Genomic DNA, 65815 nt, shown 5'->3' with positions numbered 1-65815 from the left:
GGGTAATGGAAAAGTTAACCTGATCTGCATAAATAAGAAACCAAAGTGGACTGAATTAATTCAGTACCCACCCCCTTTTGCTGCTTACTTGCTGGTTCTTCATATTAATAAAACAGATGAAATCACTTTGCTATGTTACTGGCTCCACTTACTCACTAGATCCAAGAGAATGATCACTATCAAAACAAGTTTAATCTTCCAGAGGTCTTGACCCAGAGTTGGGAGGCCAAATCACCAGGGAGAAAAACTGTAACTTCTTTCCATTGTTTTTATCTTGTGGCTCCAACTAATTGTAATCCGCCCTCATTTTGCAAGAGAATACAAAGGAAACCAGGAGAGGGAGGCCAGGCAGCTTGGGAAGAAAGATGTCCTGCGGATTTTTACTTGCTTAGAGTAAATAAAATTAACCTTTCTCAAACAAACAAAATATACCCAGTTCTAAGTTTAAAAAACAATACTGATGACTTTTAAAGAAGCAATTTGGTATACTCATCAGGAGGAAGGGGTGGGGACTTAAAAAAAAGGCTTTAGGGCCTGTGCATATTTTCCTTTGAACTTTGTCTTAATGTATCCCAACTGGGCAGAGGACTGTACTGTAAACCATTACTTCTCAGCCTGCATTGGGTATCTGGATCCACAGATGTGCTTGTTAAAAATGCAGATTCTGGGGCCTTCCTGGTGGCACAAGGGGTTAAGCACCAGCACTATGAAGCTATCTGCAGCCACTGATGCATGAGTTCAATCCCTGCCAGGAAGGCGACCCACATGGCGCAGCAAATCTCTCCTGTCTTGCCTGCTGCTCCCCTCAGCAGTGTATTTCAGTCAATACGCCTGTTCTGCTCCCTTCTCTGTCTGTGGTGAATTCTTTCACCCCCACCCCCACACCTCTGGCCTACACCCCAGCTCTTGTATGCATAAATAAATAAACCTTTAAAATTTTTTTTTTAAAACGCAGATTCTGAGTCAGTAGGAATGAGGGCAGCTGAGAACCTATTTCTCACAAGCTCGCAGCTCCTCCAACCGCACTGAAAGCAGGGTGATGTTCAGATGTAACTGAACTGCAACTGAAAATAACAGCTGCAGGCAGAGTAGCATTTGAGGAAGGTAGCTTATCCTACATTTTCTTACCATAGAAGATCTAAATATCCTAGGCCATGAATTCTCGGCAACATTGATTCCAAGGGAGAGGCAGTTATTTTGTTGGGGGTATAAAAAAAAAGGCTTATGCAGATTGTGCATCAGTGGTATTTAAGTATCATGGGAGCCATTAGGAAAATGTTTTATAATGCTAGTTGGGGAAGGTAAATGAAATAAAGCTTGAGGACCACTGCTTTGAACTATTATAAAATCTTGTAAAACTGGGGCAAGTTAAAATTAGTTAGTCAACCGGTTTATAAATTAAAAAATTAGTTATCAGGGCCTCCCTGGTGGTGCAGGGGTTAAGTTTGAGCGCGATCAAGCTATGGCCAGCTGCTGCGACATGAGTTTGATCCCTGCCAGGGAGCTGACCCACATGGTGCAGCAGACCTCTCCTGTCTGGCCTGCTGCTCTGCTCAGCAGTGTATTTCAGTAGATCTGCATGTTCTGCTCCCCACTCTCTCTGGTGAATCCTCTTAAGCCCCGCACCTCTGGCTTATACCCCAGGTCTTGTATGCATAAATAAATAAATCTTAAAAAAAAAAAGAACAAGTTAATTACAGTTACTCCAGTAAGCTTTTGTTTTCGTAGTGACAATTATTTGATGGGTTCATAAAATTATTCATTTTCAGGGGAGACATTTCAGGACAATTGTGAAACATTCTCAAATCTCTCACATGGAGGAATTCTGCAGGCTGAGAAGTTGTCACTTGCATTTGCAGGCATGGCAGAAATTTTAAAAATGGTCATGTAACCATTTGTTTGCATGAATGCCAAGGTCTCCTTCCCAAGGTCACATGCAGTGTTCCGCTGCCAACAGTTATCAAAATACTCCTCCAGTTGTCACAGGGGAAGTGCTCAGGGAGTTACTATTTCTTGTCTCCCTATTTCATTGCTTCTGCAATTTCTTCTTGGAGATTTATTTTGAATAATTTGAATCTGGGTCTATGGCCAACCACCCTGAATACTTCTGATCTGGTCTGAATAACCCGAATCTGGAACATTTGGGGATTAAATGTTGTCTGTGTAATGTAAAGTGACAAAAATATAATCCCAGCAAAGAAAAGGAGTCTAGAGAAAAACAGTAAGAAGTCTGATTAGATCCACTCATTCTAATTGAAGATCTACAGTTGTGTGCTACACACCTTTATAACCAACGTTAGCACCAATGTCCAGCCCTCTGAACAAAAGATTGATTAGAAGTTGAAATTATTGGGCCTCCCTGGTGGCACAAGGGGTTAAGCACAGCACTGTGCATCTATCTGAAGCAATTGCAGCACATATTCGATCCCCTGCCAGGAAGTTACTCCCATGGCCCAGCAGACCTTTCCCATCTCACCTGCTCCTCCCCTAAGAGTGCTCCCCACTCTGTCTCTAGTGAATCCTCTCACCCCTCACCTCTTGTATGCATAAATAAATTTTTTAAAAAGTTGAAATTATTGGCTCTGAGCTGCCATTTTCTGCAATGTCTCCAACAGGCAAATGCCAGATCAGGTTGAAAACATTCTTGAATTTGAAATAGGGACTGTGTTTCTTGGAAAGAAAGATGAAAGGTGGAAAATTAGAGGTTGCAATCTTGGCTCTCAGTCACAAATTTAAAGATACATGAAAGCATAGCCTGTTACCTCTACATGAATCTGTGCAACTATGGTCTGGAGCAGACCCTGGTTATGCTCTGCTTTGGTGTACATGCTTGTGACTTAGATGCCCATTTTGGGGTCATTATCAATATTTCTAAGGTATGTAATCTTGACCAAGCAATCCTACTATCAGGAAACTCTTCTAGAGAAATATTTATGCCAGATACCAGTGCACAGTTTTAGATAGATGTTCTCTGCTGCAAAATATTTCAAGGATCCTGTGTTGTGTCCTCAAGGAGAGCATATTGAGTCAATTATGGTTCCACATGGTCAACATCCTAGAGTTAAGAAGCAAAGAGTTGGAATCTAATCTAGACTTCCCTCCCTCATTATACTGAATTTCATTAGTCAGTGGGTGTAGGTGGTTTTGGGTGATCAGTACTGAACTTGGGATTCTCTCCCCAGCGTAGGCTAAACTGGACATTGGGGAGAGTACAGAGGATAGGCATGTGTCATACACAGGAACTGATAAGGGAGGTCAGGAGTTTAAAACAATAATAAAAACTGGGGTAAAAGTTGTGCATAATGCGGCCTCCCTGATGGTGCAGCGGGTTGAGTGTGGTGCTGCAAAGCTGTCCGCAGACTCTGTAGCAAGGGTTTGATTCCTGGCTGGCCAGGAATTGGGTTGGCTGGCCAACCCACATGGTGCAGCAGACCTCTCCTGTCTCACCTGCTGCTCCCCTCAGCAGTGTATTTCAGTCAGGCTGCCTATTATGTCCCCCGCTCTGTCTCTGGTGAATCCTCTCACCCTCCCTCTCATCTGGCCTGTACCCCGGGGTCTTGTATAAATAAATTTAAAAAGTCGTGCATAATGAAGGGAGGGGGATTCTGGAGGGAAGTATTTTGTTTTGTGAGCACAGGGTTAATAGGAGTTATGCAAGTTTCCCCACTGGCCCCAGTCATAAGTCATAGGTCACCTGTGCACTCACTTCTTGCCTAGAAATAAAACCTGGATGAGATAAGAATCATGTATATGATATACTTTGATGTTTTCCCAAAGGTATGCTTTTTGCAGACATCCCTGCTCCAGATGGTGAAGTAAGATCCAGAAGAATCCAGCACTGGGAACAAAGACATTCCTGAATCTCTCTTCCCACCCTCAACAATGTTCCATAACTTGATCTCACCCTCCCCTCTGCAAACCAGTCCCTTTGCACACACGAGTTTCCCGGTCTCCTTCTCTTGTCACAAGGAAATGAATACTTGTCCTTTGCACACCCCATTTTGTCAGTGTCTTCCATTCTGCCCAGACACCCAACAAGACACCAGCTCCATTGAGTTGTTACGGTTTCACTCCAATAGCATCACTTTATTTATTTATTTATTTTAACAGCATCACTTTAGTTCTCACCCCATCACCCAGGAACCATGAACTTCCACCTTAAGAAACTCAAAGTGAGCTTGTGGGGAGTCTGGTAGGTTCTGTTGCTCTGAAATAGAATGGGGTTGTGGAGGACTGCTTGTGGAGAATTAAGCAGCGGGTGAAACAGGAGAGGTCTGCTGCACCATGTGGGCTGCTCCCTGGCCAGGCAGGAATCAAATCCGTGCTACAGAGGCTGCGGACAGCTTTGCAGCACCACACTCAACCCACTGCACCACCAGGGAGGCCCCATTATGCACAACTTTTACCCCAATTTTTATTATTGTTTTAAACTCCTGACCTCCCTTATCAATTCCTGTGTATGACACATGCCTATCCTCTGTACTCTCCTCAATGTCCAATTTAGCCTACGCTGGGGAGAGAACCCCAAGCTCAGTACCAATCACCCAAAAACCACCTACACCCACTGACTAATGAAATTCAGTATAATGAGGGAGGGAAGTCTAGATTAGATTCCAACTCTTTGCTGCTTAACTCACAAGAGGACTGCTTGTGGAGAATCTCTCTGTCCCTTTTCATGGACAACAATCTAGATTATCATGTGCTGAAGGAATTAGTGCATCTTTGATCCTAAACAAACGGGAGGCGAATTCTTGAGGTTTTCGCCACACTGTGCAATGAGGGATTTGGCCTGGTGGCTGCAGGGTGGAGCAACTCTGAGTGTTTTAGCAGTGTTTTAAGGAGCGCGTGCCAGTTTCAGGAGTCTTGACATTTTTCCCATGTGCTGGTGTTTCCAGTGATCCCAGATGCTACACTCACATTTGTATGGCCTTGAGCCAAATACTAGCCTTTCTGTAACTCATCTTCTCTCTCTAGTAAAATGAGGGGTAGGGGTTTCAGATTAAAGGATTCTCACTTTCCCTTCAATCTGTGATTAAGCTTACAACTTTAAATACTTAGTAACTTTAATGACTTAGTAAGTCATTAGTATTTTATTTTATTTTAAAGATTTATTTTTATTTATGCATACAAGAACTGGGATGTAGGCCAGAGGTGCAGGGGGTGAGAAGACTCACCAGAGACAGAGCAGGGAACAGAACTGGCAGATCTACTGAAATACACTGCTGAGGGGAGCAGAGGGCGAACAGGGGAGGTCTGCTGTGCCATGTGGGTTAGCGCCCTGGTCGGAGATCAAACTCAGGCCACAGTGGCTGGCAATAGCTTCATAGTGCTGAGACTTAACCCCTTGTGCCACCAGGGAGGCCCTGACTCACTACTATTTCATGTTTATTTATTTATTTATTTATTTTTTAAAGATTTATTTATTTATTTATACAAGCACTGGGTACAGTCAGAAGTGCAGGAGGGTGAGAGAATTCACCAGAGCCAGAGCGGAGAGCAGAACAGGCAGACGAACGAGATACACTGCTGAGGGGAGCAGCGGGAGCTGCAGGAGAGGTCTGCGCGCCATGTGGGACCCTCCTCTGGTGGCCGGGGAGCAGCCGGGGATCAAACCGGCGCTGTAGAGGCTACGGGCAGCTTCGCAACCCAGCGCTCAACCGCTGCACCACCGGAGGAGCCCCAGTCACTACTATTTTAAATAAACATTATTTGGTACTTATCAATGAGGGTTAGAAAAAAACATTCGCTTTCTTAACATAATTTACACACACGCTTTTTTTTTTGTAAAATGAAATAAAAAAACACTACCTACAAGAATATGTATCTTGGGAATCTGTATCCTTGGTTCTGTTTACTGTTGGGAAAGAACTGTTTAGCTTTTCTGTGGTATGAAATACAACTCTGCTATAAAAATATGTATTAATATAATATGCGTGTGTGTGTGTGTGTAAACTAATTTAAAATAATTTACAGAATTATTTCACCTAACCTAAATTTGTCTCATGTAAGCCCACTTCAAGCTGGACCTATGTTCTTTTAACATTTCTCTCTATTTTTGAGTCTTTCCTTGCTCTCTGGCACAAAAAGATGTCTCATGCCTAACTTAAATATTTACTGCTGCAGATCTGATTCCTATTATTTGGGAAAGAGATAGAAATGAGTAAGATTAAATTCGGGGGAAGGCTAGTAAAGAAGGAGGTCAGAAAGGAAATTTAGAATGATGAAATATTTTGGGGGGATGATTCTTAGACAAAATTGTGGGGTAGGTCTCTCAAGCTCTCCAAACCTGATTTTCCTCTCCAGGAAAATGAAAATAAGTATGCTTATTCATCAAGCAGGTTAGAATTAATGAACCCAGACCAACAATTGGCATCTAGTCAGTATTAGCTGGTCATTATCATCAGTAACATTCCCTCCAACCAAGTTAATTTCTGAGAAACTTGTGACTTGCAATTCCTGCTCCCAAGGCAATCTATGATTTAAATTTTCCTAATTATGGTCAGAGTTTGTTTAAATGTTGCTCTAATATGTTCTGATGACAGCTAGATAGGATGAAAAGGGACAGACACTAAAATACTGGTGAAACAAGTTTTCAAGGGAATAAGCATATGCATATTTAGGGAGGAAGCAAAGCAGAAACACACACCACACACACCCCTCCCCCCCACCAACACCACACACCACACACCTGTTTTGAATTAAGATCTTAAAGGAGAGGTGGTCTAGCAAAATGTAGACTGGACTTAAATCCAAGCTCAACCACCTACTTGCATTTCTTATTTTAAAAGTGAAGAAAGGGGTTTTCCAGCGCAGATGTGAATGTGAAATTTGGGTCTTGACAGCAGAGGAGCCATCGAGGACGTAGGGTTTGTTCCTTAGCGGGTACTTCCACCTGGTGGTGCTGTATTTCCATTGCAAGCCAAAGAGCAGAGGCGGAAAAGGCAATGTGGGCTCTACCTGTACATTTAGCCTCCTTAAATAAAGCATTAACCAATTTTGAATAAAAGCACTTCCAGACTTCACCTATGGATGCTTACAACAGCAATAATATCCTGCTATGAAAAAGGAATTAGATACTGCGCAGAGGTCTTTTGCAAGGCATTCGTTCATTCATTCATTCTTTGAACACATATCTATGAGCGAGCACCGACCCTGTGAACCCATTGCACTGGGCGCTTGGGCTCTCAAGGGGACGAACAGAAGCCTTCTAATTTGCACTTTCTTTCTCTAGACCCTCTAGGTAATTTGTAAAGCTCTACAGATTACAAAATCCCTCCAACGTTAACAGGACACACTTGGAGGTGCACAATAAGATGGACAATTTAATGAGCAACTCGGTTGCAAGCCCACCTCAAAGACCACCCTTACAAAACTGAGATAAGCCACCACCTAGAAAAGATCATCGGCGTGGCCAGCTGGGAAAAACAAGGATAAACAGAAACCTTCCCCACTCCACCCCATTTTCCCCTTTCTATAGTTATTCTTTACTGGATGCCCCGGCAGCGCCCGGGCGGCGGGGCTCGAACCCTTGGAGAGGGGAGGTTGCTGGCGCACGTGAGCCTCACCTCCAGCAAGGTGCCTCGGCGCCCCCTAGTGGCGGCCCGCAGGCGGCGTGCCGGGGCTGGAACGGAACTAATAGTGCACCGGAACCGGGGATGCACGCTCGGAGTTTCCGGGGAGGAGGAAGAGACGGACCTGCGCGCCGCGGTTCCTATGGCCGCCAAGGGGGCGCGGGCCATGGGGGCACGGGCGCTGCGGCTCTGGCGGGCCGCCCCCGCCGGCCGGGCGGGCTGGAGTGAGTGGCAGCGGCCGTGGGGACGGGGAGCCAGATGCTCAGATGGGTCCCAAGAAGGGTCCCGGGGAGCCTCGCGGGGCTGGCGGCGGAGGCCAGGCTTTCAGTCCCTGCTGCGGCCCCTTCTCGACCTGGGGGTGCCGATCTGGGGGCGCTGGGGGGTGGGGAGACCCAGGGCGGGGCTGCAGGGAGAGCTCGGGGCACCTGGGGTAAGGAATCCACGGCCCTGTGCAAACGTGGTTTTTTTTTTTTTTTTTTTTTTTCCCCCCTTGAGGGATAGTCGAACTTGTTCTGCCAAATCTCCTGGTTTGGCGTTTGGAAAATATGCCCAACATTTCTCGCCCTGGATATTGTTCAGAGTTTGGGCGCGGGACCTCCAGTGTCTCGGAGCTTTCTTGTCCTCTCCAAGGCGTTTTGCAAAGAGACAGCTTTGCTCACCTTCCCTGTCACTGGTTTACTTTTTTTTTTTTTTTTTAAGATTTATTTTATTTTTATGCATACAAGAGCTGGGGTGCAGGCCAGAGGGGCGGGAGAGGGGAGATCTGTGTGTGTGTGTGTGTGTGTGTGTGTGTGTGTGTGTGTGTGAGAGAGAGAGAGAGAGAGAGAGAGAGAGGATTCACCAGAGACAGAGTGGGGAACACAACAGGCAGATTAACCAAAGTACACTGCTGAAGGGAGCAGCTGGCAGTCAGGAGAGGTCTGCCAGGCCATGTGGGTAGCTCCATGTGGGTAGCTCCATGGCCAGGGATCAAACTTGTGCTGCAGTGCCTGCTGATAGCTTCATAGGTTGCATCTTAACCCCTTGCTGCACCAGGGAGGCCACTTCCTGGTGACTCTTGGTCCCTTATTGTAAAGCACGCATTGGAATATGAGCGGAAATTGGTGGGAAATGGAGATCTGATGGTGGAAGAGCAAAGTTGAAATAAGAGCGCAGATCTGGGCTAGCTGCGTTTTCGTCCTTTGGCATTTTGATTAAAATTAGAAAGCGTTAGTTTGACTCCTGAGAGCATTATCACCCTCCTCCCCTGTTCTTATATGTGGATGGTGGTGTTTGGGGATTGGGACAGGGTGGGGTATTGGCTGTATGTTAGCGGTATTTTTCAATCTTCATATTTATTGTAATTTCCACACAGGACTTATAGCCACATCTCCAGCTTCTCGGCTGTCGCTGTCACCGACTGAAGTGATAGAATTGCAGAATGAGCTCTATAATAAGGAGAAAAGCAGGCAATTATCATTAACCCCCCGAACTGAGAAGATTGAAGTTAAACTTGCTGGGAAAACGGACCCTGGCACCATCTTTGTGATGAATAAAAACATTTCAACTCCTTATAGTTGTGCGATGCGTAAGTAACAAGTCACAACACAGTTTTGACACTTAAGTAAATCATGCTGAAGACTGGTGCAGTAGGGATAAGCTGCTGTAATTACTCCCTGAAGTTTCCAGAAGTCCTTTATCCAGCATCTTATAGTCTGTTCACCTTGGCTTTCGCTCTTTTTTTTTTTTTTAAAGATTGATTTATTTATGCATTCAAGAACTGGGGTACAGGGCAGAGATGTGGGGGGTGAGAGGATTCACCAGAGACAGAGTGGGGAACAGAACAGGCAGATCTACTGAAATACACTGCTGAGGGGGGCAGCTGGGAGACAGGAGAGGTCTGCTGTGCCATGTGGGCTGCTCCCTGGAACTCTTGGTGCAGTGGCTACGGTAGCTTCACAGGTTGCCTCTTAACCCCTTGCGCCACCAGGGAGGCCCGGCTTTAGCTCTTAAGTGTACTTGTGGCCTTGCAAGGTTGGCACTGGAATACCAGGTTGTCCTGGGGCTTAACTGGATTGTGGCTACAGTTGACACTGCAATTGTTTCTGGCAGATACAGGCGGAACTCAAAGTATTGTTACTAGTTAGAGTACTTGCCTTTGTGGGCAGTACTCCCGTGTAACCGGAGGTCTCCTGGAAGGATTTTTGGCTAAGGGGCTGCCCTGGCCTCTGATGACCAGCTTCTTTGGCCACCGTTTCCTTTCTTACTCTTTGCAACCTAACTTAAATTATATATCTGTTTACCACTTACTTCGTGTGTGGTTTTTTTGTTTACATCCACATGTAAACGTGGTAAATGTGTGATTGGAAATGTGCAGTGAGGTGAATGTGATTGGGGTGAAATATTTGTTTTGTTCATGTCTTAACAGAGATACCTGTGCCCCATGTATGATTTGTTGTGGAAATGCAGGGAACGGGGGCTTTATATTTTATTTGTGATCAGTGCTTTTATAGTAGTTTTGATGGAACTAATAATATTTAAATTTAGAAAGCCCAATGTATGGATATAGACAGCACAGTCACATATTTATATGACTAGCTCCATTGCTCAGACTTTTGGAAACTCAGAAAAGATTCCATTTACATAATTAACAAATTTAATTAGCAGGTTACATGGGCCTATAGAATATATACTCTCAATGTTTTATCACTTGAATCAGTACTTACAGTAATTGTTTGGCTAGTAATTATTAATCCTCTGCTATATGGTAGATGTAGGATTACAGGAGATAAGACAAAACTCAGGCCTTTCAGAGACATGTAGAGGTGACACTTCTGGACTACTCACAACATGACTCTGGCCCTGACACTTGCTCGTTATTCATTAAAGTTTATAGAGGTCCTACTATATTTAGGTCTGTTGTAAGGCCTTGGATATACCGATGAATGAAATAGACTTGATCCCTGCCTCATGGAAATGATGTAGTGCTAATAATTTAGGTGCTGTAGTTTAACCATTTTTGTGAATAGCTGTGCATTCAAAAAACCTTCTAAGCAGGTATGGAGTTATAGCCCAGGGTCATAGAACAAACCAGAGCTGATTGGCTTATATGTGAATTAACACTAATAATTACAAACTGGTAACAGTAGAATTTAACTTGAAGAGTCCACAGCAGGGAAAGTAAGATGGTTTGAGAATGTAACCCCAAGCCCATGTAGAACAGACTTAATGTGGATGAGTATTTGTATGTTTGTCATTTTTTCTGAATTGTGTATGCATACATCTAAATATATTGGTGATGCTGCTCTCTGAATATTAAAGTGTAGCCCTTAGATAATTGTTTTGTTATTTGACAATTGGCAAATTAATTTGCAGCTGTACAGCCTTAATGATTTTTGTAAATGGTTAATAATAAACAATTCATTGGATGTTTTGGGGATTTTTTTAATTGGTGACAGATATACTATGTAATATTTCCTTCTCCCCAGACAGGCAGCTTGCAGAATGTTGCCTTTTTATTGTTTTATTTATTTTTTTCTTTTAAAGATTTATTTATTTATTTATACAAGCAGTGGGTACAGTCAGAAGCGCAGGAGGGTGAGAGAATTCACCAGAGCCAGAGCGGAGAGCAGAACAGGCAGACCGATGAAGTACACTGCTGAGGGGAGCAGCGGGCGGCAGAAGAGGTCTGCGCACCATGTGGGACCCTCCTCTGGGGGCCGGGGAGCAGCCGGGAATCGAACCGGCGCTGCAGAGGCTGCGGGCAGCTTCGCAGCCCAGCACTCAACCGCTGCGCCACCGGGGAGGCCCCTTTATTGTTTTATTTCTAACTGTAGTACTTACACATGTAACTTTTCACTGTGGGTTTGGTTAAATTTTGACCAGCAATCTATTGTAAATTCCTAGATTTAAGTGAGTGGTACTGTAAGAAGTCCATGCTGGCCCTGGTGGACGGGCAGCCCTGGGACATGTACAAGCCTCTGACCGAGTCCTGTGAAATTCAGTTTCTTACTTTCAAAGATCGTGACCCAGGAGAAGTAAATAAGGTATTTCAATCTCTACATTCATCTTTTTCTTCTTTTTGTTAAGTCTGTTTTTGAGGGTATATGAAATGCACAAATATGGCCATGGCCAGGGGTTGTGGTGTGCTAGTCCACGTTTTGCTTGTTGGATTAGGCATCTTCAGAGTTTAGTAAATACCAGTGGCTTCTGTTTCTCTGTGTTTTGGTTTGAGACGACATGACTTTCATATTCATAGCTTTGTTCAACTTGCATTTACTGATCACTTTACACTGCAGTTAATTTCATTCCCGCTGCTGCTTGAAGCCAGCCTTTGATCATCTTCTCTGGATTATTTCAATAACTTAATTAGCTCTGCCCTCCCCACCCCCTTTTATAAAGTTGTCCAGAATAGTCATATAAGAGTTGTGACATGACCCATATCCCTAAAGGACTCGCCTGCCTGTAACTTCTCGGGCCCTGCATTACCTGACCTGCGAGGTCTTTCGGATTTTGCTTCCTGCCAGCACTTGCTCTTTGCTCTTTGCCCGCAGGGGTGTGTGCTGTTACTTTCCTGGCTTTTGTTGACTACCTTTTCCTTCAACTATCAGCATTTTCTTTCCCATCCCAATTAAAATTCTTTGTTATAGTTGAATTAAAATGTTCTCTGCTCTTTAGAACTTTCTTCCTGTCAGAATTAATTCCTCTTTTCTGTAGGCCCTCACAGAATGTGGCAGTGTCTCTAGATACAATCTTCTCATTTTGCTTTGTAATTGTTGAATGTTTCGATTCTTGAATCTGTAAAGACAGAGGCCATGTTCCTTATTGAACTTAGTCCTTGATTAACATATTGTAGGTGGTTAATAAATATTTGCAGAATTGAAATACTTGGAAAAATGATAGACTTGCTAATAGTAATATCTAACATTGTATATTATGTATTAAGTACTGCCTTAGGTAATTTACAGGTATTAAGCCATTTAATCCTCATAATAACATACCAAGTGGTTGCTATTATCCCCATTTTCCAGATAAATAAATTGAGGCAAGAAGAGGTTCAGCATCTTGACCAAGTGGTTTGGGAAGTGGTGGAGCCTGGATTTGCTCTTAGGCATCCTGACTCTTGACTTCAGTAGACATTGACTGCATTTAACTAGGATAGGTGGAGAAGTGCATTTTTCTGTTTGCCTTCAAGACCTGGGTTTGTGCTGACTTTTAGTGTATGTTGTGTAGTTGTGTAGAATACATTCTGCCACATACACCCAAAGGAGCGCGCCCTTGCCATCCTCAGATGTGGAGAGGAACTTGTAACAGTCAGTGTCCATTGCAGTGCCAGTCAGGGGCATGAGATGGGCCATAGGATCTTTATGAGTCTGATAAGGTCATTGTGTGGGTTCCCATATCAGGCTCATCCATGAATCTAAAAGTGCTGGTAAAAGCAAAGCCAGGTTAATAGTGAGGTGCTATGAATTATTAGAAATAACTTTTTGCTATGAGTAACCTGAGTGATAAGTTATGTAATGTTCAGTACGCCATAGGAATCATAGGAATATTAGAACTAATTCTTAAAGGTTGACCTTTCCTTCCAAATTTATGTAAACATATATACCATATTAACATAGTATTAACATACATATTTTGTTATGTAATACATTGATATGCATATTAGCATATTGTTAACATAGATTATGTTATAAAATGTATGCGTGTACACAGTATATTAACATTATTTTAGTACAAGTTTGTGGACAATTAACTTTATCTTAGGTTCAAAATAAAATTATTACCAGATAGTAAAACTGTCTATTGTTTGATAAACATTACGGTATCTGATAGCTTTAACAGAAGCTGCTGGCAACAGGAAGCTGGTGTTACATTCCTCTGTGGTTTTATTTGGTGACAGTAGGTCATGGCCTGATGGGTACCATGCTGAGGATGGACAGAGACTGAGAAATAGGTCCTAAGTCAGAAGTCAACCTAAGTATTAATACCGAGTGGGTATTATATAGTGCTAGCGTGTATTATGTTTTCGTGTCTCTCATTTCTCCAGGCTTATTGGCGCTCTTGTGCCATGATAATGGGCTGTGTCGTGGAGCGGGCCTTCAAGGATGACTATGTGGTCAGTTTGGTCAGAGCTCCAGAAGTCCCTGGTAACGTACACACGTAAATACAGACATACGTGGCGACCGCTGAATATTTGGATACCTATTTGATGTTGTATAGAGTTTTTACTTTTATGGAATAAAAATTACCATCATACATGCATTCCATTTATTATGGGTACTAAAATCTATTCTGCTTATTATTGGCGGGCAATATTTAACTGAATTAGAGGAGAATTTTCTCTTGGATGTGAATTTCATGAAATTATGCTATCTCTCTGTTTATTTCTTACCACTTTAAGCATTACGTCCAAATTGAGTGGTGGATGCGGGAATGAGATTATAAATGCACTTTTGAGAAAGCTGTGCCCATGTGGTGCTTTTCACCATAAATGACTGTGACTCTGGAGGGGGACACCACTTGGGGAGATGGAAAAGTTCATACTCATTGTAATTTCTTAAAACTAGGATTTTTGCAAGAGTACATTTGTATTTTCGTGAAAGGTAGAAGTATATACACCAATAATTGAAAAAAAAATGCAATGATTCTAAGAATAGAACAAAAATGAGGACATGTATAAGCTATTTTAAAGTAATTTAAAAGCTATTTTAAAGTAATTTCAGCATTACATGTTCATTTATCACTCACCAACTTATGAAATACCTTGTTGTTTTGGAATTTTTGTAGCTAGTATTATATGGAATTTTTAATGATTAAAGGTTTTGGGTGAGGGGAGAGATTTAGTGGTGCTACGGCAAGCAGCTGGGACAATGGTGGCAATTTTATAATTTGTAGAGTGGGGAGGGATTGCTGACCCTTTGTCTCCTGGTCTACATATTCAGTTGTTGCAAATCAGTCCCTTTTCTCCCTAGCCGATTCAACTTAGCTTTTTATTTTGGTTGAATTTACAGTGATTGCCGGAGCCTTCTGCTATGACGTAGTTTTGGATAAGAAACTTGATGAGTGGATGCCAACCAAAGTAAGTGTACTCTTTGGAAAATTAATTTTAGAATGTGTGCTTTTCTTTGTTTGAATGATTCCTCGGGTAGTATTGTTGAGTGATGCTGCATGTTGAGGGTATTTAAAAAGAATTTATCTTTGTTGTTGCTTTTCCAGTATATTTTAAGACAGAGGCATATGAATGAGAGTATTCACAACAGCATGGGCAGTTGTATGGAAGCTTTATGTTCTTGACCTTTTCTTGAAGGGCTTCTCCCTTGTACAGATCTTTCTGTTTCTTAGGATAGTGGTTTTCAAGATGTCCAGAAAAGAGGAGGCAGATAGTGTGCCAATGTGTCAATTTATTATCGCTGGAAACAAATGTGTCTTACAGTAGAGGGCATTTTATGATTATACTTGATAGTAGTTTTTCCTTAGTGTTGCATCTTAAAGCAGGAATTTTGAAGTCAGAACAGATTGAGGTTTAAATTCTGGATTTGGAAGTTCTTATATATCCTACCCATATAAATATCCAGAGAGGAAAGAGCAAAGTAGGAAGGGTAGAAAGAGAGAAAGGGAAAGAAGGAAGAGCGGTAGAGAGAAAGATCGGGAGGAGGCCGGCGACGATACTGGAACTGTTTCCGCAGCATCTCTGGGCTTGTGTCAATATCACTTCTTCCTTTTCATGTATGTCCCCAAATTTAAGAAGAGATTCTTACTTTAATGGAGAAGTTAAGTAACAACTAATGAGATCAAGATTCAACTTTGATTATCTATGAAACTTGTCTTCTTTTTCTTTCTTTTTAAATTTTGTTTATGCACACAAGAACTGGGGTGCAGGCCAGAGGTGTGGGGTGTGAGAGGATTCACCAGAGACAGTGTGGGGAGCAAAACAGGCGAATTTACTGAAATACACTGCTGAGGGGAGCAGCGGGTGAGACAGGAGAGGTCTGCTGCCCCATGTGGGTCAGTTTCCTGGCCAGGGATCAAACTCAGGCCTCCCTGGTGGCCTAAGGGTTAAGTCTCAATACTATCACCACGATGGCCTAAGTTCTATCCCTGGTCAAGGAGCTAACCCACATGGCACAGCAGACCTCTCCTGTCTCTCCCACTGTTTTCCTCAAAAGTGTATTTCAGTAGATCTATCTGTTCTACTCCCTACTCTATCTCTGGTGAATCCTCTTACCCCCCTGCACCTCTGGCTTATACCAGAGTTCTATCGGAAAATAAAATTAAAAAAAGAGACTATTTGATCTTAAGTAGTATAAGTCCTTTCTGTTTCTAAGTAGTTAAGTACTTCCCAGAAGTAGTGACTTAAAATAGGAAAACTCAATTTTTTATAAAATTTTTAAATAAATTTTTGTTAAAATTTTAAAATTTATTTTCATTAAATAATTTTGTTAGTGTATATTAAAACCTTTAAATTAAAATTTATTGAGATAATTTTTATTACTTTTTTATTAAAAATGTTTAATAAATAATTTTACTTAAAATCTCAAAAGCACTTTAATAATTTTTACTTAAAATCTCAAAAGGATTTGTTAGTGTATGTTATTAATTAATCATTATAATTATGTAAAATTGACATTTTCATTAAACAGAAATTTTCAGTGTTAGATTGATGTTATATTTTGAACAGGGCCAATATCCTCGTCCAACTTTCTGAATCATGTAAACAATAATTTATTTCTCAATGCTTTTACAAATTTAGTTTTACTTAGTGTAAAAATTTTTTTTGTATTTTATTATTTATTAGCATTTCTTAATTGTTGCATCGTAGTTTTGAAAACATTTACAAGTTCTATAATTTGAATGTAATGTTTATTGAAACTTCTTGTAAGATTGTCTTTAATTATTATTAATACAGGCTGATATCTTAATAGGTAGTCAATTGTTGTGAATTAATAACTTTTTCTCCTAACAAACTTGACTTTGCTTTTTATTTATTTATTTTTTTAATGAATTTTTTTTTTTTTTAATATAGAGGCATGTTTTATTTATTTATTTGTTTGTTTGTTTTGTCTATACATGCACTGGGTACAGTCAGAAGCGCGGGAGGGTGAGAGAATCCACCAGAGTCAGAGCGGGGAGCAGAGCAGGCAGAAGGACCGAAGTACACTGCTGAGGGGAGCAGCGGGCGGCAGGAGAGGTCTGCGCGCCATGTGGGACCCTCCTCTGGTGGCCGGGGAGCAGCCGGGGATTGAACCGGCGCTGCAGAGGCTGCGGGCAGCCTCGCAACCCAGCGCTCAACCGCTGCGCCACCGGGGAGGCCCCATGCTTTTTATTTTAGTTGGATTTATAATGTTAGGCATACAGTTTTATCTTATCTGGCTTATGGAAAAATGCTTTTAAATAAATTGTTCTAACAGGTTATTATTTTCATTTTTAGGAGAACCTACGTTCCTTCACAAAAGATGCTCATGCTTTCATTTATAAAGATCTTCCATTTGAAACTCTGGATGTTGATGCAAAAGTGGCATTAGATATATTTCAACATAACAAGTAAGAGTTGACTTCCTTTTATTTATTTATTTATTAAGATTTATTTTTATTTATTTATACAAGCACTGGGTACATTCAGAAGTGCGGGAGGGTGAGAGAATTCACCAGAGCCAGAGGGGGGAGCAGAGCAGGCAGAAGGACCAAAGTACACTGCTGAGGGGAGCAGCGGGCGGCAGAAGAGGTCTGCGCACCATGTGGGACCCTCCTCCAGTGGCCGGGCAGCAGCCGGGGATCGAACTGGTGCTGCAGAGGCTGCGGGCAGCTTCATAACCCAGCGCTCAACCGCTGCGCCACCGGGGAGGCCCAAGAGTTGACTTCCTTTAAAGCAGGATTTTTTTTTTTTTTTTTTACGATTTATTTATTTGTTTGTTTGTTTATTATACAAGCACTGGGTACAGTCAGAAGCGTGGGAGGGTGAGAGAATTCACCAGAGCCAGAGCAGGGAGCAGAGCAGGCAGAAGGACCGAAGTACACTGCTGAGGGGAGCGGCGGGCAGCAGGAGAGGTCTGCGCGTCATGTGGGACCCGCCTCCAGTGGCTGGGGAGCAGCTGGGGATTGAACTGGCGCTGCAGAGACTTCGCAACCCAGCGGTCAACCGCTGCACCACCGGGGAGGCCCAACCTTTAAAGCAGGATTTAACCTTACAAAGTTACATGTATTGAAGAAAATTCAGCTTTTAAGAATGTTTATAGGGGCCTCCCCGGTGGCGCAGCGGGTTGTGTGCAGCACTGTGAGGCTGTCCGCAGCCTCTGCAGTGCTGGTTTGATTCTGGGCCGGCCAGGGAGATACCCACATGGCGCTGTAGACCTCTCCTGTCCCACCCACTTGCTGCTCCCCTCTGCAGTGTCCTCTGTCTGTCTGGCTCTTCTCCTCCTTGCTCTGGCTCTGGTGAATTCTCTCACCCTCCCGCACTTCTGACTGTGCCCAGTGCTTGTATAAATAAATAAATAAATCTTTTTAAAAAAATTTTTTTTTCTGAAAAAAAAAAATCAAATTAAAAAAAAGAATATTTATATTTGCTATATATTACACCATTTTATTTTCAGCTCCAACATTTCTTTTTCTGAATCAGCACACTCTGTTCATCTCATTATTTCACCGAGTAAAAGCCCCACTCACTCCTCATTAGTAAATGATAATTTTCTTACTTTGTTTTACTTCTCTGTTTCTTCTGCCAGTTCTCTTCATATCAACAGAGTGGTTTCCCTTTTTTCCTCCATTGTGAAGTGATAACATCAGTCAATAAATTGTATTATTTTGTATATTTGGCATCTTTCTTCTCCTATCCTTCTAGTATTTAATGGAAAGATTGGAGGGACTTAACACAGGCAGGCCTTGATCTTACCTGTGGGGATTCTCCATTGTAGGCCTTATTTCCACTTCTCACTCCTCCCCTCACCGTTGCATTCTTTATTGCTTGTTATTTCAGCTTTCTGGAGGCTCTTCTCTTTCTGTGCCCTGTCTTAGACCCTCCTTTTACCTAAGCAAGGCGCGCCTGAAATGTGTTCACTAGTTGGGCATCAAAGAGTCACATTTGCCATTGGCAAGGACAGTCTGGTGGAGTTGGGAGGCTCTGGCCCAGTGAAGGAGGTGAAGGAGACGCCTCCAAGGGCAAGCTACATTTTTAAAAAACTGTTGTTGGGCCTCCCCGGTGGCACAGCGGTTGAGCGCTGGGTTGCGAAGCTGCCCGCGGCCTCTGCGCGCCGGTTCGATCCCCGGCTGCTCCCCGGACACCGGAGGAGGGTCCCACATGGCGCGCAAACCTCTCCTGCCGCCCGCTGCTCCCCTCAGCAGTGTACTTTGGTCCTTCTGCCTGCTCTGCTCCCCGCTCTGGCTCTGGTGAATTCTCTCACTCTCCCCTGCATCTGACTGTACCCAGTGCATGTATAAACAAAAACAAACAAATAAATAAATAAAAAAAAACATGCCTCTATTAAAAAAAAAAAAAAAAAACTGTTGTTAAGTGAGAGGGAGACGTCCTTAAACCCTTCTTTTTGTTATATTTAAGCATTGATTTTTCTGTTTTGTTTTTTAGATACAAAATAGATTTCATAGAAGAGAAGGCCTCTCAGAACCCTAAGAGAATAGTCAAATTACACAGGTAAATAAGAATAAAATTGTCTGCTCTGCTAAGTTATAGTAGCCATACATTTATGGCTACCTGAATGTAGTGTAGAACTGAACAAGATGTATTTGTACTTAATTTTGTTATTCTTATTACTTTGTTTTCTATTGCTTTCTTTATTTTTCTGATGTGGTGGTAATTGGAAGCTTTAAATTATCTTCAGGAGTGGTTATGGCTTCTGTTCCTCATTGTTATTTAATTGTTCTATTGTTTATTTTTATTTCTGCATTTTAAGAGTGGAAAAGCACTGTTCAAAAATATGCTTTCTGAGAGTTGATTTTGAAATTGGCCAAAATATTCATCATCATGAATTTCACATGGTATTTCACATGTACACAGAATCTGAATCTCAACCCATTAGTTTTACCATGTGACATATAAGTAAGTTAAATCAGAGTGTACTGTCTAATGCAGGAGTGAGAGGTCAGAATGTATTGAGCAAAAAACACATGGGTGTTTAGTGGAACCTCTCATGGGCAGCATTTACAGCATGTGTATGTGAAACCATCATGCTGTGTGCCTTAAACATACACACTAATGTATGTCAATTATTTCTCAATAAATCAGGGTGGGATGGTAAGAATTAGCTTGGTAATTAGATGTAACAAAAGAAGATTTCATGACCTATATCTGTTTTCCCAACCTCATGTTTTTTTGACTCAGATTTAATGTTTTTCATCTAGGAATCTGCCCTGTGTTTCGTCATACAGTCTGTCCTGTATGCTGAATTCCAACCTCTGTTGTAATGAATTGTTGAAAGGTTGTGGGTCCACTTAATAGCATCTTAAAAACCTGTAGTTATATTAATGTTAATTAAGAACACGGTTCCCCTGACTGATTTTCAGAGTTTTAGCCTTTTTACTATGTCATCATGTCGGGGGCATTAGGGACTAGAGCTTGGTTAGGGATGTAGCGGCAAAGAGAATGAGATCATTTTCACCAACTACTGTAAGTGGTTTGAATTTGAGGTTTTATTTCTTTATTTTTAAAAATCCAATCAGATTTGGTGACTTCATTGATGTGAGTGAAGGCCCTCTTATTCCAAGAACAAGTGTTTGTTACCAGTATGAAGTATCAGCAGTTCACAATCTTCAAACCGCCCAGCCAAGTCTTGTACGAAGATTCCAGGGTCTCTCCTTGCCTGTTCACTTAAAAGTAAGTAAACCTTAAAGTTGCAGCTCATACAGTTTGGGTGTGGGTGATTCTAATTTTGCTTTTACACCAATTTGAAGGACATATGTTTTAATTTTCTAATACTTCATAATCTTGGGTTTAAGATTAAACACTATTTTGCTAGGTTGTAAACAGATAATTCACAAAAGAAACATTAATAAATCAAGTTGAGATACTATTTTTAATTGTTCAAATTACTACATTGAGAAGTTTTAGAATGTGTATTAGTAAAACCTTCTAGAATGCCATTTGGGCTTACACTTTTTTTTTTTTTAGGTATACTTTTTTTTGTTATTTTGTTTTAAAGATTTTATTTATTTGTACAAGAACTGGGGTACAGGGTCAGAGGCACGGGAGGGTGAGAGATTTCACCAGAGACAGAGCGGGGAGCAGAACAGGCAGATGGACTGAAGACACTGCTGAGGGGAGCAGCGGGCAAGGCCGGAGAGGTCTGCCATGTCATGTGGGTTTCTCCCTGGCCGGCAGGGAATCAGGAATCGAACCTGCACTGCAGATGCTGTGGACAGCTTCATAGTGTGGTGCTCAACTTCGCTGTGCTACCAGGGAGGCCCTGGGCTTACTTTTTTTTTTTTTTTTTAAAGATTTTTCTTTTTTAAAAAAGATTTATTTATTTATTTATACAAGCACTGGGTACAGGCAGAAGCGCGGGAGGGTGAGAGAATCCACCAGAGCCAGAGTGGGGAGCAGAGCAGGCAGAAGGACACTGCTGAGGGGAGCAGCGGGTGGCAGGAGAGGTCTGCGCACCATGTGGGACCCTCCTCTGGTGTCCGGGGAGCAGCCGGGGATTGAACCGGCGCCGCGGGCAGCTTCGCAACCCAGCGCTCAACCGCTGCGCCATCGGGGAGGCCTGGGCTTACATTTGACCTACACTTCTCCCTAAGTTTAATGATCTGTTCATGACCCACAGCCTCCCTCATTTTGGTAATTTTTTTTTCCAATTAAATTTTTGATTTTGAGATGATTATAGATTCATGTGCAGTTTTGAAAAATAAGAGATCCTGCCCTAAATACCTTTATCCAGTTTCCCTACTGTAACATTTTGTAAAACTGTGGTGCAATATCACAGCGGGAGTATGGACAAGACAGTGAAATACCAAATAATTACTTTACAAGGAGGTTTTATGCTTTGTTACATTGTCACATACACTCACACCCACTCCCTGCACCCTGTGCCCTCTCCTTACCCCTGGCAACTGCTAATCTTTTGGGATTGGGCTTTTTTTCACGCAGCATAATTCTGTGGAGCTCTGTCTAACTTGTTGCATATATCAATAGCTTGTACCTTTTTATTGCTCAGTAGTATTCTTTGTTCCTTGATGTGGATGGTCTACCACTTGTTTAACCACTCACATGTTAATGGATATTTGGGTTGTGCCTACTTTTTGGCTATTGTGGATACTGTACTGCTTTGAACATTTGTGTACAGATTTTTATAAATATATGTTTTCATTTCTCTATGATACATGTCCAGGTACATGTTTACATTTTTAAGAAACTATCAAATTAATTGTACTAATTTACATTCCCACCAGCAATGTGTGATAGTTTTTTCAAATCCTAAGCATCGATGTCACTATTTTGTATTTTAGCCATTCTGATAGGTTTGTAATGATTTCTCGTAGTTTTAATTTACATTTTCCTGTTGGTTGTTTATGTTGGACATCATTTTATGTGCTTATTTGTCATTGTATATCTTTTTTTTTTTTTTTAAGAAATATCTGTTCATGTCCTTTTGCCAATATTCCAATTGTATTGTTTGCTTTTTACTGCTGAGTAAAATGCTTTATTAGATATGTAGTTTGCAAATACTTTCTGTAGTCTGTCTTTTTGTCTTTTAATGTCAGGCTTTTTCACATCAGCGGTTTTTAATATTGATGAAGTTCAGGTTATCATTTTTTCCTTTTATGGATTATGCCTACCTCTCTTTCTTCACTGCATATCACCTTCCATCACACACTGTATTCCAGTAACACCTTAAGATTTCAGCACCAGTAGTTCATTCAGCCCAAGTCAAGCATGGTTTTCCTTTAAACGTATTATGTATTCTTTCTCCAGAAGGGTTTGCAAGTGATCTTGCAAGGAGTACTTTTACCAACTTAGTCAATATCGATTTATCCCTCAGGATCATCTTCACCTGACAATAAAATTTATGTCTCAATATATATTTTGCACAGCTTTTCCTTTTGCTTTCTGATAATCCTCTGCTACATAAAAGTGCTATGGATTAAGGAAATGCTTATTTAATTTTACTGTTGTCTTCATTTGTTTTTCCTTGGTCTTTAGCGTTATTTGCTAAATCTTCTAGGCCTGCCATTTCAGTGTGAAGCTGTGACAGTTCTTCATGAACCTCTCTGTGGTTGCTTATGATTTGAAGAACGACCTCAGGCATGTCGAAATTGAATGTTGAAAGAAAGACTCATGCTGCGGGAAAGCGGGCAGAGTGTTACTTCCATTAGAGTGAATGCTTTCTCTGCTGTCGATGGCTTAGGTGGACGAAAGAGCAATAATGGCTTATTCAGGACTTAGGTTGTTTTTTCCTTAAATGCCAAAGTCACCGTTCCATGCAGTACCTTCCCCACCAATTTGAAGCCCTTTTGTAACTACCTAAGTGAGCCTCACTATACTGTCCAACATTTTATTTGTTTTGTTCAGAGCCTATATACTCAGCCATGTTTATTTTAACTTCACTGCTTAATTTAATTCAGATTAAATCTTTTCCCTTCAAGGCACATTTTACGATATGGAATAAGCTATTGGAAAGATCTCGGAAAATGGTAAGTGTTTTTTAGAAGTGTTTTTGGCAGCTAATGATTACTTTTCTAAGAAGAGATTTATTTTTTTGAGATTAAATAACAGCAACAAACAAAAAATAGAAGGAAAGAAAGAAAAAAAGTAATTAGTTGTCTCAATAGCCTGAGTGTGTTCGGTTGTTGACTGGGTAGCATTTTGGCAAGAGAAAAGTTGTAATTTAGCAATTCTCTTGTTTTTATTAATGTGGAAATAGTACACTAGAATTTGAAGACAAATAAGGATATTACTATATAGTGGTAGTAGTTCTTAATGGTTGTAATAGTGTTGATTAGGTTTTTCTTATGATAATGTTTTCTGTAAATTTATGTATTGGGGCTATAGTTGGTATATTAAATTAAGAATAGAAGCCTCGGCCTCCCTGGTGGCGCAGGGGATTGAGCACCGCACTAGGGAGCAATCCGCAGCCTCAGCAGCATGTGTTCGATCCCCGGCCAGCCAGGGAGAAACCCACATGGCGAGGCAGACTTCTCCTGTCTCGCCCACTGCTCCCCTGACAAGTGTATTTCAGTAGACCTGCCTGTTCTGTTCCCCACTCTGTCTCTGGTAAATCCTTTCACCACCACCACCACCCCACCCCACACCCGCCACATCTCTGGCCTGTGCCCCAGCTCTTGTATGCATAAATAGATGAATCTTTAAAAAAAAAAATAATAGAAGCCTCAATATTCATGATATTCTTGAGCCATTAATTTCACTTTTTTGGAGTTTTTCCTACGAAAATGTGCAAAGATTTATTGGATTGAGAGCACATTTTTTTAAAAAGATTTTATTTATTTATGCATACAAGAACTGGGGTATAGGCCAGAGGTGTAGGGGGGTGAGCGGATTCACCAGAGACAGAATGGGGAGCAGAACGGGCAGATTGACTGAAATCCACTACTGAGGGGAGCAATGGGTGAGACAGGAGAGGTCTGCTGTGCCATGTGGGTAGCTCCCTGGCTGGGGATCGAACTCATGCTACAGTGGCTGTGGATAGCTTCATAGGGTGCATCTTAACCCCTTGCACCACCAGGGAGGTTCCCTGAAAGCACATTTTCAATGAATAAAAATAAATAAAATATATACATAAATATATGTGTAATATAAAATAAAATATACATAATATTTAAAATATAAATATTTATATCTATAAATACATGTTATATATAAAATGTATATTATGTATACATAGAAAAATATATATACTGTTTAATATAAATATTAAAAATAAGAAGAGGCAGACACTCAGATGCACATGTGGAGATAGTATGCAGAAGAAAAGGACCCAGATCATGTTGGGGGTTGGTTAAGATAGGTTTCCAGGAATTGGTCTTTCCTAAGCTAGTTTTAAGGGATGAATAAAAACAGATCAGAGAAAGAATTTACTAGGGGATAGATTGGGGGTTATCTCAGGAAGCTTCTTGCCAAGAGGCATGAAAGGATGGAGAGCCTGTGAAGGTGAGATGAGTGTGAATGTACAGTCGCATGTAGATGAATCCAGAGAAGTGTGTCAGAAATAGAATTCAGGGAGCTTGTCTTTCAAGTGGAATTTGCATTCCCCTTCTGAAGGTGATGAGCGTAACTAGAGAATTTGAACAAGCAAGTGACCTATTGGTCAGTCATTCCTGTTTGTAAGCTCATTCTGGGGACAATGTAGAGCCAGCTGTGACTTAAAACTGCAGTCATGGGGCCTCCCTGGTGGCACAGCAGGTTGAGTGCAGCGCTGTGAAGCTGTCTGCAGCCTCTGTAGCGCAGGTTCAATTCCCAGCTGGTGAGAATCCCACATGGTGGGGCAGACCTCTCCTGTCTCGCCCACTGCTCCCCTCAGCAGTGTATTTCGGTCCTTCTGCCTGTTCTGCTCCCAGCTCTGTCTTTGGTGTATTCTCTCTCCCTCCCACACCTCTGGCCTGTACCGCAGTGCTTGTATAAATAAATAAATCTTAAAAAAACACGCAAAAAAAAATGCAGTCACGTTCAGGCATGGCAGCGAGAATGGCTGGAATAAGTATTTAGATAGAGCTGACTGTGGATTCCCTAATGCTGATCTTGGGTAGCTGGGGAGAGTCCTTCACTAAAGGGATAATGCAGGAGGTGGGGCAGGTTTTGGGGTGGTGATGACTGTGGATTTGGCTTTGTATGTTTGATGTCTCAGTGATATAGAATAGAATTATATCAGATATTTACAGCCATCTGTTTCTATTAATGTGTACTGTGCTTTGTGCAAAATAGAATCATGTCCCCAACAAAAAAATAGATTAATTTAATGCAGTGCTTCTATTTTTCTTATCCTAAAATCATTTTATGATGAAAAATAACATAACAATCTTGAAAAGACTTGCATGTGTTTCAGATTGCATTTTTAATGGAAATGCTATACTTGATAATTTATAATGGGAACTTGGCCTTGTTTTCTTTCTTCTTAGCTCTTGATAATTACTATTGAAGGAGAAAGATGAGGGTCATTTAAGAGAACTCTGGGATGATTTTATTAATTCATTCATTCATTCATTCATTCATTCATTCATTTATTTTTAAAGATTTATTTATTTATACAAGCACTGGGTACAGTCAGAAGCGCAGGAGGGAGAGAGAATTCACCAGAGCCAGAGCCAGAGCAGGGAACAGAACAGGCAGACCGATGAAGTACACTGCTGAGGGGAGCAGCGGGTGAGGCAGGAGAGGTCTGCGTGCCATATGGGACCTTCGCTGGTGGCCAGGGATGAACCGGCGCTGCAGAGGCTTGAGGCAGCTTCGCAGCCCAGCACTCAACCACTGCGCCACTGGGGAGGCCCCTGGGATGATTTTAAATGGAGAGTGAAGTGGTAAAACTAAAAGTGTTTTTCTGAAATATAAAGCTATTCATGTTTTTACAGGTATCTGAAGATCAGACTAAGCCAACAGAAGAAAATGCATCTACCTAGTCACCTAGTATCATCCTAATGTTTAAATATGTATAGTAAATAGAAATAAAAGTTTTCTATGTAATGTTCATGTGTGCTTATAAAAATTAACTGCATTTTCCTCCCTATGATTTATATGACGTTTACCTTTTTCTTACTCTAAAGGATAAAACAACTTAGGTTTACAATAAAAATTTTACACAGGAACATCACAACCTCTCCTGGTTCCTGGATGTTAATACTTTGGCACGTTTTCTCCTTTCACTCCTTTATACATATGTGTAAACATGTACAGATACAAAGGCAATCTAAAAACAAAACGAGGCCTGTGCTAGTTATTTCTGTTTCTCACTATTGGAAACAGTAAACATCCTTGTGCAAGATGGCAGGTGTCATGTGGATGGTCAACTACGCATCTTCTCATTCGCTGAGCCTTCATTTGGTCCTGCCCTGGTGCTCACCTTTCACAGGGAGCCACTTATTGAATCCTTATAACAACCCGTTGAGAAGAAGGTGTTTCCACTTTGTAAGTGAGGAGACAGAGCACAGACTGGTAAGTAGCAAAGCTGGGATTGGGATCCACGTGACTTCCCTCATGCTCTTGCATAGCACTGTACACTCTATGACAATTTGAGAGCTATAAATTTCTTGTACTGGAATTATTGATAAATGCTACCAGATCCCAGCTCTCAAAGAGTTTTGCCCAATGATAGTCCTAACAACAGTGCCTGAGAATGTGTTTCCCCATGCTTGAGCAAGTCTTGTATTATACGTCTTTTTTTTTAGTTAAAAGCAGAGGTTTATTTACTTAGTCCATATAAAAATGCTTAATTAATTGGAAGGATTAAAGAGAATGTTAAAAGAAAAATGAAATCTCAGTCATTTTCTTTTTTTAAAAAAGATTTATGTAAGAACTGGGGTACAGGGTGAGGATTCACCAGAGACAGAGCGGGGAACAGAACAGGCAGACTGACGAAATACACTGCTGAGGGGAGCAGCGGGCGAGGCAGGAGAGGTCTGCTGCACCATGTGGGACCCTCGCCGGCTGGCCAGGATCGAACAAGCGCTGCAGAGGCTGTGGACAGCTTCACAGCGCGGCGCTCAACCGCCTGTGCCACCAGGGGAGGCCCAATCTCAGTCATTTTCTATAGCTGTCCTGCATACATGCTTTGTGTTCCTTAAGGTGACCATTTTTTATACAATTATTCAAACCAACACAATAACCAATGAAATTGATTATATTCTATAGCAATAATTTCATGTGTAATGTTTAAATTTGAGGTCTTGATATGTTCTTGAATTTAAAAAAAATTTTTTTTAAGATTTATTTATTTATGCATACAAGAGCTGGGGTACAGGCCAGAAGTGTGGGGGTTGAGAGGATTCACCAGAGACAGAGCTGGGAACAGAACAGGTAGACTGACCAAAGTACACTGCTGAGGGGAGCAGCGGGTGAGTCAGGAGAGGTCTGCCATGCCATGTGGGTTGCTCCCTGGCCGGCCGGGGATCGAACTCATGCTATAGAGGCTGTGGACAGCCTCATAGGTTGTGTCCCAACCCTTTGTGCCACCAGGGAGGCCCTAAAATGTTCTTTTTTAAAGTTATATTTATTGAGTAATATGAGTTTACAACATATGGTATCTTTTTTTTTTTTTTATGAGGCATGTTTTTATTTATTTATTTGTTTGTTTGTTTTGTTTTGTTTATACATGCACTGGGTACAGTCAGTAGCACGGGAGGGTGAGAGAATTCACCAGAGCCAGAGTGGGGAGCAGAGCAGGCAGAAGGACCGAAGTACACTGCTGAGGGGAGCAGCGGGCGGCAGGAGAGGTCTGCGCGCCATGTGGGACCCTCGCCGGCGGCCGGGGATCGAACCGGCACTGTAGAGGCTGCTGGCAGCTTCGCAATCCAGTGCTCAACCGCTGCGCCACCGGGAAGGCCCCAACATATGGTATCTTAAGGGTATATGTTTACACTTTTACAAATATGTTACTTCACCACACCCACCACCAAAATCCCTGTCATCCTCCATTGGACCCCCCTCTCCTCCCACCCCACCACACTCCACTTCTGGTAGTCTTAGTCCTAGTCCATTGTGTTCTTCCCCTCCTGTTTGACCCCTCCTATTTCCTCTGCCCTCTCCCCTCCCCTCCTGGATGCCCCGGATCTATAGTCAGCTTTCACAGTTTGTTTGGTTTCTCTATATTCCACATATATGTGAAACCATCTGGTATTTATCTTTCTCCTTCTGACTTACTTCGCTTAGCATAATCCCTTCCAGTTCCATCCTTGTTGCTGCAAATGGCCTGAGTTTACATGTTTTGATTACTTGATTCCACTGTGCATATGCCATATCTTCTCGGTCCATTCATCTGTTGTGAGGCATTTGGATTGTTTATCTTGGTTGTTGTAAATAGTGCTGCAATAAACATACAGGTTTCCTTTCAAATTAGTGTTTTTGTGTTGTTTGGGTAGATTCCTAGGAGTAGAATTACTGGGTCGTATGGCAGATCCATATGACCTTTTTCTCCATATCCTCACCAGCTCTTGCTGCTTTTGGATTTTTTAAATTTTTTTGGATTTTTTTAACTTGTTTGTATTTAAATGTTCATAGCTATCCTCTGCATTTCTTCAGAGTCTGTTGTAATGTCTCTTCCTTCATTTTTGATGCTATTTATTTGAGTTTTCTCCCTCTTATCCTTAGTGAGCCTAGCTCACGGTCTATTTTATTTTTTGAAAGAATGGGCTTTTACTTTTATTGATCTTTTGCACTGTCTTTTTGATTTCTATTTTATTGATGTCTTTTTTATTTCTATTTCTGCTCTGATTTTTATTATCTCCTTCCTTTTACTGACTTGGATTTTTTTTTGTTCTTCTTTTTCAAGTTCCTTGAGAGCAGTTTCCATGTATTAGAGGAGTTCCTTGTTTTCTTCTGAGTATACGTATTTTAAAAAATAACAAAATCTGGTCCTCCCTACTGGCGCAAGGAGTTAAGTGTCAGCACTATGAAACTATCCACAGCCAATGCAGCACGAGTTCGATCCCTGGCCAGGGAGGTGACCCACATGGCACAGCAGAGCTATCCTGTCGGGCCCGCTGCTCCCCTCAGCAGTGTATTTCAGTAGATCCACCTGTTCTGCTCCCCACTCTCTGGTGAATCCTCTCACCCCTGCACCTCTGGCCTGAACCCCAACTCTTGTATGCATAAATAAATAAATCTTTAAAAAATATATCAAAATCTTTTTTCCCATTGTAGTCTGAGCTCTGCTTTTTTTGGTGCATAGGTTTCATCTGAAGAACTTATTTCTTCTCTGGGTAGAATCTACTTTCCCCTAGAGTCCACATCCATCTGTTCCCTGATTAATGTTCTCATTGTGCTGGAGACCATGGTATGTTCCATCCTAAGGGAAAGTGTCAGAGAGTTGAGCTCTGGCACGTCTAAGGTGTCTTTATTTTACAAGTTAGATTTGATCAACTGTTTGGCTGGACAAAATACTTTTTTATTGACTTTGAAATAATTCAATTATGTTCTGGCCTCTGATGTTAATGTGAATTCTGATTCCAGTCTGGTCACTGAGCCTGGGACATGAGGGTCTGTTGTTTGCTTATGCTAGGAAGAGCAGATCCTATTGTTTGCACCCAAGAATATTGACAAATAACCACTACCCAAATTGAACTATTCTTAATGTTCTGCCTTATTCACACCATCTTGTTTTTAAATAAGGAAGATTATCCATTGAAAGTCTTCCTCCTGGCATTGCCTTCTAAGAAGAATCATTATCCCGTTTATGCCATCTTTACCCTTCATGATTTACAATGGATGACTTTGTTTTCAAAATAAATATTAATCAAATGATATTGCAATAAGCGAGAAAAAAGAACCCCCAAGAGGAACATTATTGATTTCATAATGCAAATTCTTTTGCAATTTGCTTTTTTAAAAAAATTTTTATTTAATTTAATTTTTTTATTTTTATATTCCCCATACAATTGTACCCTCCTTCCCTGCCCCCCCCCCCCCATAGTGTGTCTCTGGTTTACAGTTGCTTGTTGATTTTGATTTTTACTTTATTATAATTAGTCTTTTTCCTGGTCCCTTATTTAGGTTTTCTAAATTCCTGCTATGAGTGAGACCATCCGGTATTTTTTTTTTCTTTCTGGCTTATTTTGCTGAGCATGATCCCTTCCAGCTCCATCCATGTTGCTGCAAATTGCATGAGTTTATCTTTTTTGATTGCTGAGTAATATTCCATTGTGTATGTACCAAATTTTGATCCAGTTGTCTATTTTTGGGCATTTGGTGCAATTTGCTTTCATTGCTCAGCATTGTTTTCACATTTATCATGTTGATATATATGGAGTGAGTATACCTGTGGCTGATTGGTACACATAGGGTCGTGTGGAATTCTATAGGCCATATACTGCATGATTAATTGCACAGTTAATTCTCTTATTGTTGAACACTGAGGATGTCTTGACTTTAGTACTACAAACAGTTCCACAGGAAATATTGTGTATGTTTGTGTATGTTTGACAGTGTCCAGGGTTTGTGTCTAGAATGGAGCACACATCTTCAACTTCATTAAACATTATTTGTTCCCACAATAGTTGTTCCCACAATAGTGCTAGTTTACTCCCTCTCAGCAGGGTGATGGTTCCTGTTTCCTCCCTTACAAACACTTGTCACACATTTGAATATTTGCTTAGATGCATACGCATAACCCTGTCTCATTTAATTCATGTAATACTGAGCGTATAAAGATGACATCTGCACATTTATAATTTATCCAGTAAGCTTTCATCTATAAGTTAATCAGTTTATAGCCTTTGCCTAATTTTTTTTTTTAAGAGTCGTTCCTTATATATTCAGAAAGTTAAACCTTTGTCAGTACACATATCTTCTTTGATCTGGCTTATCTTTTAACTTTATGCTGTCTTTAATCTTAACATACAGAATTATTCATCTTTTCCTTGTGATTTGTATTTCTTTGAGAAATTGAAGACAGCTTTCCTAACTTGAAGTTGTAAGACATTTTTTATATATTTTAATACTTGAAAGTTTTGCTTTTCATATTTAATTGAATACTTTATTTGAAGTTTAATTTTGCACATAGAGCAAGGGCAAGGAGTAACTCACCTAGATTTCATGTTGTATGGTCTAGTGCTGTTCAAATAAGGTCTTTCACAGCACAGTTGTTTTTTAACCTGTCTCTTTGATGTTCATAACCTTTCATTATAACAGCAGGAAGGTAATACTAAATTCATCTATTCCAGACCTAACATTCTGGGACTTTGTGGCTGCAGGCTTGCAAACAGGGTTTTGAAGAACTGGGACTCAAAGCAAGGACTCCCCTTGTAGGTTAATAGTACAGATAAAATCCAAAGAAACATCTATTTGGGGGCACCCTGGGGCCAAAAGTTCAGTGCTAGGGTTAGGGGAGACTGTCTAGGCAGTACGCGGGACATGGGCAGAAGTGGTAGCTGGGAGAAGGGAGACGGGGTGCTCTCAGATGAGAATGCTGTGTCTGTCCCAGGACTCAGGAACACCCCCTTACTGGTCCCATCATTTCCCCATTGTCTCGTTATGTGTAAATAACTTCTGAAATTACAGTTTGTACTTTATAAGAAAAAAAGACCGTAACAAAAGTTTTTTTTAATCAACTAGAGACTCAAGAAATTTATTGGATTATACTGCAAACTTTCATAAAATGTTGGGAAGAGTTGCTAATACAAATATACATTCAACATGCTGACAAACTGGGCTATTTACTTGTCAATTATGGAGAAAAATGCATAGAAATCCAAACCTTAAACATCCATTAAATCAAATAATTAGCTTTTCTCTATCCAAGTAGGAGGGCTAGCTTCTAGGTTTTACTATAAAACTATAAAACACTATATGTCACAAAATATTTCTCTAGCTTGTATAAGCTTCACACCAACCTTGGAAAGCATTAGCTCTATTCTGTGGGTGAAGAAACAGAAAAGACAAGTGGATTCACTATGCATTGTGGCTAAGTGTTTGAACTTAAACTTGGAATTGGATTTGAAATTGAAAATTTCAAATTTTTAATGAAATCATTGAGTGTTGCAGGGAAAGGACAAAGAAGTAGCTCTTAGACATCATTTACCATGCAAACTATTAAAAATATTTCATTTAAAAAAATTCAACATCAGGGCCTCCCCAGTGGCGCAGTGGTTGGGCGCTGGGTTGCGAAGCTACCCACAGCCTCTGCAGCGCTGGTTCGATCCCCGGCTGCTCCCTGGCCACCTGAGGAGGGTCCCACATGGCGCACAGACCTCTCCTGCTGCCCGCTGCTCCCCTCAACAGTGTACTTTGGTCCTTCTGCCTGCTCTGCTCCCCACTCTGGCTCTGGTGAATTCTCTCACCCTCCCGCGCTTCTGACTGTACCCAGTGCTTGTATAAATAAATAAATCAATCTTAAAAAAATTAAAAAAATAAATATCTCCTCACCTTTAAATATCTTAAAAAAAAATTCAACATCATAGTCTTTCATCATAGTCTCTCATTCTCTCTTAAGATTCAAATACAAGTATTTATTTTAAACTGAAGTTGTCTAAATAAAAAAGTTGAGGGGGAATACTAATTTCTAATTTTTTTTTAAAAGGTACATTTCTGATATAACTATTCTTAACTACAAAGGTGCTTGGAAATTTGTTTCAGAACTTATTTAGTCTATATTTCTTCCAGTTGTATCAATAAGAAAGCTTATGAATACTTACAATGAACAAACCAGGTGTGAACCTATTCCCCTAAATCATATACAGTATTATAAACCAATGTTACCTCCATAAGTAAAAAAAAATAAGTTTAAAAAATTTAAAAAAAGACTAAAAAAGTGATATGAACACATTTTCCTGTAAAGACTAAAAACAAGATTGAAGTAAAATGTCTGCATTCAGACTACTGTTGATAAATCTTTTAAAGGCCCTTCCTCTAAAACTTAATGTGGAATATCCCAGTGACCAGGTTATGATTAACAAATGAGAACGTTACAAACCCTGAAGTCTAAGTTTATCCAGCCAGTGACTCATGCTTCTTTGTCACCCTCCCACGGCCGCAGATTGTTCCATGTGAATGCTAGTAACAGGCATCATACCCTGTTAATGCTAACATGTAGGAGTCAGTCAAGGTAAAAACCCCTATCACGATTAGCATTAACAGCATATAGCCCACAGCAATCCTCCAGCATCAGAGGATGAAGCACAGAGAATCGAAACCACAGATTTCCCCTTCCTGGTTTGCGCCACCTGCAAGAGAGAGAGAAATGATTGTGTATGCACATGCAGTTTTAAAGTTGGAGCCACAGGGGGCTTCTCGGGTGGCGCAAGGAGTTAAGACGAAGCTACCCACAGCCACTGCAGTGTGAGTTCCATCCCCGGCCAGGGGTCTGACCCACATGACGCAGCAGACCTCTCCTGTCTCTCCTGCTGCTCCCCTCAGCAGTGTATTTCAGTCAGTCTGCCAGTTCTCTTGCCCACTCTGGTGAATCCTCTCACCCCCTACACCTCTGGCGTGTACCCCAGTTCTTGTCTGCATAAAATAAATAAATCTTTTAAAAAATAATAAAGTGGGAGTGATAGAATATAAATCTGAAAGCAAAAATAGTTTTCTTTTTAAGGAAGGAGCTCATTACATCCCAGGAAGTAACTTGTTAAAAAGGGCAGAGAAATCTGCAAGGAAAAGCTATTTTTTTTTTACCTTGAAGTGTATTTGAAGACTTCTGTAGTTCTGAATTACTTATGGACATGTATCATCTTTAAAAACGAAAAAAAGACTGCTCTTCCAAGTCCCCAAATGCTAGCGTGCAAAGGAGGATCTTGAATTCTGACACACACAACTGTCTTTTCTGATTTGTGTCTTACTGGGGAACTTGACTCTAAGGGAAGATCCGACATACTCAAAACAGTACTTTATAAGTTATGAACATTAAAACTCAATTAACCTATTTTACAAAGGTTTTCCTCCTGTAATAAATAGTTGAGGTTTCACCTATATTTTTCAGGACAGAAGATACAGTCAGTGAAGGTCTTGCCTACAAATGAATCCATCATAAAAATGTCCCTGTCTGCTATTTACAGATTCTTTTGGGGAAAGCACTACCCAGGGGCTGTACCTACGTACAGGAAGCATGACTTAATGACGGTTTCATTTAGCACAGAGTAGATTAAAAAAGAAAAAGATGAATTTGTTACTTCCTGTTAAAGCCCAATTTTACTGGTTTTACTCTCTTACCTAAAGTGACATTCCCACAGCTTCTGGTTTCAGTGTTACTATAGCAGATCCTAGAGGTTATAGGTTAGAGTACAACCTCAATTATGTGGTCTCCTACAGCACATGAGGGGAATCACCTTCTCTTTTATTTAATCATGAAACTGGCTAGATGTAAAACTGTGATTAAGTTCAAAAGAAATGTATAAAGTTAAAAATTCCCCAGTGAATATCTATTTTGATAGGGCAGAATATCGTGGTTTGGAAATTCCCAAGCCAAGGAAACACATCATTTTCACTGGTAAGAATTTTTTTTTAACTTTGCTGTTTTCTGAGATGAATTAACTTAATGATGTAGAGCTTTAGCCACGGCAGCACAAGTTCGATCCCCCGGCCGGCCAGGGAGTAACCCACATGGCGAGCAGACATCTCCTGTCTCACCAGCTGCTCCCCTCAGCAGTGTATTTCGGTGGGCCTGCCTGTTCTGTTCCCCACTGTCTCTGGTGAATCCTCACACCCGCCACACCTCTGGTCAGTACCCCAGTTCTTGTATGCATAAATAAATAAATCTTTTTAAAAAAACGATGTAGAGCTTTGATTAACTTATGTCCAGTCAGGATTTTAGTTAATTTTACAGATTTTCAGTCAATAGAGATTGTAATAAAAAGGATCCCCCCCCATCCCATCCCCTCACCCCAGGGACTTGGACACAGTAAATGCTCAATAAATACATATTAATATCCTAGTGTTAGTTGCTTTCTAGCCAATATATTTCAACCTTTTAGAGAGCAGATTCTAACCTGTTTTTAAGGTGAATTGCTTGTATACTAGTCTTCCTACTTCCTACACATTTTATTCTTAATCTTATAAGTGACATTGGAGCACAGTTACTAAAAGAATTGCATTTACTAGAGTACTTAGATTTTTTTTATCTTTTTTTTTTTATAGAATAGGAATTGTCTGATTAGAGTGCTCAGGAAATTGACAAGTGCTTTTCACAATATGCTAGACTGTTTGAAATTCTGGCAGCTTAAAATTTTTTCATTGGCTTAAACTCAAAAGGGATGCTAAAATGAAGGTCCCCTTTGGTCTCAGCGCTCAAACAGACACCATGGCACTGTGTTATCAAGACAGATTTCTCAAGCATGCTGAATTCCTAAAACTGCACAGAAATGAGCAGTTTGTCTTCATCTATGACACAATCTTAAAACTTAATTATGACTACGGGGCCTCCCCTGGTGGCGCAGGCGGTTGAGTGCTGTGCTGTGAAGCTGTCCGCAACCTCTGCAGCGCTGGTTCAATCCCGGCCTGCCGGCGAAGGTCCACATGGTGCGGCAGACCTCTCCTGTTGCTCCCGCTGCTCCCATCAGCAGTGTATTCCATCAGTCTGCTTTTTCTGTTGCCTACTCTGTCTCTGGTGAATCCTCTCACCCTCCTGCGCATCTGGCCTGTACCCCAGTTCTTGTATAAAATAAATAAATAAATCTTTAAAAAAAACCCATAATTATGGATAGAAAACATTAACCCCTGAAGGCAGAAAAAAGAAAATACAATATGCCAGCAGAGTCTTTTTAAGGGTATATTTGTAGACCTGGAGATAGGAGAATGACCCCAAAGTCATTTCTCCATCAGGTTGAAACTGTGCTCATTTTCAGTGTCATTGCCTCGATTTGCAAGGAGGACCCAAGCTAACTAGCCAGCAGAATTGCTGTGTCTGAACAGAAAATAGAGATCACAGCCAACAAAGACTAGTCCACTAGCCAAGGCACTGGGCAGAGAACGATGTCATGAGGTTATAAGAACAAAATGACTCTGGAGCCAGTACAGTCACCCAGCCAACAGAATAGAAGAAGAGGAATTATACACACTCATAAACAGGGTAGTCAACAGTGACAACTGCTAACCATTTTGATAATGTGACAAGCATATTTTGCAATGTGGAGCAAAGCAATAGAAATTTATATGGATTCTGCAACATGAATCAGAGTAGTGTTCCTGACTAAGGTAGTTCTAAAGACATTCTTTAAAACCCCCATACTCCCCAATACTTCCAGGCCCACAAAATAAAAGATCCACCATCCATAGAAACTTTACTATAGCAAAAATCTTTTAATAGTTGAGGATAGGTTCCAAATTAAGTCTAGTACTTGTGAGAATTTATTAGTCACTGACAGTAACAAAACCATTTATTCTCTCCTTGGATAAAAATCTCCCAAGATGAAGCATTCTATATACCAGATAATACCTTGTGGGATGTCTACTTTCCCTCTATTAGAAGTAGACTGAAACAGCATTCTGGGAAAATTTTCCTTAAATTATGTTTTTTTTTTTTTTGTTTTTTTTTTAGGGGTGATTTTTTTTAGGGGAGGGGATTCACATGCTTTCTCTATATCCTTTTATTCTTACCTTATATATTTGCCAGGAAAGATGTTTTCAGCTATAATGTCTGAAGATTGTCACTACAGATCTCTTTTCATATATGAATCATAAGTTTATATCACAATTTTATATGTATTTCTATATAATCTCATTTTGGTGCTAAACCAGCCACTTAATGTTCTCATGTCAGAATTGTGTAACATGCATTTTTTTAAAAAATAATAGTCACAGTGGTTGAATTTTATATCCAGTGCTATCAAGGGACAGCCTTCATTTTATTCATCCTGAAATATACAAGTATTTGTAAACTATAAATTGGTTTTTGTAAAGTGAATATAAACCTATTTCTAATGAAATACATGACCTGCTATTGGTGTAGCAACACATATTCTAATTCCAAAGCCATTGGAGTAGGTGAAAAGTAATGTCATTATGCTTTTGAAAATGAAAATGATTTAGCTTGGATAATTTTCTTGAAATATTTTTCCTTTCTAATTTAATTTTCTTATGTACCAGTCAAAAACATCATCGTTAACATGAAATTCAATGCTAATTCATACTTGAATCCATTCACTAAAAGCAAATAGTGTATATAATTGCCTAAGAAAGCAGTATCTGTACAAAGATGAAAACCTAATTTATCTCAGTAAACATCATTTGGTAAAAACAAACAAAAAAAAAACAACAAAAAAAGAAAGGCAGTATTTGGCTTTTCCACCACAACTTGTTCTGATTCCCTATATTCTAAAGTTGCTGTGTTGGTCTAGATTATGAAAACTAGCAGCAAAAATCAAGGTAGGTATGCAAAAATCAAGATCCTGAGAAAATGTGGGCTTGTCATACCCTTTGGAAAAAACTATTTCCTGGTTACCTTTAACCTCAGGGCAAATGACAAAGGCAGCTGCAAACACAATTGGCCTCTTCAACCCATGACTGGCCCCAATTCTGTCCCTTACACTGCTTTCCCTTCCATTAATCTGAAATTTTTTTAAAAAGATTTATTTATTTATGCACACAAGAGTTGGGTACAGGCCAGAGATGTGGGGGGTGACAGGATTCACCAGAGACAGAGTAGGGAACAGAACAGGCAGACTGACTGAAATCACTGCTGAGGGGAGCAGCGGGCGAGGCAGGAGAGGTCTGCTGCGCCATGTGGGTTGCTCCCTGGCGGGCCAGGGATTGAACTCGTGCTGCAGAGGCTGCGGATTGCTTCACAGTGCGATGCTTAACCTCTTGCGCCACCAGGGAGGCCCCTAGTCTGAATTTCTTTACCATTAGAAACATCTCCTTTGAGTGGGAGATGCAAGGTAAGGTTTCAGGTGAATAGTCCGGAAATGCAGATTATTTGGAGAAGGAAAAGGGCCAGGTTTCTCTGTTTATTAGGTTAGTTACCTAAAACAGAGATCAAGGACTGAGGAGAAAAGGACCCTGGGTAGGTAAATTTTAATGGGGTTCCAGAGACATTTGAGAAAAGAGAAGGACATTCTCCAAATAGTTTGGGGGCTCACCCTTTTCACATCTGGCATAAAATAGCCACCAATGAAGTGTTTAAAACGGGATCACCTGAGTTTTTGGGGTTCAGACCTCTTATTTGCATCTCTCTGTGTGCTACAAAACCTCACATAAAGTGTTTTAAGTTCTTAGTAATTCTTCCTAAAGGCCTTCATTCGCCTAGGACAAAAAGAAAGAGTCAAGTGACCAGGTTCTAAAATGTGTTTACTTAACTCTGGTGAAGTTTTTCATCATGTTTCTGCAGAATAAGGTTATTTCTGTGTTACATCTCAGTAATTGATTTTAAAGTTAACTTCTGTGCTGTCAGGAAATGGGACAGAGTATTATGTTTCCTCTTGAATTCACAAGAATTCCATCATTAAAAAGGGATTGAAACCGTAACTAACTGCGGTCACATTCAAAAGCACACAAGTGCTTCTCCTACAAGTAAAAGGGATGGCTTTGTAGGAATAATCCCCATCCTGACCTCTTGGTGAATGGTGATTACTTTTCATATCATTTGCTTTATATTGAAGAAAAATTCCCTGGAGGACCCACTGCTGGGACAAATATAAACTCACAGTGTCATATTTTTTTTTGTTACTTTTCTCCCTTAAGTGTCGACTACTCCTTTTCTTGATTGTTCTAATTATGAATTCTACAAATAAAAGTACCTATTATTTCTAAATTCAAAGTTCTTTATGGAAAAGACTGGTTTGGGCTTCAAACAGTCCCAAGATAACATACTTTCTGGCATTCTGAAATTCAGAAAATGAGTGTTTTAAAAGATACAATCAGTCATGATTTTCACCCTGTGAAACCAAGGGTACCATGAGGACTCGAGAGGAAGGACCCCTGGGAACACATCCTGAAGACCCTTCAACGGAGGCTCACGTGAGAAGGAACACTGTACTGGCCTGAAAGGGTTATTCTGCGCTTCTTAATTTTAATAGCAGGAAGTTTTTACTAAAATGACGTGGGGAGCATATTTATAAGCTAAGTTACCCTCTAACAGTTTTATTATGGACAATGATTAATACCTTCACTTTTCAGATAAGGATGTGGAAAAAAACCAGTTGAGGAACCCCCTCTCCCCACCCTGCTCCCAGAGTCATTCTGTGCAGCAAGCAGCCAGTGTCCAGCCCCCTCTCCTGGACCCCAGGATCATAGTGGGGGTCCTCCTGAGAATGCTGACTGCACTCTGCTTCAGCTTCAGACCTGAAGTTCTGAGAAAATGTTATCTAACAAACACGGATGAAAATAAGGGGCAGGAAAGAGGACCCCGGAGAGGTGCATTTTATGGCTTTAGAGTGTGGCCATTTATCTCCTTGCATCTCTACACAAGAGGTTTCCCATGTGCCTAAGACCTTAAACTGTTAGATAATTATAACACCAATTTTCCCTTTGCATTAGTAATTTATTTCCATATTTTTTCCTCCCCCCTTTGCATCCCTCCCCCTGGGGAAAGCATGATGGTGGATTCTCAGCCCCAGAATCTTCTGTCATCTCCATGAGACCCCTCTTCTAGGAGCTGTCCTCTGTGTCCTTGACCTCACCATGCTTATTCTCAACACTGAATCTCAATAAAATGCCTCCTTTGGAAGCTACCAGGTTATGTGTAACTGTTCGTCACATGGCATCATGGGAAAAAATCCACTTTTCTATTTCTACAAGCCATGGTTCATATATTTTCTATTTCTAAACACCATAATCACCCCCCAGGCATGTCCCAAGAACTATGTTAGAAAAATGAAGCAAGTTCTGGGAACAAAGGGGTTATTTAGCTTTGCCTGTTTAAAAAGTAACTTTCTGGGGACCCTCCATGTACAGGACCCCCTGTGTGACAAGGCAAAGACCACACCATTTACATCCCTGTATCTTTTATACCCCACAGCCATTTCACTCAATGACTTCCCTCCTCAAAAGAAGGCCGAGGTTCAGTGCTCCACCAAGTCTCCTCAAGACAATGCCACGCACAACCTACTTCAAACTGCTCTTCACATAGGCTTGCCCACCTGGCATTATTTCTCTCTCCTGAGGAGCAAACTGCTGGACACTGAGCTTACTTAAGTTCTTGGTGAGAACCTCCCTTTCTGCCTCCCCCCAGTGGGTTAGCTGTCCATCCTCAGTCAGGGCACACCTCAATGCTGCTGTGAAGCATGTCTCTTCTCTAGAGAAGGGGTGTGTGTGGGGGGGGTGCGGAGGAGGGGTGTTGGTGAATGCAGAGAGGGGTCTATCCTTACTGCCTGTTGCATCGCTGTTTGCAACTCAGCAATTCATGTAGGAGAGACTTATCAATATGGAAATATGTTAAATTTTGTTAGTATTCCAGATTAGTAATGGGCTATTTCAGAGGATTCTGATGTAGATCTCAGCTCAAAAAAGTGTAATTATCATAGAGTAAAAGTAGAGAATACTACTGGCAGGAATCCTCTGGAACTGTGCAAAGTGTGGTTCCATATCTGGGTTTTAAAACACTTGGCCACTATGATCCTATGTTCAGTGTACAGGGGGATGTTCTTATTCTTGGGAGATAAAAGTTGAAGCATTTAGAGGTGAGATGCCCAAGTTGTGGGTAGACAGGCAGATAGATAGATAGATGGTAGGTAGAGAGAGAGAGAGAGAGATGGATGGATGGATGGATGGATGGATGGATGGATAGATGGTAGGTAGGTAGATAAATAGATGATGGATGGATGGATGGATGGAAGAGCATGTGGACAGGTGGGTGGGTAGATGGATGGATGGATAGACGGATGGGTAGATAGGTAGTGACAGAGAGAAACAAAGCACATGCGGTAAATGTTAACAATTTAGTGGATCTAAGTGATAGGTCTGTTATGTTCAGTATTCTCTTGCTTTCATGTGCCTGGGTGCCATTGCTGCCTCCACCATTGTGATGGTTATATAATATTGGGCAATGAGTTATTAACCTCTTTAAGTCTTCGTGACTTCTCTAAAAATGGAGATAATGATAGAACCTCTTAAAAGGTTGTTGTGAAGATGAAGTGACACAATGAGTGCAAAGCATTTAGTCAGGTGCAGGCTCATAATTAGGCGTCATTAGCTGTGATCCTAATGGCCTCAGTCATCACACAGGTACCTGGAACCTGCACATCTGCCATGTTGCACTTGTCATTTAAATGAGCACTAATCATGCCTTGGCTAAACCTCATTGGCTATGATATTGTCACTGTGCAAAGTTGCCTGTGTCATTTTAAAAGTAGCAGTCAAGAGACACTGACTACAGTATACATTGAATCATTATGTAAATTTGAGGTTATTGAAGAAAAAAATGTACACACCAAATTAAAAAATGCTTTGGTTTATCCTCATTTGTAAGTCGTAAGTAACTGCTAAAAGGCACAACAGAATATTTCGCTGGGAATAATTTTCTAAACGATTTCTTTAGTTTTCTTTGGGTTCAAGAGAAAAGTGCATATTGAAATTGTTAAAAACTTTTCAAGATCAAACAACTTTTCAACATGTTAAGAATTTTTAGGGGGTAAAGAGAGGTAGAGGAGGAGAGAGTGGTGGAGGGTGATCGAGGACTGTGGGCACTTCGGTGGTGGGAAAACTATGGTGGCTGCAGCTGAGGGGAGAAATCCTATACTGTGAAAGAATAATAAGGATTTAAAAATAAATAAATAAATAAATAAAAATAAAAAGTGTTTTACGAGATTGCTTTGTGTGATCAGATGTGAGTGATTATATGGTTTCTTGAAATATACAAGATCATTAATGTGTACATTAAAATTACAGTAAACACTTATAGACTGGGCTCCCCCTGGGCCAGGCATGATGTGTTCTAACCGGCTTATTCCTTATTACAACCTTAGGAATAAGTAGACGCATCCCTCCATGGGCACCTGGGGCAGTGAGGCTCAGGCAGATGAAGTAACTTGCTCAAGCCTTAAACCACGGGTGTTGACCACTCACCTGGCCAGCATCCCTGTTCTGAGCTGCTGAGCTGGTGGTCCTGATAGAGGACGAGCAAGGTAAGAGAGTTAGCATTTTGTGAAGACAGCCAGGGACCTCCACTGTGTGCAGAACATCCTCTTCTATGGAGAATCGCACAAATGTCCCTACACCTTGTTCACCTCATCCAAGCTCAGCGTCACAATTTCATGGAAACAGCTGCTTGATATTCTGGACTAATCTTTCCTTCTACCAGTGCCTTAATCCCGTACATCCACATGTGGATACTGCTTTTCAGAACTGGCACAGACATTTACTCCCTTGAATGGTGCCACTTGACCCAGCTTAGGCTTCATTTTCTGGGGGTGTGTGTGGTCGTGAGTAAGGGTGGGGATGGTGCCTTTTGGTTCCCAGTGTGTTTCCACATTGCTGAGAGCCACAGAGTTGTGAGTGAGGAGGTGGACTTCCACAACTATGTTAATTGGAGGATAAATGTGCTTTTAGGGAGGTTTTGCAGCAGAGCCTGCAATAAGTCAAAAGGTATGATAGACAGGCCAAGCTGAAATGTCTCTTGGCAGGTGAAGATAGCACAGCAGTGATCAAATGAAAAAACAGGTTGTGTTTCATTTAGAATCCAAGGTAAAGGAACATAGAGAAGATGTAGACAGTGAAAAGGTGGAATAAAAATAGGGCTTTTAAGGCCTCCCTGGTAGCCTAGGAGTTAAGTTTCAGTGCTATCATCCATGGCCTGAGTTCATTCCCTGGCCTGGGAGGTGACCCACATGGTGCAGCAGACCTCTCCTGTCTCACCTGCTGCTCCCCTCAGCAGTATATTTCAGTAAATTGCCCTGTTCTGCTCCCCACTCTGTACCTGGTAGATCCTCTCAAACCTCCCCCTACCACCTCTGGCCTACACCCCAGTTATTCTATGCATAAATAAAAATTTTTAAAAAGACAGAGCTTTTAAAATTGCAACTTTTTTTTCTGAAGAAAAAGGTGTTTCACAGTGTTATCAGTGTATCCATTTCAGCAAACATGTGACCATTTTGAAGCTAGTAAGATAAGGAAAGACAACAGACATGTCTAGTCATTTACACTCATACTTACTCACTCTGACTCTCTTTGGACATACAGGGGTCACTGAGTCCAGCTGAGTCTTTAGGAGGTCTATCAAAGTGAAATGGTGATCATGCTGGAATCACAGAGTTTCATCAATTTAAGGGACTCTGGAAAAGACTCAGCCCCAGCCACCCATTTCAAAGATGAGGAGACTGGAGCCCAGGAACTAGCAGAGCTGGGGCTAGAAATGTACCATGGTTCTCAGGCTGGCATCTCCTCCACATGCCAGCCCTCTGCACCAGGGGCTGGGGTGCTAATGCCAAAGCAATAAGGCTTTAAATGGGAGGCTAGTGTGAAAGGAATAAGGTTTTTTAAAAAAATCAGTCATTTCAGCTAAGCAATAGCCAGTGGTTTCCCCAAAAGCAGACACCAACTTGTGCAGGACAGAGGTGCTCAGTTAAGGTGCAAGGGGAAGAGTCTACACCACACACTCCACAAATCCAGCCTATTAGTGCTATGGATTCAGAATAAGGATTATGAAGCTCTACCCCAAGGAGGTTCTGGTTTTAGATTCAAGGAAACCTGGAGTCTGTTGACACTGAATGTAAAATTTTTATCAGAACATAAAAAAAAAAAATCTGGGAAAGCATACATAGTTTCTATTAGATTTGAGGTAAGAAAAGGAGTTAAGAGCTATGACGCTAAAAGTTAAAAAAAAAAAAGAACCCTCCTTTACATCGAATGGGAGATCTTAGTCATGACATAAAATAGCTGACGAAAAAACTTTTCAAAAGTTAAAACCTAGGGCTATGGATGGGGGTGGATTTTTTGATTCACAGAACACTGATTTGATGAGATAGGAAGAAAAATGAGAGTTACTCATTTTCCACATTTGCCATGGGAAAGTAAAGAGTGGCAAAACTCACAGCCAATTCAATGAGTTCAAGCACTGTCGTGACTGTCGTCAGAGTGAGGTCACACTGTGGATAATGGCTGTGGGCTTTTCTCTAGCTGCTGAGATACACAAGGGCAGGAGTATGACTGTCTCACCCACTCTGTCTCCCCTCCAGCCCCCAGCACCGGCTAGCATAGGCAGACCCTTCTCTAAAAGAGCACCCAGGGGCCTCCCTGGTGGTGCAGCGGTTGAGCGCTGGGTTGTGAAGCTGCCCGCAGCCTCTGCAGCACCGGTTCGATCCCCGGCTGCTCCCTGGCCACTGGCGAGGGTCCCACATGGCGCGCAGACCTCTCCTGCCACGCCCGCTGCTCCCCTTAGCAGTGCATTTCGTCAGTCTGCCTGTTCTATTACCCGCTCTGGCTCTGGTGAATTCTCTCACCCTCCTGTGCTTCTGACTGTCCCCATTGCTTGTATAAATAAATAAAAATAAATCTTAAAAAAAAGCAAACATTGTACAAAAATGAACAATGATGTGAAATATATATAAATAAATAATTAAAAAAAAATAAAAGAGCACCCAGGACTTGGGGTTTTGTTGTTAAAGACAACTCAGTTACATTTTTGACACGTGATTAGTCACGTGAAAACAAGACTACAGTTTTGTGCCAAAACTGACATCGCTATCCGGCCTCCTAACAGCCTAGGTCTCAGCCAGCACGAGTGATTTTGCTTGTTCGTGTGTGTGGTTAAGAAGCTGGGTCCTGTGACCAGGGGAAGTAGACTCACGATGGGAGGAACTGGACTATTCCAGACTACAACGGGGTCGTCCACGCAGCAGGACTAATTACTAAGTGTGCCTTGGTCCTGGGAAAGGAATCAGGGAGGCAGCAATGTGGAATGGAAAGGACACTCAACGGAGTGAGACTTAAGGTCTGCATCCCACCCCACCCCCAACATCCCACATCCCACATCCGCACCCACCAGCAGGACCTAGTGGCCTTACTCGAGAACACACAAATTCTCTGAGTCACACAAAATGGGGATAACACCACCTACCCTGACAATTTCCTATCATTGTAATTATCAAATTAAACAATAGGCAGGAAATTGCCTTGACAACTTTATAGCTTATATTACTGTTCACACAGATAAGCAATTTAATACTTTATACAAACCTATTTTCAACAGGATTATTAAGTTTGACTGCTAGTTCATTTAGAGTATACATTACTTTACAGTCAGAGAAAAGAGGCACTACTTCAGAGAGATGAATGGAGATAAGAAGGAGTAATTTGGGCTTTGAAATAGCTACAAAATGCCCTGTAAAAAGTATATCTCCACTTGAGGTACTTGACTATACAGAATAGAAACCATTTCTATTTGACACAGGATATAAATTATGACCCTCATGACATACCCTGAGCCTCTGCAACTCAGGTAGGATCTTGGATCTGCTGTGTGATGATGAAGAAATGACTTTACCTCTCTGAGCCTCAGTTTCCACATTTTTAAAGAACCCTACTCTAGTTTCTATTTTTGTCAGCTGTCAACTTCCAGGTTAAATTTCCTTCATAGCCACACCAATAGACCTTAGACCTGCTGCAGGTGATATAAATTATATATACTGGTTTATATACATAAAGCAAAACCAACAACCCGGTCTTCTCTTGAGAGGCATAAAATGTGAAGCCTGGACATCCACTGAGCTTTTCTGACTATAAAGTAAGCTAACCTGTCAGCTCTGCAAAAAACGCCCCCTGGACACCAGGCCAGCAAATAAACCCAGAAGCGCACGGGCCACGGCAGCGCTCGCCCAGCCCTCCCGTCTACGAAACGAAGCCATCGCTCTAATAAGTTACGATTCCCACTTCCATAAAATTAAGGCACAGTATTAGCCATCTTTCTAAAGAAAAAAGGCACCTTTTGAAGGCAGCCTCCGCGGGCCTCCCGCCCGTGCCTCAAGCGTGTATTGCACACTCGCCTGGCCGCGCCCAGGAGCTGCGCCGGGGCAAGGCCGGGTCACAGGTGCGTCCTGGGCCAACCAAGGCCACTTGGCGCAGCAGCGCGGGGCCGAGTCTCCAGCGCCCGAGTCCCGAGCCCCTGCTCTGGCTCAGACTCCACCCCCGATGATCCCCGGCCCGGGTCCACCCGCGCGGACCGCGCCCCCAGCGGGCGCCCCCCGGGCCACGTGCGCGACGCCCCCGCCCCATGGGCTCCCCCGGCCCTGCGCGCGCGGGGCGCACGGAAGAGGCGGCGGGAGGGCGGGCGCCGTCGGTACCTGCCGGCCGGTGCGGCCTCCTCCTGTCCCCCGCCAGCGTGGCCGGGGTCCGTCCGCTGTCCGATCGCGTCCCGGGGCCGGCTGCGCCCCGACGTGGCCGGCTCGCTGCGCCCCGGCTCCGGCGCGCACAGGAAGCCCGCGCCAGCCAACGTGCGACCCTTTTATAACCCACTAATGACTCATAACCGACCAGCCGCCTTTTCTTCAAAACCCCCCGCCTCGCCCCCCTCCTGCCTGTTCTTGGAACCTACAGCTTGAAAAACTTTTTTTTTTTTTTAAAGGAAAAGTCGAAAAAGTCCAGCGCCCCGAGGATGGGTGTTTTCCCCTTTCTGCTTCTCGTGGGTCACTCTCCGTGTGTGTTTTCTCTCCACACACGCCGTGTACTTTCCTGCCCCCGCGCTGCCAGGCTCGCTCGGCTCCAACCTTTGTTCGTCATGAAAAGGAAACGCATTCAAAGCTCTGCCCAGACTCTCAGTGGGCAGGAGGGGAAGTGGCTGCTTTTGGCGACTGGGTGGCAGGGGTGTCTGCACCGAGCCCGTGCGATGAGAAAGAGGAGCCGGCGGAGAAAGCAAGTGGGAGGCTGTCCCTCCCCGACGGAATCAGCTGGAGGCCGGCGGGTCCCCACAGAAGAAAAGGTCAAACGATTCTCCGTGCGCCTCCGGCCCCGCAGCAGCGCTCTGAAGCGCCTGCCTTGGGTATGGAGTGACACCTGGAGTTTGTTTTCGTCATGCATTTGTCCCAGGGCTTCCCCAACAGTCCCTCCTGACCCCCTTCCTGTCCCCCAGGACATATTCCTGGAGACTGGAGTTGTTTTTAATTTTTTGTTTCATTGCCCCCTTCTTTATTCTCCCCCCGCCCCCCCTAAAGAGAGACGTTTTCCTGGAGCAGGTCATTTGACCCGTGGGCTGGAAATGAGTGAAAAAGACCTAAAACGTGGCTCTTGTGTTCTACAAGCCTAGTGGAATAAGTCATTAATGAGTCTCAGTTCAATAAATTTTCAGATGAGAAAGGGGAGGAGAGAATAAGAGGGGGTGAAGTAAGGCAGAGCTCAGGGGTAACTGGACTTAGCCCCGTGGCTGGGTGACTCATGGCTTTGTAGATAAGTTGGGCCCCAACTGAATTCCAGAACAAGTCTCCTGTACCCAAATCTCCACCCCGAGGGCAGAGGGTGGAAATTGTTTGTATTAAAAAGACATTGAAAAATTATTTTCTAAAACCCTGTCATGTGTGCTAGAGCTGAGAATTACTTAGTCCTTAATTCACAGTTGAGCCCCAGTTGGTTAAGGAACCGGGAGCAAAACACACACTCTCTCTCTCTTAAAGATTTATTCATTTATTCATACAAGAACTGGGGCCAGAGGTGTGGTGGCTGAGGGATTCTCCAGAGACAGAATGGGGAGCAAAATAGGTGGATCTACTGAAATACATTGCTGAGGGGAGCAGCGGGTGAATCAGGAGAGGTCTGCTGGGTCATGTGGGCAGCTCCCTGCCTGGGGATAGAACTTGTGCAGCAGTGGCTGCAGATAGCTTCATAGGTTGCATCCCAACCCCTTGTGTCACCAGGGAGGCCCAAAGCTCTCTCTTCTTCCTTATAATTCAAAATTATAAGGCTTCTATCTTCTTCCTTATAATTCAAAAAAGAATGACCATAGTGATATTGAATATTGATAGACCATTTACCATCAGCCCGGGCCTGTTATCTGTATTCTTTCAGTCCTTGCTATGATCATCTGAGGGAGGGACACTGCGGCACAGATAAACCACTTTGCCTGTGGTGCTAGAAAGTGGACAAGCTGACATTCAAACTCAGCTCCCACCTGGGTATGTGGATGGTTCCATGATCCAGTCTGCTGTTTCCCAGATCCACTTACATCTGAGAGCTGGAGAAAAGCCGTGGGGAAAGGAATACTGAGCTCTACCTGATGGGTAATGCCCCTCTGCTGGTTATAGACACCTTCAAGGTCTTTACAGATTTTCCGACTAGGTCATTGTTTGGGACACCCAGCATGCAGAGTGGACAGAGAAATGATTTTTTTCTTGGAATCATAGCAACTCAAATCTTATGGAGTTCATGTGGGGGCACCTGAAGATTTCTGTGCATTAGCGCTTCATCTGTATCATGAGGGTAATAATGTATTCCATTTGGGATTGCTGTGGGGGATCTGTGTTCCCCCACTCTAATCCCTCATGTGATGGTGTTAGGGGAAACTGTGAGGATGTGATAAAGGTTAATTAAATAAGGTTGTAGGAGTGGGGTCCTAATCTGATAGGGCTGATTCCTCTTATAAGATTGAGAGATGCTAGATTTCTGCTATCCACATTGGCACAAAAAAAAGAGATGCTGTGGGCCTCCCTGGTGGTGCAAGGGTTAAGACGCAACCTATGAAGCAATCCTCAGCCACTGCACCTTGAGTTCGGTTCCCTGCCAGCCAGGGAGCAACCCACATGGTGCAGCAGACCTCTCCTGCCTCGCCCGCTGCTCCCCTCAGCAGTGTACTTAGGTCAATCTGCCTGTTCTGTTCCCCACTCTGTCTCTGGTGAATCCTCTCACCCCACCCCCATCCCCGCACCTCTGGCCTGTACCCCAGCTCTCGTATGCGTAAATAAATCTTTTTTTTTTTTTTTTAAAGAGATGATGTGATACACAGTGAGTTGGTGGCTTCCTGCAAGCCAGGAAGAGCCTTTACTGGAAACTGAATTGGCTTGACCTTGATCTTAGACTTCCCAGGTGCCACAACTGTGAGAACATACACAGTTGTGTTGTTTAAGGACCCAGTCTATGGTATTTTGTTATGGCAGCCTTAGCAGATGAAGGCAGTAATGTAATATTAAATAAGGCAATGGATATAAAGTGCTTGCTCTGCGTGGAAGCCGAGAAAGTAGGGACCACTTGGTGGAACAAGTGTTGCCCCCCAGAATATTGTGTTTTGAATTGTGCCCTCCCAGATGTGCGTGTTGAAACCCCATGTCCCCAGTACCATTGCATGTGGTCATTCCATTCTTTGGAAACAGGGTCATTGTCTGTTAGTTAAAAGGTTGATTAGGATGAGGTCCTATTGGGGTAGACCAGGCCCCCATCTAGTGTGACTGACCTCCTTATTAACACATGCCATGTGTAAGAAAGATACAGGGATAGAGGACAGATGATGGAAAGGTCACAGAGAGAAGATGGCCATTTACAAGCCAAGGGCAGAGGACTGAAGCAGACCCTTCCCTCACCAAACCTCAGAAGAAACCATCACTATTCCTCTCTTGATTTTGGACATCCAGCCTCCAGAACCACAAGACAGCACATTCCTGTTGTTCAAGCCTCTACTTTGCAGTACTTGGTTGTGGCACACAGTTTATTCTGTTAATCCAGAGGTGTGTCCAGGGCTGATTTGGATGATTTCCTCACTGTCCTCATAGCTCATTATGTCCACCAGAGGCTGAGCAGGTCAGAGCAATGACCTCCCAGGTCAGAGTGATACATATTGATGTCACTCTTACAGAAAATGATGAACAGATCGTGGCAACTGGCACAACCTTATGCCAATGAAGGGGTCTTGCCAAGAACACCATAAATTCATGAAATTCAACAGACACCACATAATCTCAGGGAATGATTAGGAAGTAGCCTACAATCTCCTTAAAAAGTTAATGATGGAATGGAAAAAGTAAAATTAATTCTTGGAGGTGTAGCCCTAAACTCATCTTGAAGTTTGGTGCCTTTGGAAGAAGGGAAGAGAGAGACATTTCTCAGAGTGGGTAAAACTGTCTAGCTGGTGGGTGAAGAGAGAGATTGGCATTTCAGGCTTGAGTAGCTTGTTTACTGTAGTTCAAGGTTTCAGTTCACTCTTTCCTCTGTTGGAAAATAAAATGGAGACAATGCCTTCCTGGTGAACTTGTGGATCTCTCTGTCCCTGGGGATGAAGCGGGTTGAAGCAGCTTCCTCTAGGCCTCTTCAGTGAAGCAACTATAATTAATGCCAGAGGCTAAAAATGTTGCCTTCTTAAGAAGTCAGACTTAATAAATAGTGTTTGTTTTCATTTTTCATACACAAAGCATCAGAAGTTTTTTTTCTGTCGTAATTTAATTTTTATTCCTTTCACTGTTTATAACATTTTGGAAGCTCAAATCTGAAGTCTATGTTTTTCTCACCCACAGTTCCTCTCTAAATGGGTTTAGAGTGTCATGTGACACCCCAAAATGCTGGGATACCTCTCCTTTCAGAGGACAATGGAGTGGCCTTATACATTTTTTTAAAAATTATTTATTTATGCATACAAGAATGGGGTTACAGGCCAGAGGTCGGGGGTGAGAGGATTAACCCAAGACAAAGTGGGGAGCAGAACAGGCATATTGACTGAAATAAACTGCTGAGGGGAGCAGTGGGCAAGGCAGGAGAGGTCTGCTGCGCCATGTGGGTAGCTCCCTAGCTGGGATGGAACTCTGCTGCAGAGGCTGCGGATTGCTTCATAGAGCTGCATCTTAACCCTTTGCACCACCAGGAAGGCTCCAGGAGTGGCCTTATACAATTTTAAAGTCTCTTTCTGTCTAATAGATGAAGTTGACAATTGAGAATCAGTCTTTCAGGTTTATCTTACCATTCACCCCTTCCCAAAACACAGTGGCGTGAAGTCAAATCTCTGCATGGAATAGTGGGGTTTATTGCAATGAGTTACAGGCTCTGATTAGCTATGTCCTAATTCTCTAACCATTTGTACATCCTGATTGTCTCATGAGAGTTCTTTCATCTGCGTAAACACCACCTTCTCTAGATAACTCCTTTCGTAACCTTTATCTTTAAACATTTCAGTAATGAAAATTTCCCTTAGTCCATTTCTTCCTTTTTTCCTCAGTTTTATTGAGAAATAATTAACATATAAAACACTTTAAGGTGTACAGCATGATAGTTTGATCTAGATATACTGTGAAATAATTGCCACAGGCTCAGTTAACACCACATTCTCATACAGATACAATAAAAAGAAATAAGAAATTTCCATAGGCTTTATTCTGTTAACAACTTTCCTATATATCATATATTATAGTCAGTGCGCTATGCATTATAGCCCTAGTGTTTACTAATCATGGCTTTTTATTTTTTTAATGTTTTGGGAAGCCAGGTTGTCATAATATGTTGGAAAATTTCATATAGTGGAGAAGGAGTTGGGGTCTTGGGACTGAACTGAGATTCTAGAGCTATTTGGGTTCTTGAACAATGCTGGCAGGGAAATGGTCTGTTTTCCTGCCGACTATGATCACTTTCAGAGACTATTTCTTGCCCACCCCCATCCCTCACCCCATGGCACTCGCCTCACTTCATATCTGACCTCAGCCGTGCCCTTATCTCTGCTGGCCTGGCCCATGTATTCAGCTTCAGTTGGTGAATTGAGCCACTTGTAGTAAATCACTCTCTGCTGTCTTCACCCCCCTTTTTCTTCCTCCCTGACATGACTGGGGAGACTTTCTTGAGTGCCAGCATTGTCTGTTCTTTTGTTCTATTTCTTCCTGAAGACCAAAGTGTGTAAGGCACCTACCTGGAGCCATCCTGCCAATGAGTGTTTCTCTGATGGTGCTCCCTGCCCTGTGTGGGCTGCTGTTATATGACAGAATACCAGGCGGGGCCTTCAACAACAGATGGTCGTTTCTCATCATTCTTTTTTTTTTAAAGATTTACTTACTTATGCATGCAAGAACTAGGGTACAGGCCAGAGGTGTGGGGGGTGATAGGATTCACCCGAGACAGAGTGGGGAGCAGAACAGGCTGATTGACTGAAATACACTGTTGAAGGGAGCAGCAGGCAAGTCAGGAGAGGTCTGCTGTGCCATGTGTGTCAGATCCCTGGCTGGGGATGGAACTCAGGCCATAGCGGTGATAGCGCTGAGACTTAACCCCTGGGCCACCAGGGAGGTCCATCTTCAGTCCTTTTTTAAGAACAGTACTCTAGTGCTCATCCTGACTGAGTATAATTTCAGAATGACCCCATTGCTGGGCTTAGGAAATGGGGAGAGCAGAATCCAAGAGAGAAGCATGGATCCTGACAGTGATCTGTGGAAGCCAGACCTTGAATTGCAAGGGTATCATTGAAGACAAATGCGTTATGGAAATACCCAAAGGTGACTTAGAATTACTAAGTTTAACAGGAAATACACAGGACTTAATGTTTTCCAAACTCAATTATCTCTGAAACAGCAACAAAATTCTTTCAGGTGATTTCCATGGCCAGATAAATAGAATGATAATGTAACTAGGGCTGATGCAAAGACTGTTACAGGTGGCACCCCCTGCAGGGGGTGCTGATGAAGATGAATAAGTCCAGGTGAAATACAAACTAGGAACCGGACAGGGGTGGAGACTCTGATAGGAAATACAAGGAACTGCAGATGCAGGCCCCGGGAGTCAGTGTTCCTGATTTTAGTGTCCCAGGGTTTTCAGAGATTCCAGGATCCGCCATTACCGCCCCTACCATTTCGATCTTCCAGAGGCTGTTGCAGCCTCTGAAGGATGTGGAGAGGCTTCCAGCAGCCAACCTCAGAGAAGAAAAGTTCGAAGGCTTTGCAGGCAGCTGAGCAACTAAACTGTAGTAGCTCAGCTGCTTTGCAGCCTGCAAGGGAAGGACCGGGGACCCGGCGCCTCATGCGCGGCCCTGTATGGCCAGTTTGTTGGATGTCCTTCAGCTACAGCAGCTGCTGTTTCCAAAGTTGAAGTTTGGAGTTTGTGGAGTTTGTGGAGGACATTCTCTCCCCCCAGGTGAGGACCCACAGTCAGGCCAATCCGTTTCACATTGGGGTTGCCCTGTAACACTGACTCATCTGGGCAGCTCCGGTGAGCATCTCCTGTTGTGCCTTCTGCTGTCTTCATGAGTTAGATCGTGACCTGTTTATTGTCTGGCGGCCACATGCTCCAGGCCCTCAGTGGGAGAGGACGCCATCTTGGGAGCATGGCCTTCTGTCCGGGAGAGGACTGTTTGCAGGGGATGCTGCTTAGGGTGAGCTAAGCTGCCATTTGTGGCCTCAGTGACTCTTTGTTTTTCCTTGTTTGTTAAATCCCATTATTGTATTCTCTGAACCTAGTCTGGTAATTCTGTGCGCGGGTAAAGAGCTCAGACAGTGACTAGTAAATTATTTGGACGCTGTCCTTGGCCAGTTTTAGTGTCCCTTGCTGCCCTGTATCAGGAAGATCTCTTTTCCCATATATTAAAGGACTTTGTAGCTAAAATTCTCCTCTTTGTACAAGCAATCTGTGTCTTAGATATAAGAGAATCGAGCTTTAGTTATGCCGATTTCTACCTTATTTTTTGAACATAGCTGGGAGTTCCCTAAATTTATTATTCATAAAAGTCTTCATTGATTTCTTAGTCTCCACAGGCTAAACTTTTTGTTCCAACTCTTGTGACAGTGAGTTCAGATTTCTCTTCTGTTTTTGTGTTCAATATGGTATCATTTGATTTCATCTCTTTTAGCTGCAGTGTCAGTTTGTCTTTCTCTCCTCCATAGATATTGAACAAGTTTGAGATTTGGTTTCTGTCTTGTTACTAAATTACTATTCCATATATCTGGAATATATATATATATATATATATATACACACGTATATACATATATACATTACACACTCAACAAGATACTTAATATTAAGCACAAAGTAGTTGATCAGTGAGTCCTGAATTAAATTAGCTTTGCTAGGACACCAAAGGCCAACAGAGTCATAGTAAGTTGGAAGGTAAGTGAGGGGGACATAGACCAATAAGTGTATAGACCAATAGAGAGTCCTAGTGTAACAGGGTGGTGACCAGGAAAGGGGGAGTGTCCAGGTTTCCTGCCCCACCCAAGAGAGGGTGAAGCTGAGCAGGGAGAGAAGAAGCTGCAGAAGGGACGGAGGAAGGAAGGAAGCAGGATGGAGCCAGAAGGAGACCTGGAGGAGGCACATGGAGCTGAGAGACATGTGAAGAAACTGTGCTTGCCTTTTTGGTCCTGGACTGGGTGACACAGATGTGGGTGAGAGACCCGTGGGGAGGTGACAATGGCAGCTTGTATATTGGTTTTGATTTTGCTCTTTTCCTCCCAAACTTGTCTGGTTGTTTCTGATCCTTTTCTGTGGGTTCCCACTGAAAGGTGCTTTAGACTTATGGCAGGCTCTTGGGCCTTGCTCTGGGCCAGTCCTGTTTGGGTGGACTTTTACCCACGAGGGGACGGGTAACTTTGGGTGCTTGATTTAGACACTATATTCTTTGCCTTTCCTGTATTGTTTCCTAAATGTATTAAAGTTCCTTCCCATTAAGGTCTCATATGTTTTTGAGTTGATGTGGCAGATGGCAGAACCTAATTAGAGCAGGCAGGTTTGTGGGTCTGGGCTGCCCCTCTTCCTGCTCTGTAACACTAGATGCTAATAAAACATTTAGAATGTACTAAAATATATAGTCCATTTTTCTAGATGTGTATGTAATATTGTGCCATAACAACAGATAAATATTTGGTCTTCATCCTGCTTGGGGCACAGAGCTCCAAAAACCTTTGGAATTTTCTGGTGAGGAGAGCTATAAAGGTGTCTTTTGTTATGTGAATGAAGTGACTTTTGGTTTGCCCCTAGGTCATCTAAGGATTGGAGTCAGATGCCTGAGGAATTTACCTTGTAATTAGAGGATTGAATTTTGAATTCCACTTGGGAGGACCCCACCTCCAAGGAGGGGAAAAAGGGTTGGGGATTGATGAATGAATCAATTATGTTAATGTAATGAAGTCTTCTTATCCCTCTTCTACCCCCAGAAGGACAGAACTTAGCTTCCTGGATGATGAATACCCAGAAGTGTTGGGAGAGAATGCCCTGGAGAAGGAATCCACGTGCCTGCCTATGGACCTCTGTAAGTTCATCTGGATTCTTTTTTTTTTTTAAAGATTTATTTTATTTATATAGGTATACAAGAACTGAGGCTAAGCCAGAGTTGGGGAGGAGGGTGTGGTGGGGCATGGTGGTGGTGAGAGGATTCACCAGAGGCAGAGTGGGGAGCAGAGCAGGTGGATCTACTGAAATACACTGCTGAGGGGAGCAGCGGGCAAGGTAGGAGAGGTCTGCTGTGCCATGTGGGTCAACTCCCTGGCCAGGGATTGAACTCATGCTGTTTTGGCTGGCAATAGCTTGATAGTGCTGAGACTTTAACCCCTGCACCACCAGGCAGGTCCCTCCTCTGTATTCTTTATCTTAGCCTGTAATAATGATGTGGTAATCTTGCAAGTCAAATGTTTCTCTGACTTTTGTGAGCTGCTCCAGCAAATTAATTGAACAGTAGGCAGAGTCTTGTGAGACCCTCTGATTTATAGTTAGTCTATCAGAATTATAGGTAACAGACTGGCTTTGTCACTGGTGTCTGAAGTCTCAGGAGGATTTCTTGGAACTTTCACTGTGCAACCTGATGCTATCTCTGGGTAGATAGTGACAGAACTGAGTTAAATTGTAGGACACCCAGCTGATGTCCAGAGAGTTGCTTGTTGTATGTGTGGGGCACCCCCCCCCATATTGGAAACTGGGTCCAGGAATCCATTTAGTGTATTAATAAAATTTCATGAGTCATGAATGCTCTTACTTGAAGAATAGCAGAAATTAATTTTCAGGAATAACCAAAATTAACTTTCAAGTTCTAAAGTTCACAACTTGTGATTGATGTGGCCGAATTCATTCCCTCCTAGTCGCACTCATCTAACTAATTGGTGCCATATTACACTTTATGACTAAAATACCCCTAATTTCTTGCTTTCTCTCAACCTACATATCCAATTCATTAACATTCTATAGATTATCTCTAAGCCATAGCCCGAGCCACCTACCTCTTACAGCTACCACCTGATCCCAAACCATGCTTAGGCAACTTGTCTTTTTCCTTCATGTAATTCTTACCTAGGCAGAGTAGTTTTTCAAAAATCCAATTCAGATGTCACATCTTTCTCCCTTGCATGGAGAAGAAATCCCAGACTTCCAACCTAGATTGCAAGATGTGGTAGCTTCTTTTTTGCACTCACCTCTTGCATTACCCATTCTTACTGTATTTCTACTGCAATAACCTTATTTATATTGCTAAATTTTGGTCTGACTTTATTTTATGAATTTGTACTACTATGGCCTCTGTGTTCTCTAAACAGTAAAGGGGAAGTTTCTGGGAAGATAGGTAAACAAAATTGTGGGATAGACATTTTTGCTAACCCTGATCCTCTGGGGGAATAACTTTCCTAATTTGCAGTAAAATGGAAGAGTCCCCAGTGATTAAACTGGGTGAGAAAAACCACATGACTTCATAAAGGTAATGTAAGCACTTTAGTATAGTATATTTTTACAAATACTTTGGTTTCTTTGTGAAGACATGGTGACCCATTGCAAGCCAAGGATGAATAATGAGAGCGATCTGAGAACTATAGTTTTTTTTTTTTAATTAATTAATTTATTTATACAAGCACTGGGTACAGTCAGAAGTGCGGGAGGGTGAGAGAATTTACCAGAGCCAGAACGGGGAGCAGAGCAGGCAGAGGGACCGAAGTACACTGCTGAGGGGAGCAGCGGGTGGCAGGTCTGCGCGCCATGCGGGACCCTCCTCTGGTGACCGGGGAGCAGCCGGGGATCGAACCGGCGCTGCAGAGGCTGCGGGCAGCTTTGCAACCCAGCGCCCAACCGCTTTGCCACCGGGGAGGCCCATGAGGACTGTAGTTTAATAGAGAGTAGAATTTTGTTCTACCACATAAAACTTCTACCTCAAAGCAGAGTGAGCAAAGACCCTGGTGCTGGCTGGTCAGTTCCCAGGGCCATTACTGTTCCTAGCACTGGTCTTACATTCTAAGAATTAGCACATTTTACACTGCAGGGGATATGTCCTAAAGAATCCTTTATTGCTTGCATAGATAAATAATCTTCTTTTAGGACAATCTAATTTTTGCAAAGTGATCATTTGCTAAGAATTTGGTGCCTAAAGTGTCTGTGTCTTGTGTGTCTATATCTTATGTATTGAGAGGACGGTAGATAATCATCTATTTTTTTTTTTTTTAAGATTTATTTCTGCATACAAGAGTTGGGTGTAGGCCAGAGGTGCTGGGAGGGTGAGAGGATTCACCAGAGACAGAGGGGGGGAGCAGAACAGGTGGATTGACTGAAATGCACTGAATTGGAGCAGAGGGCGAGACAGGAGAAGTCTGCTGTGCCACGTGGGTCAGCTCCCTGGCTGAGGATTGAAATTGTGCTGCAGTGGCTGCCAATAGCTTCATAGCGCTGTGTCTTAACCCCTTGGCCGACCAGGAAGGCCCCAAGATAATCATCTATTGCTAGCATTCTCTCAATGCAAATCTACACACTGTATTAGTCAGGGTTCTCAAGAGAAACAGAACCAAAAGGATATTTGTATGAATGTGTGTATGAGTTTGTGTATATACCTAGGAGAGATATGTTCATTTTAAAGAATTAGCTCATATGATTGTGAAAGTTGGCAAATCTAAAATTTGCAGAGTGGACTAGCAGACAGACTGGGCACCCAGGAAAATGTTGGAGTTCAAGTCTGAAGGCAGTCTGCCGGCGGAATTCCCTTTACCTCTAAGGGAAGTCAGTAAGGCCTTCAACTGATTGGATGAGGCCCACCTACGTTATGGAAAGAGAGTAACTTTTCTCAAAGTCTTGGATGATTTAAATGTTTTATTTATGTATGTATGTATGTATGTATTTATTTATTCAAGCACTGGGTATAGTCAGAAGTGCAAGAAGGTGAGAGAATTCACCAGAACCAGAGCGGGGAACAGAACAGGCAGATTGACTGAAATACACTGCTGAGGGGAGCAGCAGGCGTGGCAGGAGAGGTCTGACACCTTGTGAGACCCTCGTCGGTGGCGGCCAGGTATCGAACCGGTGCTGCAGAGGCTGCGGGCAGCTTTGCAGCCCAGCTCTCAACTGCTGTGCCACCAGGGGAGGCCCAAGGATGATTTAAATGTTAATCCCGTCTTAAAAAGGACCTTCACAGAAACCTATACAATAATCTTTGACCAATGATTCGGGTACTGTGGCCTAGCCAAGTTGACACATACAATTAGTCATCACATGTGGTTTGGGTTCAGACCACAGATATTTCGTTGTATCTCCCAATTCAAATGCAGGCTTCCAAGGTGGTGATGGGAGAGTTCCCTGTATGTGTTTGTGCTCCCACGAGGGTTATAGTTTCTTTTTCTTTCTTTTTTTTTTTTAAAGATTTATTTTTATTTATTCAAGAACCAGGGTACAGGCCAGATGCGCGAGAGGGTAAGAGGATTCACCAGAGACAGAGTGGGGAACAGAACAGGCAGACTGACAAATACACTGCTGAGGGGAGCAGTGGGTGAGTCAGGAGAGGTCTGCTCACCATGTGGGTAGCTCTGTGGCACTGCAGAGGTTGTGCCACAGCATTGGGCTCAACCGCCTGCGCCACCAGGGAGGCCCGAGGGTTACAGTTTCTGATAGGAAAGGTCTTTGATGTTCTCCATAACAAACACCAACCACATACTGCTAGGGTATCTTTTAAGGGTAATGTCACAAAAATTCAACAATGAAGTAAATCCTCAACACGACGCTAACTGGAGAGACACTGCCTTCTGTACGATGCTCACTTCTGGGACGTCATGTTGTGCTTTGGTGACATCACACTACATTTTTTTTTTTTATTTCCTATGATTTATTTATTTATTTATTTTTTTAATAATAAATTTTATTTTTATATTCCCCATACAGTTGCAACCCCCCCTTTCTGATCCCAATCCCTCCCCTCCCGCCCTCCACCCCCCCAAAAGTGTCTCTGTTTCATAGTTTTTTGTTGATTCTGATTTTCACTTTCTTATAGTTATTCATTTTCCTGGTCCCTTATTTAAGTTTTCTAGATTCCTGCTATGAGTGAGACCATCCGGTATTTTTCTTTTTCTTTTTGGCTTATTTCGCTGAGCATGATCCCTTCCAGCGCCATCCATGCTGCTGCAAATTGCATGTGTTTATCTTTTTTGAATGCTGAGTAATATTCCATGGTATATATGTACCACATCTTCTTGATCCAGTCTTCTATTTTTGGGCATTTGGGCTGTTTCCAAAGCTTAGCTATTGTAAACAGTGCTGCTATAAACATAGGGGTGCAGGTGTTCTTTGGAATTGATGTTTCTGTGTCCTTTGGGTAAATACCTAGGAGTGGAATTGCTGGATCATATGGAAGCTCTATGTTTAGTAGGTCCAGAAATCTCCACGCAGCTCTCCATAGTGGTTGGACCAGTTTGCACTCCCACCAGCAGTGCAGAAGAGTTCCTTTTTCTCCACACCCTCGCCAACATTTGTTGTTGCTAGTTTTTTTAATATGTGCCATTCTCACTGGTGTAAGATGGTATCTCATGGTAGTTTTGATTTGCATTTACCTGATTACAAGTGATGTTGAACATTTTTTCATATGCCTGTTGGCCATTTGCATTTCCTCTTCAGAGAAGTTTCTTTTTAGCTCTTCTGCCCATTTTTTAACTGGATTATTTTCTTTGTTGTTGTTGAGTCTCATCAGCTCTTTGCAGATTTTTGTGATCAGTCCTTTATCATTAGTGTTGGGTGCAAAAATGTTCTCCCAGTTGGTGGGGTTTCTCTTTGTTTTTGTTATTGTCTCTTTTGCTGTGCAGAAGCTCTTTAATTTGGACATCACACTACATTGATGACATGACATTGTCCATCTTCTCTGGGGAGTTTCAGGTCTTTGTCCTATTTTTAAATTTTTTTTTTATTATCAAGTTTTAGTATTTTGTATATTTTTTAAAGATTTATTTATTTATACAAAAACTAGGGTACAGGCCAGATGTGTGGGAGGGTGAGAGGATTCACCAAAGACAGAGTGGGGAGCAGAACAGGGGGAATGACTGAAATACACTGCTCAGGGGAGCAGCAGGCGAGACAGGAGAGGTCTGCCACTCTATGTGGGTAGCTCTGTGGCCAGTGGGGCTTGAACCAGCACTGCAGAGGCTGCAGACAGCTTCACAGTGCTGTGCTCAACCGCCTGCACCACCAGGGAGGCCCTTCTTTGTGTATATATATATTTTTTTTTTTTTAAAGATTTATTTATTTATGCATACAATAACTGGGGTACAGGCCAGAGGTGTGTGTGGTGAAAGGATTCACCAGAGTGGGGAGCAAAACAGGCGGATTGACTGAAATACACTGCTGAGGGGAGCAGTGGGCAATTCAAGAGAGGTCTGCTGTGGGTAGCTCCCTGGCCAGGGATTCAATTTGTGTTGCACTGGCTGTGGACAGCTTTATAAGTTGCTTCTTAACCCCTTCCACCACCAGGGAGGCCCTTTTGTATATTTAAAAAAAAATTTTTTTTTAAAGATTTATTTATTTAGGCATACAAGAACTGGGGTATAGGCCAGAGGTGGGGAAGGTGAGAATATTCACCAGAGACAGAGTGGGGAACATATCTGGCGGATCTACTGAAATACACTACTGAGGGGAGCAGCGGGCAAGTCAGGAAAGGTCTGCTGTACCATGTGGGTTGCTCCCTGGCCTAGGGATTGAACTTGTGCTGCAGAGGCTGCAGACAGCTTCATAGGCTGCGTCTTAACCCCTTGTGCCACCAGAGAGGTCCCATTCTTTGTATATTTTGGATACAAATTGTACCAGAAAAATCTTGCAAATGTTGTCTCTGGTTTGTCTTCTAATTCTTTTAAAATTGTCTTTAACATAGCAGAGTGTTGTAGTGAAGTTCAGCTTACCAATTATTTATTTCAAGGATGGTGTCTTTGGTGTTATATATAAAAGTCATCACTGGGCCTTCCTGGTAGTGCAAGGGGTTAAGTCTCAGCACTATGAAGCTATCAGCAGCCACTGCAGCACGAATTTGCTTCCTGGCCAGGGAGGAGCTGACTCACATGGCACAGAAGATGTCTCATGTCTCATCCACTGCTCTCATCAGGAGTGTACTTCAGCCAATCCGCCTGTTCTGCTCCCCACTCTGTCTTTGGTAAATCCTTCCCACCCCCCTACCCCCGCACCTCTGGCCTGCACCCCAGCTCTTTTTTTTTTAATATTTATTTATTTATACAAGCACTGGGTACAGTCAGAAGTGCGGGAGGGTGAGAGAATACACCAGAGCCAGAGTGGGGAGCAGAACAGGCAGACTGATGAAACACACTGCTGAGGGGAGCAGAGGGCGGCAGGAGAGGTCTGCGCACCATGTGAGACCCTCGCCTGGTGGCCGGGGAACGAACCAGCGCTGCAGAGGCTGTGGGGAGCTTCGGAACCCAGCGCTCAACCACTGCGCCACCGGGGAGGCCCTGCACCCCAGCTTTTTTATGCATAAATAAATAATGCTTTAAAAATATATATATATATGTCATCACTATATCCAAGATCATCTAGGTGTTTTCCTATGTTGTTTTCTAGCTTTAAGTGTCGTGATTAAGGAGTACCTGCTGTTTTCCTGTGTGAACAATTATGGTTGAGTTTCTACAATTAACAGGCTAGTGATAGAATCACCATGCTAGTATCTATCATTGAGGAAGCATAAACATCTTTGCTAGCATATTCTGGATGAGGTGGTTCAGTAAGCAGAATAATAACCTCCTCAAAGATACTCTTGTATTAATTTCTGGAACCTGTTAATATGTGGTTTTGTGGCAAGTGAAAATGAAAAGGTTGAAGATGGAATTAATTTGCTAATCAGTTGGTGTTAAAATTAGAAGAATTTTAGGTGGCCTCAGTGTGCTCACAGGGTCATTTAAATGTGGATGAAAAGCATAAAAGTTAATGTAAAAGACATGCAATTGTTGAAAAGACTCAGTTGGCCACTGTTGGCTTTGAATTTGGAATGGGGCTATGAGTCAAGAAATATGGGCAGCTCCTAGAAGCTGGAAAGGGCAAGGAAACAGATTCTCCATCAGAACTTCCAAAAGGAACATAGCTGTGCTCACCCATGTTAGATTTCAGACATTCAGTAATGTAACCTAATCTATTCTGTTTTAAATCATTAAGTTTGTGGGGATTTCTTATAGCAGCATAGGGTACTAACACATATGGGGCTGGCCAGGTCTCAACTTGATGCTTGAACAGGATTGATTACTCACAGTGGCTGGATTGCGGTTGCCACAGAGCTTTGTAGATGTCACCTCCTCCCTGCAGGTACTGTTCTTGGACAAGCTAATCCTTAACATTAACTCTAACCTCTCAGTAATACTTCTAGTTCAAGTATAGAACTTCATAATATTACTTAATTGTGATGTTCTGTCTGCATCTCTTCTCTGTCATGATAACTATCCCAAACCCAAAGAGCATCAAGCTCAACACATTACTACTTTTAGGTTTACTTTCTCCTACTACGCACATATACCAGGAGGTATAGCACCAATACTATTGCTGGCAATATTACTTCTGAAAATATCTTAGTAATTTATAACTTTTAAGATTCCACCTCCTGTGAATAACAAGGAGAATCTTAAAAATTACAAAGTACTGAGATGAGCTATAGTGCACAGGGAATTTTCCAGAGTGGAATGTAATTACTAATGCATGAGAATGCCTATTTTCACTCAGTGTTGCTGAAAAATTATATCAAGATTAATGATTTTTTTCTGTTGAATAGGAAATGTTCCTTCCCTGTAGTTTTATTTCTCACATCTATTGTTATATGTGAAGTTGTACTGGGGTACGTTGGATTACTGTTCTTAATGCATTACCACTTCCTCTTGGTGTATAATTATGTGGTATGCTGGTTTGGGCATAATATATTTTCCTTACCTGCTATGGACAATGTTTATGGCCCCTAAAATCCATACATTGAAGCTCTAACCTTCAAGATGCTAACATCTCAGGGGCTTTTGGAAAGTGGTTCAGTCATGAGTTGGGAATTTTCATGAATGTGATTAGTGCCCTTATAAGAAGAGACACAGTGATGATCTCTCTTTGCCATATGAGGATACAGCAAGAAGGAAGGCATCTACCAGCCAAGAAATGGACTCTCAACACAACCTGACCCTTCTAGCATTCTGGTCTTGGTGATCTAGCCTATAGAACTATGATAAATAAATGTTTTAGCCCCCTAGTCTATGGCATTCTGCTATTGCAGCCCAAAGTGACTAAGATATGGCCCCAAATGTTTTCTTTTGTACAATGGAATGCTAGTGGATGGATGTATCTAAAGACTTTAAGTATGCTTTCATGATTTGGCTTGGTTGCTTGTGTCTGTGATCTCTCATGAGAAGAGCAGGCAGTGAGTAGTCTGTTTAAGGGTAAAGAAAGAAGTGACGACATGGAACAGACTTAGCTTTTTTTTTTTTTAAAGATTTATTTATTTATTTATTTATAGAAGCACTGGGTACAGTCAGAAGCATGGGAGGGTGAGAGGACTTGCCAGAGCGGGGAACAGAACAGGCAGACTGTCGAAATACACCGCTGAGGGGAGCAGCGGGTGTGGCAGGAGAGGTCTGCGCGCCATGTGGGACTCTCGCTGGCGGCCTGGGATTGAACCAGTGCTGCAGAGGCTGCGGGCAGCTTCGCAGCCCAGTGCTCAACCGCTGGGCCACCAGAGGAGGCCCAAGAACTGACTTAGCTTTCTGCCCCAAGTCTAGAGCTTAAAGACTGAACTGGAGTCTGGAGCCCATCGTAATATAGCAGATAAGCAACCAACTTGCAGATCTACAAGTGAGAAACATGTGGGCATTACTTTAAGGCACTGGACTTTTTGTTATACAGCACTATGGCTGCACACAACTGATGAATATATTTCCATTAGTTTAAGTCTGCTGTTGTGTCTTTGAGGTTATATTATAAGATTTGTAGTGTTGACTTACAATGCTTTAATATTTGTTTCTATATTTTAAAAATTTAGTGTTTGTTCATTCATTCCTTCACTTAACAAATATTTTCAGAGTACCCACACATACCAAGCTTGATGCTGAGAGTACAGTGGCAAACAGGATTCTCGTGGATTTTAATTCTGGTGGTGTCTTCTTTCATTAGATTTGTTTTAAGTTTTTGTATTTCATTGACATTTTCCACCAGTTCTTGGGTTTATTTTCCAAGATTCCAAGATTCATTTTCTCTTTCATATTCCATTACTTTTTTCTTTTAATTTTATGCTTTTCTTCCTTCTATTAAATTTTGGTTTATTTTATTGTCCTTTTTCCAATTCCTTAAGTTGAATTTAATCTTTCTTTCTTATAAACAAGCTAAAAATACTTCTTTGAGTACTACTTTGGCACAACTTCATTGACTTTTTATGTGTTGTCCTGGTTTTATTAATTTCTAATGATTTCACAAAGCTAAGATTTCCTCACTTTTAAGTATTTTGCAATAGCCTTTTTAACACTTCTAGGTGGTCATCTTTTTGTATGTGGTTTGTTTTATAAGTCTGTTCCTGTGTTTTTAAGTAGAATTTTTTTCTCAATCTGTTCAAGAGAAGGTGTTTTTGGTTAAGGAGTGGTGGAGATGTTGGGCACTAGAAAGCAACCAAAGGCAGATAACAAATTGAGAAACATTATGCATGCAAGAACTGGGGTACAGGCCAGAGGTGTGGAGGGGTGAAAGGATTTACCAGAGACAGAGCAGGGAACAGAACAGGCAGATCTACTAAAATACACTGCTAAGGGGAGCAGCGGGCGAGTCAGGAGAGGTCTGCTGTGACATGTGGGTAGCTCCCTCGCTGGGGATCGAACTCGTGCTGCAGTGGCTGCAGATAGCTTCACAGGTTGCATCTTAAGCCCTTGTGCCACCAAGGAGACCTGAAACATTTATTCTTGAAGAAATGCTAGAACTTCAGGTACGAACTGTGGGAGTATGCCACTTATTCTGCCACCCAACCCACAAATTAAATTGGTTGGCAAGAAGGATAGTTTCATTATTTTGGGATGATCGTGAAAGCAAATAGCTTTCACCCCTTGCGCCACTAGGGAGGACCTGGCCCTGTTGTTTAAAAGAAGTGAGCATGGGCATCCCCTGGTGGCGCAGGCGGTTGAGTGCAGTGCTGTGAAGCTATCCGCAGCCTCTGCAGCGCTGGTTCTATCCTGGCTGGCCAGCGAGGGTCCCACATAGCATGGCAGACCTCTCCTGTTTTGCCCGCTGCTCCCCTCAGCATGTATTTCATCAGTCTGCCTGTTCTGTTCCCCGCTCTGCCTCTGGTGGATCCTCTCACCCTCACGCGCATCTGGCCTGTACCCCGATTCTTGTATAAATAAATAAATAAATAAATCTTAAAAAAAAATAAAAGAAGTGAGCATGGCTGGGAATAAAAGGCAAAAAACTACAGCTTAGCAACCTGACAAATGTGCCCCTCATTGGGGTGAATGGTAGACCAGCCGGAAATTTAATAGGATGTCCAAGAAATGAGAGATCTATAGAAAGAGTGAGAGAATCTCTCCATGTGTTCTTGCTTGACTAGAAAACTGTACATGCTTGGAGAGACCTGTGAGCGACTGGGGAAAAATAAACAAAGTTAGACCTGAGAATGGGTTGTAACTTTGAATATATT

At 42.2% G+C, this 65815-nt stretch overlaps 1 protein-coding gene across 1 annotated transcript; it reads left to right on the top strand.

Moving 5' to 3' along the window:
• Window positions 1–7737: 7737 nt before the first annotated feature.
• Window positions 7738–26123, top strand: MRPL39 (mitochondrial ribosomal protein L39; the record flags this gene model as incomplete). Its single annotated transcript, XM_084232222.1, has 10 exons — window positions 7738–7795; window positions 8926–9138; window positions 11457–11596; window positions 13600–13699; window positions 14564–14631; window positions 16981–17093; window positions 19129–19194; window positions 20220–20373; window positions 23139–23186; window positions 26076–26123. 10 exons carry the CDS (start codon window positions 7738–7740, stop codon window positions 26121–26123), a joined length of 1008 nt encoding a protein of 335 aa, XP_084088348.1.
• Between the last annotated feature and the right edge of the window lie 39692 nt (window positions 26124–65815).

This window comes from Talpa europaea (genome assembly GCF_964194135.1).
Source record: "Talpa europaea genome assembly, chromosome: 4".
NCBI classification, from domain to species: domain Eukaryota; kingdom Metazoa; phylum Chordata; class Mammalia; order Eulipotyphla; family Talpidae; genus Talpa; species Talpa europaea.
This window is presented reverse-complemented; position numbering and strand designations above follow the sequence as displayed.